Source organism: Mytilus galloprovincialis, chromosome 1, assembly GCF_965363235.1.
Source record: "Mytilus galloprovincialis chromosome 1, xbMytGall1.hap1.1, whole genome shotgun sequence".
Lineage (NCBI taxonomy): Eukaryota > Metazoa > Mollusca > Bivalvia > Mytilida > Mytilidae > Mytilus > Mytilus galloprovincialis.
In genome coordinates this window covers 42869217-42941305 of record NC_134838.1, presented here as the reverse complement: position 1 = coordinate 42941305, position 72089 = coordinate 42869217, and the positions used below count along the sequence as shown (strand labels likewise).

At 32.9% G+C, this 72089-nt stretch overlaps 2 protein-coding genes and 1 long non-coding RNA gene across 3 annotated transcripts; 1 reads left to right on the top strand and 2 right to left on the bottom strand.

The window, feature by feature from the left end:
- Positions 1-36159: 36159 nt before the first annotated feature.
- On the bottom strand, positions 36160-37839 carry LOC143075193 (uncharacterized). The gene is made up of 2 exons (XR_012978248.1): positions 36332-37839; positions 36160-36299 (listed from the first exon to the last, which is right to left on the bottom strand). It is a non-coding gene; the product is annotated as an uncharacterized LOC143075193 (long non-coding RNA).
- A 2871-nt stretch (positions 37840-40710) lies between these two features.
- LOC143075184 (transforming growth factor-beta-induced protein ig-h3-like) lies at positions 40711-57094 on the bottom strand. The gene is made up of 6 exons (XM_076250527.1): positions 56873-57094; positions 44326-44552; positions 43216-43405; positions 42672-42770; positions 41285-41395; positions 40711-40824 (listed from the first exon to the last, which is right to left on the bottom strand). The coding sequence occupies exons 1-6, from the start codon at positions 57024-57026 to the stop codon at positions 40736-40738; spliced, it is 870 nt and encodes a 289-aa protein (XP_076106642.1). The 5' UTR covers positions 57027-57094; the 3' UTR covers positions 40711-40735.
- A 4538-nt stretch (positions 57095-61632) lies between these two features.
- On the top strand, positions 61633-71789 carry LOC143060927 (protocadherin Fat 1-like). Its single transcript, XM_076233653.1, has 8 exons — positions 61633-61771; positions 62228-62456; positions 62754-62944; positions 64164-64394; positions 66845-67077; positions 69306-69492; positions 70493-71043; positions 71670-71789. The coding sequence occupies exons 1-8, from the start codon at positions 61720-61722 to the stop codon at positions 71787-71789; spliced, it is 1794 nt and encodes a 597-aa protein (XP_076089768.1). The 5' UTR covers positions 61633-61719.
- The last annotated feature ends 300 nt before the right edge of the window (positions 71790-72089 follow it).

Below are 72089 nucleotides of genomic sequence, written 5' to 3'. Positions count from 1 at the left end.
ATGTTTATTTAATTTTTCTTTTATAAACTCTGTTAAAGTCAGAATGTCACGGGTGCCACATGTGGAGCAGGATCTGCTTACCCTTCCGGAGCACCTGAGATCACTCCTAGTTTTTGGTGGGGCTCGTATTGTTTATTCTTTAGTATTCTATGTTGTGTCATGTGTACTATTGTTTGTCCTTTTCATTTTTAGCCATGGTGTTGTCAGTTTATTTTCGATTTATTAGTTTGACTGTCCCTCTGGTATCTTTCGTCCTCTCTCTTTTTTGCTCCCACATACACGAGACTCAATGTAAAGAAATGACATAAAAACAATTCCTACCTACCTACCCACATTTTTTCAAAAGACTGGAACCAAATACTATGTAATCAAAATTAATTATGTAATAAAAAGGTCTTCTAAAATTTGTCATACGTCAAGCAAGCTGAAACTAGGTAACTTGGTTTATAAGAATCATATATGATATTTACTATGTTTACTATGTCTTGTTCCTTTCCATTTAATAGTTGTTGATTTACAATTTCTAATTTATTTTATATTAGGCCTGTGTTATAGCATGGCGTTTCCAACAATAAAACTAAACGTTTTGTTTACATTTCATTTTTAGAAATAAATATTCAATTACTGTTACCTAGTAGAAGTGTCCATTTTGGATGATGTTGCTAGCTACTATCTGCTTTACAAATATAAAAATGACTTTAAATAATATTTGTATGACTTTGATATTAATGCCAGACTACAGTGCAGGTATAAACCATGGAAAATATATTTACATTAATTACAGGCAATGCACTCTCAAATAAACATTCTTTATTTCATATATAATATTGCATGTATAGAGATTCATTGGATTATGAATGTGGAACAATATAAAAAAGATGTGGTGTGATTGCCAATAAGACCACTCTACACAAGAGAGCAAATGACACAGAAATTAATCAACATTGAAATCTCATACCGCATAGTCAGCTATAAAAGGATAATGAAAAACAATTCAATCGAGACAACTAACGGCCTAATTTAAGTACAAAAAATGAATGAAAAACAAATATGTTACATTCAAACAAACAGCAACCACTGAATTAAAGGCCTCTGACTTGGGACAAGCACATACATACAGAATGTGGCGGGTTTAAACACGTTAGTAGGATTCCAACCCCTAACCCGAGACAGAGGTGTACAAGAGTGTATGATTAATGAAATACATTTTAAAACAGAATATACAAGGGGTTAAAGGAGTAGGTCCGGTAAGGGCCGATTATGGCCTCAAATTTCAGGTTCATCTGACAAAAGATTTTGAACATTTTTTAAACACTTAAGTGTCGATTTCAGTTGTTTCAATTAGTTGCAAAGATTTTAACTGATTTAGTCATTAAAAATGCTCCGATTAAATATGAAAAATCTATCAAATATGCCAAAAAATGTCACTTTTCAGATGGTTTTTGTCAAAAATGATAGTGTGCGCATCAGTGTTCATCCTCAACCTTTATATATGTTATTTATTATCAAATACAACTTACATTTCAAAATTTTAACACAAATGCGGCCCCTTTCATTTAAAAAGGAAACCGTTTAAAATTTAACTAAAATACTAAAATTGTGAAGGTTTCAGTAATTTAGCATGACTTAATGATACTAGTACCCGATATATGTGCATTGTATTGTCAAAAACAGCCCATATTTACGTAACAGAAGCATTCTACTTTCCAATAAATAACTTAAATAGATATAGGAACATGTGGTGCGAGTGCCAATGAGACAACTCTCCATCCAAATAACAATTTAAAAAAGTAAACCATTACAGGTTAATGTAGGGCCTTCAACAAGGAGCATTGGCTCACACCTAACAACAAGCTATAAAGGGCCCAAAAATTACTAGTTTAAAAATATTCAAGCGGGAAAACCAATGGTCTAATCTATATAAAATAAAAAAAACGAGAAACACGTATAAATTACATTAACAAACGACAACTACAGTACATCAGATTCCTGACTTAGGACAGGTGCAAACATTTGCAGCTGGGTTAAACGTTTTTATGGATCCAAACCTTCTCCCTTTTTCTGAAACAATAGCATAACATCACAACTAGAAAAACACACGATAAAATATCAATTGGCAGGCTTAACTCAATAAAAAAACCTACATTAATACACTATAAACGAATAAATTTGATCTGCGATATCTGAATGCAAATGCAGTTAATAAAATATATATTAATATTTTAACTATTTTGTAAAATTGCTATATTTTGGGGCCAAAAAGGGGTTTATACATATATTGGTCAATATAACTAAATGAAGGTCGAACCTTCCAGACGGTATTTTTAACAGGTAGTTGTTGACACAAGAATATTTTTTTACGTATAAACATGATAAAATTTGTGTGACAAGGATTTTTTCCTCTAAATAACTAGGATAGCCAAAAAGTGGCTGTGGAAAAGTAAACCACTCAGGCATTTCATACCATTTATTAATTCTTGACTCGCACTCTTTATAATTTTCATCAATACTTTTTACACATTTACATAACATCAAATTCTGATATACATTGAACATATCAATAAAAGATGAATGTAAATAAAATGTGCATTAATTTAAAGATTTTCAAGTTTGCACATTGCAATCCAATCAAATTACAAATATATGTATACTTCATTCTTTCAATATATAAACATCATATTTAATGTATCAATTATTTACTTGTTACCTATAAAAGAACAAAACTTTTATACATGTGTCTGTTATGTAAATCATTTTTATCCATCAATGCATGTTACAGGTTTTACAGTTTCTAACCAGAACGCAAGTTGATGGCATAGAAGGTGGGGTCGACACACTTGAATAGTGTGGTAAGTCAGGCAATATTCTTTTTTATAAAACTTATTGGATGATCTGAACTTATTTTTGATAGTTGCAGACATATTCCATTTAAAAAAAAATCTTAATTAGTTTTTCTGCCAATTTGCACTGCCCACACTGAGCTCAAACCATGTACTCTTAAGAATTTGAAGTACTATGTTTACTCTGGTACAATAATATATGAACTATCTAGAAAGTTTACTGAAGAAAAATATAATGGTGTTTATAAATAAGGGCAACAGTAGTATACCGCTGTTCAAAACTCGTAATCTATGGACAAAAAACTAAATCGGTTTATAAGTGATAAAAAAAATTATGATGTGTTTTTTTGCTGAATTTTTAAAGCATTAATATAACACTTATTTTACTACTTCTGATTTTCATCTAATAAAGTTATTTCTGTTATAGGACTAACTTCAAGTTCCTATGAAAGCACAACATATACAGCAGAAGTGCACATGAGCAATTCTCCTGAGGACGAAGCAGTTTGTAACATTGAAGAGGCTTCTGTTCCTCGGCTCAGGAGAATAGTTATTTAGAGAAGGAAATAGGTGTTTCATGATGTTTTTTAATTTACTATATTAATCAACCTTTTCTAGTTTCTATGACAATTAACTGTCTTTGAAAACATACATTGACAAAAACATTAAAAAAATTATTTGTTCGGTCGCGAAATGCTCTTTCTTGCGAAAGTGGCGTCTTATGAAATGGATTTGCAATGCCGCGGTCATTTTGTAAATACTTAAGATAATCGTAAGAGTGGTCGTAAGTATTTCGTTGGGACTTAAGTGTGGCTAGAGGCACTCTTTTCAGTTTACGATCAAAGTTGGTCGTAAGTTTTGACGTAAGTTATTTTGTGAAAGACTTGACTTAAATGTAATCTTAGACTTAAGATGTTGTGTGAAATTGGCCGCAGGAGTAAATAAACTTTCGTAATTGTATTTTGATGGTACTGTGATCAGCATCATCAGGAAAACAAAAATCAGATGTGTCAAATCTTAACGTTGAAGTTTAAACTGAAAAAGACGAAAGTAGTAGGTTCAGGTTCATTTGATGAACGATTAAAGATGTTTAAACATTTAAGTGTCTACTTTACGATGCCTCTGTTGGTGGACTGTTAGTCCCCGAGGGTATCACCAGCCCAGTAGCCAGTACTTCGGTACTGGCATGAAAATACGGATTTTTTGTGTTATTGCTGTTACAAAATGTTAGAAATTATTAAAAATTAAGGAATGTATCTCCCTCATGCATAGCTCTGATTCCTTTCGCGCATTTGGCTATACTTTTTGGACCTGTTGGATTAAAGCTCTTCATCTTTTATATAAGCTTTGGATTTCAAATATTTTGGCCACGAGCATTACTGAAGAGACATGTATTGTCGAAATGCGCATCTGGTGAAGGAAAATTGGTACCGTTAATGTTATTACCAGATTCAATGAGTTTGTGAGAAAGATTTGGCCTGATTTAGTCATTGAAGTCGCTTGATGTTTTTTTTGTCAAAAATGAAAGTGGACGCATCTGTGTTCATTCTCAACCATTATATATGCCATGTGTTATCATCAAATACAACTTACATTTAAATATTAAGAATGAACACAAATGCACTTATTTATATATCAGACGGAAACTTGTCTAAAAATTACCTCAAATGCCAAAATTGTGAAGATTTCAGTAATTTAGCATGACTAAATTATGCCAGTACCCAATACATATGCCTTGTATGGTCCAAAACAAGCCATACTCATGTAACATATATATTCTACTTTCCAATAACAATGAATAAATAGCTTAAAGTTTACATTTTAACTATTTTGTAAAACTGCTATATTTTGGGGCGGAAAGGGATCTTACTGAACTCTCTTCTCCTTTTACTTGTCTATAAGGTATTCCTTCATGTACTGTCCTCAATGGATGTTACTAATATAATCATTACTTTTCTGTAGATATCAGATGATGTTGAAATTCTGTTACATCTAGCTATATTCTCGGTTACGACTGATCGATTTGTACAATATTTTGGCTTTCATCTTTGTCAATAGTTATCAAATGTATCAGGATTATCATTCATTTCGGCAGATGATCCTTTCGTCAGTGACGCTCAATTTTTAAGAGTTATAAAGAATAGTTTCTTTTTTTTTTCCTTTTGGAAATAAAGCATTAAACTTATTCAGTTTAGTTTTGTTGTATGATCCTAACAGTTTATTAAAATCCATGTCTTTTAGTTTTTAACTACCCTTTTCACGGTTGGAGATAATCTCACCATAGATACCAGGACTAAATTTGTATAAACGCCAGACGCGCGTTTCGTCTACAAAAGACTCATCAGTGACGCTCGAATCCAAAATAGTTGAAAAGGCCAAGTAAAGTACGAAGTTGAAGAGCATTGAGGACCAAAATTCCAAAAAGTTTTGCCAAATCCAGCTAAGGTAATCTATGACTGAGGTAGAAAAGCCTTAGTATTTCAAAAATTCTAAATTTTGTAAGAGTTAATTTATAAATATAACCATATCAATGATAATTCATGTCAGCACAAAAAGTGCTGCCATCGACCCAGTGGTTGTAAATAAACTCATCATAGATACCAGGACTAAATTTTGTATAGACGCCAGACGTGCGTTTTGTCTACAAAAGACTCATCAGTGACGATTTCAAATGGCCTCTTATATCTAATTTGCTCAATAGTGCCCATTCCGTGGTAAGCAAAACTCCATTTGAAGTGTTTGGTTATTACATTTCTGCGCTTGTCATAATTCTCATTTTGCATCATCAGACGAAAACTTCCTTACTGGATAAACTCCTATATCATTTCAATCGGTATGTTTGGTGTTCGAACATACACGGCCTCAAACGGGTTTATTTGGAATATGTCGTTAACAGATGTCCTGTAATTCATTATTCCAAATCGGTCATAAATTCCGGACTTGATCGGAGATGGTCAAATAGCATAGGTTTGCCACTTTCTGTTATTCAAGGCATTTTCATAAAACGGTCATTTTAATTTGTTTACCAACATTATCGGTAACAATGTCCGTATGGGCATTATAGTGTATAATATAGGCAATCAATTTCACAAAGATTTGTTACCATCGATTAGACGTCCTTGGTTTGTCTTTATCAATAAAATTAATGATGCATAACAAAGAACATAAAGGTGATCAGGTAAACGAGGTCAAACCTATAGGCGTGTATGGAACAACATCGTATTTAATTAGGCTTTGCATCGTGTTAAATACTAAAGTACACTAAAGGGGGAAAATATTGAAATATATAGACAGCTTCGGTTGGGTATATCAAGCTGTACAATAAATAAGGGGCCGCTCTCTATTCTTGTGTTTAAGGAGAAATCATAAAAAAAAAAAAAAAAAGAATATCTAATAATGACAATCTACGACTGTTATTAAGACTTTGTCTCAAATTGAATTTTACAAATCTGCCATCATGGGCAAACGTAAACGTGACAATTTCCATCAAAACTCGAAATCTGCTACAAATGCTAGAAACTTAAGTCAAAAATGATTACAACTGTTTTTCTGGTTAAGATTTGACAGTATGATAAATGTCATGTTTTGTGAAATTTGTCAAAAAGTCAGCCGGTGTACAGCATTCTAATAGCAATGACCACGTTCAAAGCTCTTTCAATAGAAACAGCTTCCAAAACATGCAAAAGTAATCAAATGGTATCTCTATTTGTTAAGGTTCATGAAAAGACTGACAACGCAATGTTCACCTTGTTCTATTGCTAAAGAAAACTTACCAATGGACAAATTTAATAAATTTATAATCCTTTGGTAACCAATTAAGCGAATAAATGATATGACTAGGTTAAACGGTGCCGTAATCACTTCTAAATTATATCAAGAAAACAATGCCTGCTCCGATTATATTCGGATAATTTCCTATGTTATAGAGCAGGAGGTGATGTCCGACGTAAAGTTAAGTCCCTCCGTGGTAATTATGATCGACGAATCAACAACTGGTCTGACTACGCAAAAACAATTATTTGTACTTATCATACCTCAAAACCAGTAAACTGAAAAATAGTTTTTACTAGTTTTCAGGTACCTATGTGTCAATTACTCCACATATAATTTGCCTACGTGAAGTCATTTGTGTACACTTGTATACCTTTTCGGCATGAGGCCAGTTATGATAGAAAAGAATTGAGGTGTATCTCAGGTGTTAAAAGACACTTCTCCTCACTAACTAGAGGTTCACTACGTAGCTCATCGTCTAGCACAAACATGTGTCGACACGGCAAAGTAAATTCCCGACATTAAATTTTTGGGAAGCATCGTTATCACTGAATATTCGTATTACAAACGATCACCCAAAAACCTTTGCGAACTACGATCATGGCAACATATACCAGATGATCCGTTGTTAAATCTGCATGACGTCTACTGGGTTTATATGGACAACGCTGTAGACGTTCTATCGTTTCAATTGTAAACATGTTAGGTGACCGGAGTGACCGCGACATTGTGGCTAATTCCCTTAACAATAGTATGACAAGAAGTTCTTTTTCATACTCTACTTTTTATTCGTCCTATTTGATAAAATTAATCAGCTCAGTTAATCACTTCAAAGACGCGACTTGTCCTTGCCACCGTAAAACAATTAGTTGATTCTTTTCTAATGGCAATAGAGGCGTAGTATTTAACAGCCTCCAATATGTGCCAACTTTCTAAAATCAAAAGGCAAATGTTCTAGCTACAACATTATCATCGTTAAGCGTAACCACCTCGATATTCATCTCAAGACAAGAGCCGTGCAAAGTGCCCAACTGATACATATTCATGAACGATTTCCAGACGGCAAAAATTTTAGAAGCATTCTCTGTAATCGAACCGTCAAACTTTCGTAGTAGTGTTGCCGACCTTCCTCCCTACGGTGAACAAACAACAGTTAGTGTTTCGGAGACCATTATATTGTAGTTAACAAAGAAGAACTACAAATAGGATGAGGTATACTAAAGTATTTATTCTTTGAACAACCAGAAAAAACTTTCGTTTGCCGATCTGTTGACTTCAATTATTTCTAGAAAAGACCAGTTCCCAATTACAATTTCTCTAATGAAAGTTTCACGTGTATTGCCGATTTCAGGTGTCGAATGTGAAAGGGATTTTTCAAAGACTGAACATATAAAGACAAACCTACATTGTAATATAGGTATTGGCGCTTTAGATCAACTTATGAGGATCAGAGAAGATTCCCTATTTCTGTAATTTCTATCTATTCAAAGCAACCAATTTGAAAGTGTTTGAAAGAACTTTTTCCATTCATAGACAACACATACTTTTAGAAAAAGAAAATTCACTGACCAAAGAACATTCACAAATATCAGGAGAAAGTATGTTTATCCCGAAAGAGAATTTTTCAAGTTTAATTGGAAATCAACGAAGATTATACTGTTTATAATGAAACTATTACAGAATCTACAGCATTCCAGAGAAAGGAGAACACTGGAAAATTAAACGTAAGGCATGAGAGAGATGAACAATTTAGAAGAATATATCGTTAGACTAGAGAATATATGATCTGCTAGGCACCAGGAAATGTTAATGGAATATGGAAAGACCAGGTTAGAGACCAAAAGGAACATCGAGATAGGAGGACAGAGGGGAGGGAAGGAGGGAAAAGTAACTAAAGAAAATATGGAGACTTCTAGTTCACCACCATCTAAAAGATGAAGAGTTTGGTCAAGAAATATTACAATGATATTGTAATATGACATTACTGTTGGGTTTATTTGTTGTTTTTTTATATTTTGATAACTTTTCAGGGGTTATAAGTTGTAAATTAAGTTCATATAACTGTTGTTTTGAGGAATGAAAAACATTTGTTGTGATGTTTCGTTTTTGGAGTCTTAGTTGCAGTTTGACCCAGAGTGATGGCGTATCATCATACATACATTTTTTTTGTCATTTTATATTCAAATATTTATCAGGATGCAAATGTGCAAGTTATTTTCAGAATGAGAAAACATCCGCCATTTTTTTCTTTCAAAACCACGAAGTCACTTACCATTTTCAAAAGCTCGTTTCTTGTAAAAGAAAATCTTCGCAGAAGAAAAAATGGTATAGTAACCTGTTAAACTTACCTAATAGTTATCAAAGGTACCAGGATTATAATTTAGTACGCCAGACGCGCGTTTCGTCTACATAAGACTCATCAGTGACGCTCATATCAAAATCAAAATATTTATAAAGCCAAACAAGTACAAAGTTGAAGAGCATTGAGGATCCAAAATTCCAAAAGGTTGTGCCAAATACGGCTAAGGTAAAATATGCCTGGGATAAGAAAATCCTTAGTTTTGTAGACAGGAAATTTATAAAAATGACCATATTATTGATATTCATGTCAACACCGAAGTGTTGACTACTGGGCTGGTGATACCCTCGGGGACGAAACGTCCACCAGCAGTGGCATCGACCCAGTGGTGTAAATAGTTATCAAAGGTACCAGGATTATAACTAAATGACGATGAAATGATGCAAGTTAATATGTCTTTTATGAAAACTTACACGAACACGACGTAAACAAATTACAGACGCGATACTGTCAACGTCTTTTTAAAACTCGTGATTGTCGTCCTCGCATTCATGTCCATTACGTCACATGAGAAGAGGCACATAACTGACCCTTTTCCTTCCCACTGTTTAAGATTATTTTTCCAAATGGAGGGAAGCCATAGCGATTCCCGACTCGTCAGCAGTTACAGTCGCTATGAAATTTGTAGAAAGAATAGTTACGATTTTGGGGGTTCCTCTTTCTATTTACAACTTTGAGTCTCATGTGTTCAAAGAAATGATTTTTTTTGGGGGTTTTTTTTTTTGTATTCTTTAAATAGCCTCATTATAGATACCAGGACTAAATTTTGAATTTACGACAGACCCGTGTTTTGTTTACAAAAGACTCACCAGTGACGCTCGAATCCAAAAAAGTTTACAAAAGGACAAATAAAGTACGAAGTTGAAGAGCATTGAGGACCAATATTCCTAAAAGTTTTGCCAAATACGGCTAAGGTAATATATTCATGAGGTTGAAAAACCTTAGTATTTTAATAATTCAAAAGTTAACCCGTACAACACCATTCTAGCCAAAATCGGATGGTATGGTTGAAACGTCAAATTTAATTATTGAAACTATGTTATCTGCTTTTGTATTAAATTTATTTACTTTATTGAAAAGCATTTTACGCCCATAGGGGCCAATGCCTTAAAACATTATAAGCAAACACGGAAAGAGATTAGGACGACTATATATATATGTATATATATATCCATTAATGTTAGCCTATCATTCATCAGATTATAAGAGTTTGGGTTACTTTTCACGTTCCACGATATTTGGAAAGAGAAATTAATTTACCAGGGCCAGGTTGTTCAACTTGTCGTTAACTTAACGTAAGCGTTAAATTTAACGTGTTGTAAGGGGTTTTGTGTCGCTTCGGAAGCCAATACATAGTTGGGACTTTCATTGTATTTGGCTCTGCTTGTAAAGTGGTGGCTAATAGTTATCAAAAGTACCAGGATTATAATTTTATACGCCAGACGCGCGTTTCGTCTACATAAGACTCATCAGTGACGCTCAGATCAAAATAGTTAAAAAGCCAAATAAATACAAAGTTGAAGAGCATTGAGGACCCTAAAAGTTTATGTTTGGCATGCATATATGAGTTAAAGTAAAAGTCGAATTCAAGTGTTATCATGTAAAACCTGAATAGAATATTTTTGTTTGCAAATAAAAAAATATTTTTATTAGTAACTGTTTTAAACTATGTGAAATATAGTCCACTATTTAAATAGTAGTTTTAGTTTATTTCATGACAAAACATGAATTAAACAAATACTGCAAATTTGGAATTCATAATGCTTTGCTTGCTTGGTTTCAGAAAGAGTGACAGTACCATAGACCATCTATCAACTTTAACAACTATCATTGAAACAACTTTGTAAACTTTCAACATTCTGTGCATTTATAGATTTAAAAAAACATGTCACTGGGTTAATCGTAATTTGTTGTTTAGTAAATTAGAATCCTTAGGTTGAAGTACCAAAATGTTAAATGCTTTACATACTTTATATTATAATGTTCAATCTTGTGTCAAGATAAGTAGCGATTTGACTGATTGGTTTGGAGTAAATTCTGGCCTAAAACAAGGCTGCATATTATCGCTGTTATTATTTAATATTTTCATAAATAACTTAGTTGATAACATAAAGAGATTAGATATTGGTATACATGTTAATGGTGAAAAGATGTGTATATTATTATATGCAGATGATGTAGTCGAAAATGAAAATGACCTTCAAAGAATATTAGATGTTTTAAGTATATGGTGTAATGTACATGACTCAATTGTAAATATGGACAAGTAAAAAAAAATCATTTTAGAACACAATCTGTGACACAAACAAATTTTGAATTTATGTTGAACGGAAACAAGTTAGATATTGTATCAAAATATATGTATCTTGGTTTATCATTAAATGAGTTTTTGGATTATAACGAGATGGCGAAAATTGAAGCAAAATCATCCAGCAGATCATTAGGTTCACTAATTGCTAAATGCAAAGCTAATGGTGGTTTTTAATATTCTACTTTTACTAAGCTTTTTGACACTCTTGTTATGTCTGTAATTGAATATGGTGCTGCAAAATGGGGAAGTAAAGAATTCTCTTGTATAAATGCTGTAAAAAAAATAGGGCAATGCGTTTTTTTATGGGTGTTTGAAAGTACACACCTAATTTAGCCCTATATGGTGATATGGGTTGGAAGCCATGTATTGTAAAACAATGGACATGTATTTTTAGAACTTATAGTAATTTACGAAAATGTGTAATAATAGAATAAACAAAAAAGCTTTTATATGGGCAAATAATGTATGCAATAATAGACTGAAAATTGGAATTTCAGAGTACACACAAAGTATAAAGAAGTTGATATGGAACATTTTTGTAATACTAATTTGATAAACATGTTATAAAAACTATTGAGAATATCTGTTTCAATAGATTTAAAGAGCAATGGTATATTGATTTAATGTCAAACGAGCGTAGTAAACTACGTACTTACTTGTAAGACTGTTCAAAAATGAATTTGGTGAAGAGAATTATTTATTAAAAATTATTCCTGGTAAATATAGGAGTGCCTATGCCAAATTTAGAAGTGGTACTGCTCCTTTGGAAATTGAGACTGGAAGGTATGAAGGTCTTTTAGTTGAAAATAGAATTTGTTATAACAGTATTTGTAATGAAAATCTTTTAATTGAAAATGAAAAACATGTATAAATGAATTTTCCTCTGTATGAAGATTGCGTTGTTATCTGTTTTATCAAGCATCCCTATTTAATTTTATGTAATTGTCTGATGACGATAAATTTATATGTTTATTCACAGATTAAAATATGAACTTGACTTTTATACTGCCAAAATCTGCAATGATTAATTCGGCTTAACAGTACTGTTTAAGTGAATACTTAATTTTGTCAATTTATATTATTAACAACTACTTCAGATCAATATAATGTCGAGACTATTTTATACAGGTATTCAATTCAATACTAACATTTTAGAATACAACTAATCTGCAATGGTGACATGAATCATAACATGTATAAGTATATCTCAACTGAACTCAGATGAATGAATGGAAAGTACTTTTTTGTTTTAAAATTGAGAATGGCATTGTTGAATATGTCAAAGAGACAGAAACCCGACCAAAGGGCAGATAACAGCCGACAGCACTGAATTGACTTAAGCAAAATAATTAGTGGACATTACCATGATCAATCATCATTAACTTAATTTAATGATTTTGAAATTTATGTTTTAATGGAATTACGATTGATATTTCATCACTTTAAAATTTTATACAATAGTCTATTTTAAAGGACCTGTAGTATTTAAAGATACACCAGAAAGAGATCATGACACATTCACCACCATTACCTCTTACAGTTTTAATAACAATAACGGTACCATTTTTTCTGCACCAGATGCGCATTTCGACAATACATGTCTCTTCAGTGATGCTCGTGGCGTGGCATCACTGTTCTTGAGAAAGAACTGCCATTGAATGAACTACCTGCACCAGTAATTGAAATTATCTCTCATTTAAAAGAGGTCATGCGCGCTAATGCAACATACACTTAAAAATATTTTTTTGAAGATATTTCCATTAATAATGACAATTTAAATTTAATGAATATGGTGACAGATGAACTTAACAATGTATACTATTTTGATTTTAATGAAAATGGATTTGACTATTTCTTACATTCCATTAATATCAGTTCTAATGTAATCCTCAATGAAGATACCCTAAAAAGTACTCTCCAACATTTAGGATTAAGTGCTAATTTATTACGCAATCCATCCGTAGGAATTGTTCTTTTTGTAAAGTCATAAATGAAGGAATACTGATTGATATCCACCCAAATGGAAACATTGAAGAAAATTTGAAAACTTTCGAAAATGTTAAAAAAAAATGTCTGATGTGCAGTACATTTAGAGAAATGATACATACAAGCTATGGAGATGCAAATCGTGTATCCTTTTCTATCTTTTCAACTGGAAGAACTGGCACTTTTTTTTTTTGCAACCTAGAATTTACCAATTCAACTGAAGAAAGAAATCAACTACAAAAAAGATATAAACTTTATTTGGTGATTACCTACAACAGAACATATTACTGACTTTGTGAACATTAATCTAAACTGCACATATTATAATATTTGTATCTTTTAACTTTTTCCATTTTGTTTGGCAAGTGCCCTTGGAATTTTCCACTGAATAGAAACACAAAGGATATGGAGTATATACATCCATAACACAAAATCAGTAAATGTATAACAAACAAAAAAAAAAGCAATAGAACAGGATTTGTACTGCTGTTCTTCATCTCAAAGTCAAAAAAATCTAAAAGAATAGTTTATAGAAACTATATTGTTAACCAATTTACCGCTGTAATTTAATATAAGTACTACCGTCGTCTGCTAGTACTACGCACTGGCGTCTATCATTCTATCTATAAAATTTAATAAAGGAAAAGTTAAGACTATGTCCCATCATTATGATCTGAACGTCACTGATGAGTCTTGTGTAGACTGGCGTATTAAATTATAATCCTGGTACCTTTTATAACTGTTATGATAATCAATGGACAGGCATTGTTATGTCCATTTTATATTTAAATTCCTAATGCGCCGGTTTCCCTGTCAGGCTCTTATTTTTTCCGACATTTTCCTGTCCGTCATGACAGGGTTCTTATTGGCCATCAGGGATTCCAGGTTTTTTTTTCTAAAGTGAATATTTTCGGAGGGTTAAATATTACGCAGTGGTGACTTGCCATGGCTTTGTTTGGACTTGTTTGTTTTGTTTTTTGGCCTTAAATGTTTGTCTCTGATATTTTATTAACTGTGCATTTGCATTCAGATATCGCAGATCAAATTTATTCGTTTATAGTGTATTAATGTACGTTTTTTGATTGAGTTAAGCCTGCCAATTGATATTTTATTGTGTGTTTTTCTATGTTATGATGTTATGCTATCGTTTCAGAAAAAAGGGAGACGGTTTGGATCCATTAAAACGTTTAATCCCGCTGCAAATGTTTGCACCTGTCCTAAGTCAGAAATCTGATGTACAGTACTTGTCGTTTGTTTATGTAACTTATACGTGTTTCTCGTTTCTCGTTTTTTTAAATTTTATATAGATTAGACCGTTGGTTTTCCTGTTCGAATGGTTGTACACTAGTACTTGTGGGGCCCTTTATAACTTGTTGAAGGCCTTTCATTGACCTATAATGGTATACTTTTTAAAAATTGTTATTTGGTAGGAGAGTTGTCTCATTGGCACTCACACCACATCTTCCTATATCTATGGATCCCTCATTTTCAATTTGCTTTCAGGGATCTCCAAATAGTATAAATAGGGCTCTGCTCAGTGAAATGGTAGATAACTTGTTAGCCCAAGTCTTACTGCTAACTTTTAAGCCTTAACAAATTTTCTTCATTTTATTCATGTTATCATTACCATATGAATTCCAGAACAGAATAGCCAAGCAGGTTAATATAAACATATTGAATTTATGATACGATGAAGTCAATGTAGCGGCAGTTATCTCCAACCACACTGAGTGACCTAAATGTCATTTTATCATGCATTGCCCTGTACATAGTACATAAATGCCCCACTCGAACTATTATTTTCAATGTTAAGAGGACCGTGAAATTCGGGTCTTTAAAACTATTTCGAAAGATCATATCATAGGTAAAGTTTCAAGTTGATTGGTCTTTAAATTCATCATCAACTACCTAGACCGAAAAATTCAACCTGAAGCGGGACAGACGGACTAAGGACGCACAAACCGAAAAATAAATTGCCCCTCAGTGGGAAATTAAAATAAAATCACGTTCAAAAAAGAGGGACGAAAGATACCAGAGGGACAGTCAAACACATAAATCGAAAATAAACTGACAACGCAATGGCTAAAAATGAATAAGACAAACAATAGTACACATGACACAACATAGAAAACTTAAGAACACAAACCCCACCAAAAACTAGGCGTGATCAAATGTTTAATATTTCGGAGTACTTGCATCCTGTATCAATAAAAGATGAAACTAAAGGCAACAGTAGTAAATCGGTGTTCTAAAGTCATAAATCGACTGACAAAAAAAAACAATCCGGGTTACAAACAAAACAAGGGGAAACATATCAATTAGGAGAGGAAGACAACAGTAACACCAAAGTGCAACAACATTTTAACGCCAACACACATCGAAACGAACAACAGCCCTATTCTTGACTTGGTAGGTTAAATTTGGTTTCATGTTATGCCAATCCTCCTGTTCTACGGCATTGTTAAAAAAATATTACTGAAACACTACGTGACAGAAAAGAGTAAAATCACTGAACTGCGGAAAGTCACTACCGAAATTGCAAGATCAAAACCTTAAATACATCAAACATACATTGTACCGCTGAACAATAACGAACATAATTTCTTATCGACAACATATTTGTTGAGTTTGGAGGTAGACTTTTCCAACAAATTGTCGGCATTCCTATGGGAACAAACTGTGCGCCTCTAATTATTTTCATATGAATGGGAGTTCCTTCAGATCCTTGTCAAAAACAAGAGGATCAAAGAAGTCAGATTATTTAATTTCACTTTCAGATATATTGATGATGTTCTTTCCATAAACAATCCGAACTTTTCTGATTGGGTTCAATTAACATATCTCCCAGAACTATAAATTGAAGAAACAACAGACACGGCTTCCTCCGCCTCATTTTTAGACTTATATCTCGAATGTGACTTACACAGTCATCTCAGTACCAGAATCTATGACAAACGAGACGATTTTAATTTAATTTGAAATTGTAAATTCCCCCACCTTACTAGCAATATACCAACCTCATCTGCATAAAGGATATATATTTCCCAACTTAATCGATATTCAAGAGCTTGCAGCTCCTACTTAGACTTTGTAAAACGTCAACAGTATCTGAGCAGAAAGTGAATGAACCAGGGGCATGTCAAAGAACGTCTCTTCTTTTTCTAAAAAAAGTTCATCGGAAGGTGATAAATATTCCGTGTCAACTTCACAAATAATACATGATGGTCTTGATCTATAGAGTATGCGTACTGATGTTGTTTATCATCTTAACAACGTGTTATATGGTTCTTTCATTTGTCTTTTTTCTAATATTAATATTACTTTTACTGTTGGATTGTTTTGTGGGATATCCATTTAACGTGGCTCGGCACTTAAACATCCCGTCAATTTGTTTGTATTATCTTTCATTTTTAGATGGTGTGTTTTGAATATGCGACTTTTTGTGTTTCTTTGGTTCTTATAAATAGACTTTGTACTTGAAAAGATCCCGTCAGTATGATATAGTTCTATTATATGTCATGATATATTTATATTATGAATTAGAAAACACGCTGAACCACAAACGTCAAAATTTTTCAATCGCGTAGTGGAATGAACTATTTGTTGATTCTTATAAATTCTATATCACTTTTAGACTATTTCTAATCTTGGTCTATTTCTGAAATTAATTCTTACATACTTTTGATTTTTTAACCCTGTAGGCTAACATTACCCATGTGAAATTTAAAATGTGTTTGTATAAACATTGAACGACAACAATATGTGACGTATATAATTTTCTGACGTCAGACACGTGAATCGATGAATGTGAGATGAATGTTTTTGTGTTCTGTTAATTTGTTCCTTTTAAAATTGTTACACGATGATGACTGTTGTACCTATATTTTATCTGTATTATTTATTGTTTCTGTTTAGTTCACGCATCATTGTAAATATAACGGAATTTGATAAGACTGTCAACAAAGTGCAAGGTTTAACGCTATAAAACCAGGTTTAATTCACCATTTTCTACATTTGAAAATGCCTGTACCAAGTCAAGAATATGACAGTTCTTGTCCATTCGTTTTTGATGTGTTTTGTCATCTGTTTATGGGCTTTCCGATTGGATTTTCCTCTGAGTTCAGTATTTTTCAGATTTGTCTTTTTTTAAACTATATCGATTCTTTTTTTAAATTAGAGACAAAGGAGGGACGAAAGATACCAGAGGGAGATTCAACCTTGTAGATCGAACATAAAAAGACAACGCCTTGGCTAAAAAATAAATACAATAATAATACAGAAGTCACAAAATAGAAAGCTAAAGACTAATCAACACGAACCCAACCAAAAACTAGATTTTAGCAACTAATAAAGTGTTAAGTGGCTGCTGTAAATTGCGAGATAATTACAATATGTGTACATTATTGGAAATATAAACGTATGCATACCCGCTGCGAAAGAGCGATGAACATCGCTTTTCGTCCTGTTTCTGAAGCTCTTACTAATAAATTTTATGTATTCCGATAATGTGACAGGGACTTCGGATATATGCTAAAGAGCGCATGTCTAATAAACTCACCATAAATACCAGAATTAAAATAGTATATTTACGCCAGACACTCTAATAAAGAAATTTTTAAAAGGCTAAATAAAGTACGAAAATGAAGAGCATTGAGGACCAAACATTTCTTCAAAGTTTTGTCAAAGTTCTAGTTCACAAACTGCTATAGTTGTTAAATATGGCCGATTATTTACGGTCTGCCGTATTTATGTTTGAAATAATCCTAGATGAAGATGATGAAATGAATTTTGAGTTTAAAAGATTCACCCACTTAACTTCAAAACACATTACAGTATAGGTTTAGACATGTCTTACAAACTACTCCGTGAGCTCCATGTTAATTTGGTGAGACAGACTCACGGCGGATCAGTTCCAGTAGAACCAGAGAAACAACTTCTGGTCTTCTTGAAGGTTATGGGCAAGCAGCACTCGATTAAGGAATCTTTGAAATGTCAATGTCAGCAGTGCATAACATTATTTATCGGGTGACAGATGCCTTAAGGGAACTGCATAAACAGGTAGTTTTGACGCAAATTTAATCTTATGGTGTGTGTGCATATCTCAACTAATACATTGTGCTTGAGCATGTTCACACTATACTGATTTCATATACAGGAGTGTGCTCCTTACACAAACAAACAAATATTTGATTTGCCAATCACGGCGCCCAAAATGAGCAGAATAATTACAATATGATTTTCAAACATAATGTAAAGTAAATTAAAAATAGGTTAAACAAAATACATAATATGATTGATTTTGATTTAATTGATTAATATAAAATTTTAAAGCAAATGAAGTAAGCAATTTGTAATAATAAAAATATATAATATAATATGACCCATTGTCTGTTACTCTTGTCCCTTTATTGGACAGCACACCTCATAGTATGATAATAATTTATTAAATGTAAAAGAAATAACTCTTGTAAATACATACTTGATCATACATATCATTCTATACCTTTATATAGAGAAATCTAATTTAATATTGTATTCCTGTTTATATTTAGAATCTCTTATTGAAATAATCCTCCTCTTATATTTAATGCGTTTCGCTCGGTTTTGGTTTGTTACCCCGATTTTGTTTTTTGTCCATGGATTTATGAGTTTTGAACAGCGGTATACTACTGTTGCCTTTATTTATAATAATTATTGACAAATTGTTATCAAAATGTTTTTATCTTCCTTCCCATTAGCCAAATAAAAAGAGATTTGTTATCAAGTTTTGAAATATTTTTATTTTTACTATATATTTTGCTTGGAAAGGGATTTCTAACATTATCCAAAGTTTAACATGTTAAAAGAAAATGCATCTCATCTTCTATTTCCTCATTACAGAGTTTGCATATTCTATTTTCTAGTTTAATATTAAAGTAACGACCTTTATCTATTTCAAGTTTGTGAGCTCCAATTCTAAATCTTGTTAAAACACATCTTTGAATATATGGTCATTTCAATAAGTAAGGCTCAAAATTAAAATTTGGTTTAAATAATCGATAAGTTCTAAGTTACAATAATAATAATTTTGCAATAAAGATTATTAATTAAATAATTCTTTTTTCTATTTGTTGCAATACTTTACATATAATTTCTTTTTCACCATATTTTTAATGTTTATTTTAGATGAGAGCACTTGTTACTCTTTTAAATCAAGTAATTTTAACGAGTTCTGTGCCACAGGGCCGATGATCGGCCCAAAGTCATACTCCTTTGAATGAATTGTGAAAATCAGCACGAAATAGACAATGGTTTTCTATTTGTTGCAATACTTTACATATAATTTCTTTTTCACCATATTTTTAATGTTTATTTTAGATGAGAGCACTTGTTACTCTTTTAAATCAATTAAAAACGCATCCGTACAAAATTTTATTTTCATCAATTTCATAAAAAAGCTCCCCTTTCATAGCATTAATCTTGGTAAAAAACCGCGCGAATGTTTCAAGACGGAGAATGTTTCCTTATCCGTGGTTAATCCTCGAGTTTATCCTCCTGAGTGAGAGAGAAATTTCAAAACCATTGTCTATTTCGAGCTGATTTTCACAATTCATTCAACGGAGTATGACTTTGGAAATTTCAAAGGCAAATTCAGTGCCAAAGGGCAGATTGAAATGATGTTATGAACTACGTAATGTACTATGACGTCGCCGTTTTTGTGATAAATTTAATTCCTCCGTCTTGAAACATTCGCGCGGTTTTTTACCAAGAATAATGCTATGAAAGGGGAGCTTTTTTATGAAATTGATGAAAATAAAATTTTGTACGGATGCGTTTATAAATATATATATATAATATTTAGAACTATGGAGTCTCAAATCCACTCTTTTTTCCCGACGCTTTTGCAGTTGGCCATTTAGTATATTTATGTATTCTACGTTCTAGGCTTACTTTCCTAAACTGCCTAAAGTTTTTAAGCGTTTACTTTGCAAAGAATATTATAAAAATAAAATTTTACATACATAAAATATAGAAGTTATTCAGATACCTTTACAAAGAACGAATTATAAAAAGCGCAAAAAAACTCAAAAACTTAAAAGTACGCAAAAAGTGCACTACACGTTAATGACGTGATTTGTTAACGCATCCATCGGATTATGGCTAATCCTTATCCGTGGTTAATCCTCGAGTTTATCCTCCTGAGTGAGAGAGAAATTTCAAAACCATTGTCTATTTCGTGCTGATTTTCACAATTCATTCAACGAAGAAGTTTGTTTTGATAACATACAGTTATGCCCATGTTCCATTAAAACGCCACCAGAGAATTTTAATGCATGGAATAAATTTCGATATTTTTTTTATTTATTTTGCTGCTTTAAATTTTTCTAGGCTTTATACGGCATACGTTTATAGAAATTTCAAAGGCAAAACAGTTAAACATGAATAAAACAATAGATACAAGGAAAAATATTTAATATTGTATTTATCGTGTGAAAATGCAATGTCCTGTATAGCATCGTAAATCACGATTCATCCTGGATTGTGCCGGCCAAATTAACATTCCAGGTCAATATGACACTTTTAATTGATACATGTAACATGTTTCCCAGTAAAATACATGTTCTTTGATCAGTGCATGTCTGTACTCATTCATCATTTTTCCCTTCTTCCAAAATAAAATAAAAAGCAAAACCGCAAACAACCTGAAAACTTTGTGAACAATTATAGATTTTAAATTACAATCACAGTGACTTATCATTGTACGGTTGTCAAGAATTAATGAACACATTATTTTTCATATTAAGATACGATAGAAAATTCCTATTAAAAGAACTCTGACAATGTTCGATCAGGTCTTCATTTTATACAATTAATTATTTGATGGCATTTCCGAAGATCATATAATAAGAAGAAAACGACATTTGAGAAAATAACTGGGTCGAAAAGAAGAGAGTGTTCTGTGTGTTCTGGACGAAATGTCCCTGGTGGCAGGAAAAGGCCGAAAAATGTATATGCATGTGTGCTCTCTGTCGTAAAATTGTCCATTAACCATGCAGTATATATAAGAAACACGGCAGACGATGTAACACCGACGAATTAAATATTTTTCTTGCGTAATGTTTATATGAATCTTGAATTTTGTATCCCAAGCTCATATAATGAAGTTGTTCACCAAAAATAATGACAAACTTTCTTTAATTTATAAGTAGTGACAAATTAATTTGCATCATATCTTTTCGTATTACCGAATTTTGACTCGGGAGTACAGTATATGATTTTTAGACAGGTTACCTTCTCTATAGTAGGTAATTTCTGGTATTAGTTCAAGTGGGGGCAACTAAAAGAAGTAAAGTCAAACTTAAAATAGGTGCAATTATTTTGTAATGTTTCATGAAACACATGAAATAGTTACCCCTCCCTCAAAAAAATATTTTACCTTATCTTGTTGCTATTACTAGAACCGGGACCAGAATATCTTATTACACGTAACTTGTCTAAATATTATAACTTCGGAGTCAAAAATCGGTATTATATGTAAGAAAATGGACTATGCAGCTAACATCTTTTGGCGCTTTCATACCTACACTATGACGTCGACATTTTTAGCGTTATCGTAAAGACAATCAAAAAAGACATTGGCACTGAAGGGGTTTTGTTTAAATTTGTTGGGCAGCGAAAGGGTTAAGATAGCATCAATAATACTAGCACAGAAACTGTTCATACAGAGTTATGAGGAGGATAAACTCATATTGGCACTCTGTAAATTTTAAGGACACCACTACCAATTGGTTGATTCCAATTGGTTGATTTAGACTTTACACGATGTGTCTTTGTCGAAAACGTCTTGGATTGTGGTCCTCTTTGTTAGATACCGAACTTGACCTAGCTAGTCTTTCCTTCTCATAACTCTTTTGGTGTTTCTGTTATAGTTTTCGTTCTTGTCGTTTGCAGTCCAAATAATAATTAAATTACCTTTCTACACAATCAGTAAATACCTTATGTTGTACAAAAAAATGTATAAACGTCAAGATTGCGTGTTTGTTACGTAGGCGAGGCGTCACTATTTTTGATAAACTTGTGTAAATCGTTGCTCCAGCATACTGATTACTTGTTCGTCTATGTAGTATGTTTTACCTTTTTGTTCGTCACTATTAACGAAACATGCCTTATGATATTCCAAAGTAATAAATTTATAACGTATAATTAGACAATATACGTATAGTGTCTTGAAATATGAAATTTATTTGTATGAGGCTTAGAAACGGGAAAATGCGAGGTTCTACCGAGCATTTTCCCGTTTCGTGCCGAATACAAATAAATTTCATATTTCAAGACACTATACGTATATTGTTTTTATACTGAAATCGATAAAAAATAAAAAAAATAATAAAAATATGAAACAAATATTATTAAAAAAAAGTGTTTGGAATTTCCCCCTTGGGGTACCATTTTGGGGTATTTCCCTATGAGCGTAGTCTAGGCGGTAAGCATTGACAATTTAAGGAATTAGAAAGGGAAAATGAATTTAATTAATAACATTTGATAAACATGGTATATAAATTACCAATTTGAAGACATAACAGGTTTAAATTCATAAAAGTTTGACCATTGTTACTACACGTTGTCATGGTTGTGACGTGACGTTGTAAGTAGGCGGGGCTTATAGGTGAGTTGAGGTCATTGACGTATAAAGCTAACGTTTATACGTATAGCTTTATCTGTATAGTAAAATAGCTGATTGCAGTATAATACCAATTTCATGTTGAAAGGCATTGTGGATTATTTATTTCAGGGGATTTTTTAATTTCACATGGGGAACGGCGTTATACAGGGTTGAAAAAAAGTTTTGATACAATTAATTTCAGAAGAAGACCGAGATTTAAAATTGTCTAGAAGTTCTTTATAATTTTCAAGAATCCACATATGATTAATACCACCAACGTGAGGGTACCCAAATTGCACTGAGTACCCAAATTGCACCTATTTATCAAAAGTAGCAAGGAAATCTGGAGCAGGATCTGCTTACCCCTCCGCAGCACTTGAGATCACCCCTAGTTTTTTGGTTGGGTTCGTGTTGTTTATTCTTTAGTTTTTTATGTTGTGTCGTGTGTGCTGTTGTTTGTTTGTTTGTCTTTTTCATTTTTAGCCATGGCGTTGTCAGTTTTAGATTTATGAGTTTGACTGTTGTTTTGGCATCTTTCGTCCCTCTTTTACAAGTTATCCTACAGACTAAACAATTTGTATTTTTATGATTGGATACAATACACGTCTTTCAACATAGGTAAAAATATTTAGATATACACTAAACGTTCACAGTATTTATCAACAGATGGACTGTTTACGGAAACGTTATCTTTTTAAAATTAGCAAATACAATATGTTACAAGTATCGATTTCTTAAACAAGAGTGCACACGCTGAAATGTCTCGCCTTCTATACTAATCATTGATATTATGTTGATAGTCCTAAGTATAAAGCTACGCTTTCTTACAACTGTCACATAAACTTAACATTAACCAAGATAACTAAACAAAGACCAATGAACCTTGAAAAAGAGGTCCAGGTCAGATGAACCATGCCAGGCAGACAGGTACAGCTAACAATGCTTCTATACACATATATAGTTGACACATTACTTATAGTTTAAGAAAAATAGACCAAAACACAAAAACTTAACACTGTGCCATGAACCGTGAAAATGAGGTCACGGTTAAATAAAACCTGCTCGACTGACATAAAGATCATAAAATATTTCCATACACCAAATATAGTTGACCTATGGCATATAGCATTAGATAAAAAGACAAAAACTCGAAAACTTAACTTTGACTACTGAACCATGAAAATGAGGTCAAGGTCACAAGACATCTGCCCGCTAGACATGTACACTTAACAATCATTCCATACAACAAATATAGTAGACCTATTGCATATGGTATGAGAAAAACAGACCAAAACACAAAAATTTAACTATAACCACTGAACCATGAAAATGAGGTCAAGGTCAGATGACACCTGCCAGTTGGACATGTACACCTTACAGTCCTTCCATACACCGAATATACTAGCCCTATTGCTTATGGTATCTCAGATATGGACTTGACCACCAAAACTTAACCTTGTTCACTGATCCATGAAATGAGGTCGAGGTCAAGTGAAAACTGTCTGACAGACACGAGGACCTTGCAAGGTACGCACATATCAAATATAGTTATCCTATTACTTATAATAAGAGAGAATTCTACATTACAATAAATTTGAACTTTTTTTCAAGTGGTCACTGAACCATGAAAATGAGGTCAAGGACATTGGACATGTGACTGACGGAAACTTCGTATTATGAAGCGTCTATATACAAAGTATGAAGCATCCAGGTCTTCCACCTTCTAAAATATAAAGCTTTTAAGAAGTGAGCTAACGCCGCCGCCGCCGCCGCCGGATCACTATCCCTATGTCGAGCTTTCTGCAACAAAAGTTGCAGGCTCGACAAAAATGAAGAGTTAGCATGGACTAATATCCAATTATTCAAAATATTTGAAGAAATTCAACAAAAGTTTTGTTATTAGACTTTTGACGAATGATGCGAATTTTAAGTATGGATGCAATTTGGGTACTCCTTATTACAGAATCATTGATGGTTTGCAGGTTAGTTCAGACCAATTTTTCTATGATTCCATATGGATTCAAAATCAAATTGGTGAAACCATATAATAAATAATGATTCATCTTCAAAATAAACACATAAGGTAAGGAAAACTTTTGTCTGAAGCATATATAAACCTAGGTTAAAAAACTGTCAAAATAGGTGCAATTTGGGTACCCTCACGTTACGCGAGTAAACAGTTTCACAGTATTTCTGAAGACCCTTTTTCACTGCGGACAGAATTTTAGTCAATCTAATGGACAATTATTTAGTGGAACATGAAGATGAGCCAGCAATAAACCGTCGTTTGTATGGAATTTTATAAAGCTTTGGTATCCAATACAAACAAGGTAAGTCCTCCGATTGGATGTTCAGTGTAATGTTTATTGAAGACATGAAGGACTTATGATTTGCTAAAATCTCATCCTTGTCAAATTATGTCTTTGTATGTGGGATTATCTGAGTGCTCATTTATACCTATTTTTTTTTTACAAGACATTCGTAGTAATACGATTTACATACAAAGACTATTATTTGAAGCTTTGTCCGCAGGAACAACAACATACTTATCATGAAGAGATGATAGACATTTCATGACCTCTTTCTCTCTGAAATCGGACTTTGGTCGATCGTTCACAGTTTTTCAACTTGCGAATGCGATGTTTAATCAGAGATCTGATAGTTTTAACCAATTCTGACAAAGTGTCCAGTTCAACTTCTTCTCGCTTAGCCCATACTCTGGCGTAGTCCTCAATGGAATTCACAATTTTTTTTGAAGTTATGGTTGATGTGTTGGGGTTCTCTAAACTTAGGACCATGAGAAATCACCTTTCGGAGATTTTCATGTTGAATTATGTTTAGATTCCCAATTATAACATGACCAGGGGCTGTAATTATAAGGCAAGTGGGAACAGTCCCATGTCGGAGGGTTTTTATGTATTGTTCTAAGTCGAGGTCTTGGTTTTGGAGATTAAACGCGTCCCGCATGGAGGACACCCAAAATTAACTTTTGCGCATAAAGAAATTTCCAAAGTGTCCCTTGCTTAACATAGAAATGTTAACAGGAGATTTAAATTTTAACAAGTCTCATCATGGAAGTGGTAAAAGGAGAAAACAGCATAATGTTTGTGTACCTGCATGTTATTGTGCAATAATTGGCCGATTGTAGGGTATTAAGTTTTAAATTTGCATGTTATATATTTTTTGTTTTTGGCTTTTGTGTTGAGATATCATTGCAATGTCACGTTATTACAGAGATTAACCATTGTTATTAAAATAAGCATGTATCTTACATACTATTAAATGAGAAGACCTCATTTTGTGTGTCGCTTCTCTTCCTTCCACATTAAATTAATCATTATGCATTTGTGTCCCATATGTACCATGCATTGTCGCATGTGTCATCCTCGCTGATGATTATTCCGTTCTGGTATTTTGGAAGAAAAACGAAAAATAAAGGGGTCCGGATGTTGTTTCCGTCATTGAACAAATTTTTATGTCATAGACAAGACTTCCAGTTAGGACTGTCTTCAATAAAGGCAACAGTAGTATACCGCTGTTCAAAACTCGCAAATCTATGGACAAAAAACAAAATCGGGGTAACAATCTAAAACTGAGGGAAACGCCAATAACACATAATTTTCATATATATATATAAAGGTTCTTAGGGTGGGACAGGACAGAAACAGGATTTTTTTCTGTATACTATGAACATACATATTCGATCAAATAAAGAGTATATTGTATTTGATATTTTCTTTGAATTCTTACTAAATATTATATAGAGAGTAAAATATATGACTACAGCACGTATACAAAAAAAAATGTGAAATTCATAGAAAATTTAAAAAAAAAAGATTTAGAAAAAGTGGAGGGATGATATAAATTATCCTGCCCCAAGTACTCAGTTATCATTGCTAAATACGACTAAGGTAATCTATTTCTGACTTTTGAAACTTTCCAGTCATAATTTTTTTTTATTATTCATCCTACAACAGTTTTGGTTTACATATTCTAAACCACAATCTTAATGCCCGCGTTCTAGTATTTATTAAAGCAAACATATTTTTACAATATTTCACCGATCCAAGTGGCTTTTTCTATCGTTTCTAATTTTATTAAAGACCCTTCATCAGGGAATAATTTGTTGTTCCATGTTCGAATAATATTCGTATACAGAAAAAAAAGATACATGATATTAAAATATAAACATTTATTAAAAAGTAATTGACAGTTTATCATTAAACATTTTTTTCTGTCCTGTCATACAAGATTTAGATTTCAAGACATCACAAATCCTTGATCCAAATATAGTCTTATTCTCGTCTTCATCTACGTCCACTTTATCATTGTCCAACTTTTTTTCTATCCTTTTATGCAAGATAAAGATCTAAAAAAAAATCACAAATCCTTGATTCAAATGTTATCTTGTTCGTTTACGTCCACTTTATCATTGTCATTTTTATCCTTTTAGTTAAAAAAATATTTATTTATAGTGGATTGGGAAACAAGTTTTGCAACTTATATTAATCCCTTTCCACTTTTGCGGGTGCGAGTGCTGCCTTGTAGCCGCATTAGCCTACTCTTTTTCGAAATCTACAAGGGTGTCTTTAACGTGCAAGAGATATGGCTCTCTCTTAACACGGGTCAGCCATTTATCGTCCCCTTCCGACGGACTATCATCGTTTCCTCAAGACCATACTAGCAGATGGTGTCAAGGGAGAGCCGAAAATTGAGTTGGTGAAATTTTCATCCCAAACTTGTCATTCTTTCTTTTTAATATAAACAACTTTTCTGTATTTCATCATGGTCTTTTCATATTTAATTTTGTTCAAAGATACATGATATTCAAATATTAACATTTATTAATAAGTAATTGACAGTTTATCATTATACATCTTTTTTCTGTCCTGTTATACAAGATTTAGAATCTGAAGAAATCGCAAATCCTTATCCAAATGTAGTCTTATCCTCTTCTTGGTTTATGTCCACTTTATCATTGTCCATCTTATTTCTGTCCTGTTATACAAGATAGAATCTGAAGAAATCACGAATCCTTTATCCAAATGTAGGCTTATTTTCTTCTTTGTTAACGTCAACTTTATCATTGTCCATCTTATTTCTGCCCTTTTATACAAGATACAGATCTGAAGAAATCACAAATCCTTGATCCAAATGTAGTCTTATTCTCTTCTTCGTTTACATCAACTTTATCATTGTCATGTTTATCCTCTTGTCATTCGTTCTTGTTAACATAAACAACTTTCCTGTATTTCATCATGGTCATTTCATATTTATTCTTGTTTGATTCTTTTCTCTTCATCGTGTTAATTTGATTGATTAACATATAACACTTGTGTTTTAACTGATAATCGTAACTGAAATTACGACGATCCCAGTAAGGCGCCGGCAGATATAGGTAACATCTTTTATTTTTCACTTTTCTTAAATGTAGCCCGTTGTTGTGATAATTATGATAATAAATTCTTTATTTAAAGAGGATAACTCAAATAGAACTAGTATATTTTAATTTTTTCAATTAATCTAAATATTTTCTAAAAAATTTGATTGATGTGTTATGGTTTCGTGGTCTACCAGGATTGTTTATATTACATGGTCTAAATAATCATGTTCTAATAATTATATTTCGATATGTCAAATGTGTAAACTTCCCAAGGGTGACGTGGGAATAGAAGTATGGTCACTTGGTCTTCTTCCAATCGGCAGTAAAACGATTACCAAAGTTGGGCGTCCGTTTGGCTGTGCTGAATGATTCAAGTTTACATTGTTATTTTATAGTTTTATTCTGTGTTTGTGCATTTTGACTTTGTGTTTCTGTTGTGCCGTTTGTCTCATCTTATATTTCAGTGTGAATTCGCATTGTTATAAGACGTGTCACGGTACTTTTCTATCCCAAATTCATGTATTTAATTTTGATGTTATATTTGTTATTTTCATTGGATTTTTGTCTAATGCTTATTTCGTTTCTGTGTGTGTTACATTTTAATGTTGTGTCGTGGTTCTCCTCTTATATTTGATGCGTTTTCCTCAGTTTTAGTTTGTAACCCTGATTTGGATATTACTGTTGCCTTTATTTTGCAGCCACGTTATCCGATGGCTCGTGTTGCAAGACAAAATTTGTGTACCTATCCACACCCTCATTTTCCAGTGGCAGTCAAAATTTCCCCGACCATCATCTTGGACGGTCTCTATTACAAGACCTACCTATTGTATTTATTGCTTACTTATTCTCGTCCTGAACATGCATGAGATATTTGCCACTGGACGTTGAGCAAACAACAATCAATGAATCTAATGTGTAAGCATTACTTTTAATCATTACATGAGTTGGTGGTGTAATGGTTAGGCTGTTGCGCTGCAACTGACAACTTTTATGTACCGGCAAAGTTTGAACCTTTGGACGTTGACGTATTTTTTGCAACTTCAATCCATGCTATGCGTCTTCCAATTAATGTTAATTAGGTAAAATTAATATATTTGAAGCCACAAACTATTTCTTTTAAACATTCACTATTTCTTGTTGTACTAAGCTCAATAAATTCAATATTCTATCAAATAATTTAAATACTAACGTCATGTTTAGATGGTAATGTTCCTTTGGCACAATCGTGGGGTATTTATATTTCACAGCTCGTTCGCTATGCCCGTGTCTGTTTTAGATTTTTTGACGAACGTGATCGATGTATTACTGGTACTGATTTCGTAACCATAAATGAGTTGAAACATTTACTATTTTTTTTCCATAGATGTGAAGTTTGGTTGTACCTGTAGATATTTCAAACGGGATAGCACATCCTCATATTTACGGAAATGTTGTTAACCGTGGCCGGAAATTTAGAAATGATCCTGGTTAATTTATCGCGCCTGTAAAAAGGTCTCGTCAGCTATTTTTTTCTAGACGCATAATGAATTTCCGATCATGACAGCGGCTCAATCAGTCCCCATATCGACTTTTCCTCCATCTATTTCTCAAACTGTTCAGTTGAAATGCTTAAAATTTATCAGCCGTTGGTATGTTTTTTAAGCTAATAAAATATGTGTTAGTCTTAAATTAAAATTTAATAGTGATAAAAAATATCAAACAAAATCTAACTTGCCTTAGTTACCACAAAATTTTAAACATGACAAATATAGCTTCGAATTCTGTGATGCACACTTCATTTAATTATTCAAAGACTGTTTTTGATTTTAGAACAGGCTATCATTACATGACCAACAACACAGTATAACCTGGATTTCTCAACCAATAAAAATGCGTTTTGCAGCTCAAAATAAGTTATTATTATATATGCACACTAATACATAATGCGAAACATAGTCTGTATAAGGTTGGCCTTACTTTGCAATATAGTGTGCATTTTTAAAATAAAACTTTCAACTGATATTGCTGCTCTGTTCAAAAGCAGTACAGCCTTAGCACCCTCTAATACTTCCCTTGGTCCACTATTAGCCATGTGTTTTGAAAGAGACTTATATGGCCATCTGATTTGTCATGTGATAAAAGGGTGTCTGTCTTAACGTAAATTTGTACACCCCTTCACTATTTGGGACACTCTTCTGAATATCAAATTCGGAACGAATGTTGCAGAACATCTTAGTTTGACTCTCATCATATTCCAGCCAAGAAAACTTTGCTGACAAACTGTTTCTGTTTGTGGTTTCCGAAACTGTTTTAGATTTTTTTTTTTTTTGTTATAAAGGGGGGAGACCGATTAAATTGTGCATATTTACTTTTGGTTGTCGACCCATCTTCGCTTTCCAAGGGTTACGATCCACTTCATTCCTCTTAAAGGATCGTAACCCTTGGCTAGCGAAGATGTTGTCAACCTGACTTTTAACCTTGGTCAATGTCATTCTACTAACCGCTATTTTTGGATACTTTCAAGCGCACAAAAGACGGAATAATATTACCAGAAATGTTGGAAAACTCAGGCCCATTTTGTCATACTTGGCGCATTATATTTGCGGAAAGATGATGATTAGATTAAAATAAAATGAAACCAACTTAAAATGCCATTCTATTGCAGTTTTATTAATATTTATTACTAAACAGGTTATCTGGTTAATTCGTGCATTCTAATTATACGGGACGAGTAATCGTATAATACGGTCCCAGTAATGTAAGGCCGAGTTGACTGTATATAGCGACTGGTTTTCGGTAGAAATTTTACCCTCCAATGTCAAATAAACGGATCGAGGAACCAGTGTAGACATTATTTAACGAAGTAACGGAAGTTGTCAAATATGACCGGCGTTTAGGACTGTACTTTGCCGAAAGTACAAGTTTTGATGTTCAATGACAAATAAATTTACTAGCCCCTTGGGCTACCGCGCCACAGACTTTTACTTGCCCCGACTTACTAGTCTCGGGCTAGCGTTAGTGTCGAACCCTTACGTAAGCTTCGTAGAATGTAATGATAAATCTAAATGATTGTCAGATCGCAATAGAGTACATATGAAAAACAAGAATGTGTCCCCAGTACACGGATGCCCCATCTGCACTATCAGTTTCTATGTTCAGTGGACCGTGAAAATGGGGAAAATCTCTAATTTGGCATTACCATTAGAAAGATCACATCATAGAAAACATGTGTACTAAGTTTCAAGTTGATTGGAATTCAACTTCATCAAAAACTACCTTGACCCAAAACTTTAACCTGAAGCGGGACGAACGGACAGAGGCACAGACCAGAAAACATAATGCCCCTCTACTATCGTAGGTGGGGCATTTAAAATATAGTTCAATTCCAAATTAAAGTTTTGACCCCAATTTCACGGTCCACTGAACATGGAAAATGATAGTGCGAGTGAGGCATCCGTGTATTATGGATACATTCTTGTTTCCATATGTTTTTCATTAAATTCAAATGACTGCATCACACATGGTAAACCTTTTACAAATTGTACAATATTTTAGTAAAATATCAAGATCTGTCCTACCAAATGTTAAATAATCCTCTTGTAATTTGTGGATAGTAGGAAACAAGTATACAATATTTATTTATAACAGCTAACACAGCAACTTCAAGAGAAGTCTAGAAGCCACATTTTTAATTTTTAGAATGCTTCAAAATGGTTAACTTCATAATCTATAAATACCCTGAGAAGTTTGATAAGGAATACTATGGTAGCTTATTTTTTGCTTCATTTCATTTAAGTATTATAATGATTTTTTGGAGTTAGATCTCCCTCAGAATTTTGTCATCTTAGCGAATAAAATTTATCCATGTCGATCGCCTCTCGGTACCCCCTACAAACGCAATCAACTAAGAGCTAAACAACGAGCAGAGCGAAGAAAATTTTAAAAAATGCATATATCAGTATCGGGAATATGTTGAACACGCTGTAAGGCGCTTAAAAATTTCAGAGTAATTGGAAGCTTATGGAGGCACCCGAGAGAAAATTCAACCAGACTGTAGAGCTTTGAGCGGGATTAGTGGAGCGGCAGATTATTTTATTTTCAGGAACTGTAATACAACCATAAAACAAATATCTTACTGGCTTACTAAGGATTTTCTTATCCCAGGAATAGATTGCCTTAGCCGTATTTGGCACAACTTTGGGGAGTTTTGGGTCCTCAATGCTCTTCAACTTCGTACTTTATTTGGCCTTTTAAACATTTTTGGATTCGAGCGTCACTGATGAGTCTTTTGTAGACGAAACGCGCGTCTGGCGTATATACTAAATTTAGTCCTGGTATCTATGATGAGTTTATTTAGCGGAGAATCAGTAAATACTCGTTTTAAATTATTTTGTTTGATCCTTCCGGGGATACTACAAATAAACATCAGTATATATGTACAAAATGTTGGGATGAATCTCAGCCTTTGTATATCTCAAATGACCGTATTCTAGAAAATTACACTCACACTATCGATACCACCATTGTGGTTAATAGACAACAACGAACACCTCATTCATAAATTGTTGTACAAAAAGAAAGAAATATCTTTGACTATGTACACCTGAAAGTTTCAGTCATTAAAATTAGTAACAAATATAACTGTATTTGCTGCTAATAACAATGAGGGGCTGATGGGTTATTTTCGTTCATCGTCATCGAGTTTTTTGCTTGTCGTTTTTCGTGAACAAATTTGTAATCATCCTAATTTATCTTAAGAGTTGTCGTTTTTAAACTCTATTTACATAGGACTGGTACAATTTGAAGCAATGAACAGAAGCCAGTTACTAAAATTAAGTAGCATAGAGCTGGTTCCTGGCAGTTTGGTCAGGATTCAGAGTATGATTCTGGCTCCTATGTTGAAAAAACTGAATATGGATTTATGAGAACTTTTTAGCTCACCTAGCCCGAAGGGCAAAGTGAGCTTTTCTCGTCACTTTGTGTCCGTCGTCGTTAACTTTTACAAAAATCTTCTCCTGAAACTACTGAGCCAAATTAAACCAAACTTGGCCACAATCATCATTGGGGTATCTAGTTTAACAAATGTGTCCGGTGATCCGGCCACCCAACCAGGATGGCTGCCATGGCTTAAAATTGAACATAGGGGTAAAAGGTAGGTTTTGGTTTATATATCTCTGAAACCAAAGCATTCAGAGCATATCTGCCCTGTAATTTTCAGATGAATCCTAGAACCCGTTGTTTGGTTGCTGCCCTTTATTGGTAATTAAAGGAAATTTTGCCGTTTTCGGTTATTATATTGAATATTATTATAGATAGAGATAAACTGTAAACAGCAATAATGTTCAGCAAAGTAAGATCTACAAATAAGTCAACAAAATAGTCAATTCACCCCTTAAGGAGTAATTGCCCTTCATAGTCAATTTTATTGTAATTTTTGTAATCTTTTACAAAAATCTTCACCTCTAAAGCTACTAAGACAAATTTGACCAAACTTGTACACAATCATTATTAGGGTATCTAGTTTAAAAAATGTGTCCGATGAGACTGACCCCGCACCTGAATCAAGATGGTCGCCATGGCTTAAAATAGTGCATAGGGTAAAATGCAGTTTTTGCTCATATCTCTGAAACCAAAGTATCAGAGAAAATCTGCTGTGGAAATAATTGTTCATTGGGTCAAGACATCTCTGCCCTGAAATTTTCAGACAGATCTGGCAACTTGATGTTGGGCTGCTGCCCCTGAATTGGTAATTATAAGAAAATTGTGCAGCTTTTGGTTTTTATCTTGAATATTATTATATATTATATATTTACAATATTTATATAGCGCATTATCTAATTAAAAATTACTCTAAGCGCTTAACATAAAACAATCAATGCAGTTAAAAAAAAACCCAAAAAGGTGTTAAACATTAAAACAATCAATGCACAGAAAAGTTAAAAAAAATTAATTATCATAGTTAAAAGACATATTATACTACAATGAAAAGAACAAAGTTAAAAAGTCAAGTCAGTATAAAAAAGTTACATGTAATCACTAAAAGCGAGTCTAAAATAATGGGTTTTCAAATTTTTCTTAAAAAGTTCGATTGAGTGTTCATGTCTTAGATGGTTAGGAAGATTGTTCCAGAGGCTCGCAGTAGCTTTGTCGAAGCGTCTTTCTCCATAGATTTTGGTGCGTACACGAGGTTGTACCAGCTGCATGGCATTTTCCGATCTAAGAGATCTTGATGGTTGGTAGGCGCTAATGAGTTCCTCAAGATAGACGGGCGCTAGGCCATGCAGGATTTTGAAAGTATACAAAATAAGTTTATATTGTATTCGGTACTGCACCGGGATCCAATGAAGGATCACAAGAACTGGTGTTATATGGTTATGTTTCTTTGTACGTTTAACGAGCCTGGCTGCCGTATTCTGTACTCGCTGTAACTTATTGACTAAGCTGGCATTTACTCCATAAAGCAGAGCGTTTCCGTAGTCTAGACGTGACGTGACGAGCGAGCAGACTAAAGTTTTACAGGCATCCTCAGTGATATATTGCCGAATTCGACCAATATTCCTTATTTGGAAGAAGCAAGACTTCGTGATGCCATTGACCTGCTTTTCCATGCTTAATGTTCTATCGAAATAAACACCAAGATTTTTTACCACAGATGCATTACTTACTATTGATCCATCAAATAACAGATGACAATTATAGAAAGAGATAAACTGTAAATAGCAATAACGTACAGCAAAGAAAGAGAAATAAGTCCACTTGACCAAAGTGGTCAATGATTATAGACCCCTAAAGGAGTTATTGTCCTGTATAGTAAATTTACAATGTTCATAAATTTTGTAAATTTTTAACAAGTTTTACAATTTTTTTTTCCATTGTCACTTCTGGGCTAATTTCATTATAGACAGAGATAATTGTAAGCAGCAAGATTGTTTAATAAAATAAGATCTACAAACACATCACCAACACCAAAACTCAATTTTGTCATGAAACCATCTGTGTCCTTTGTTTAATATGCACATAGACCAAGGTGAGCGACACAGGCTCTTTACAGCCTCTAGCTTTATTACTCGCAGCTTGTTTCTATTAAATCAATGAAAGGAGCTTTAAGTAGAATTGAGACTAAGCATTGGCGTAGAAAAGGGGCAAAAGATACCGGAGAGACATTCAAACTCAAACAAAAAACGGACAACGCAATGGCAAAAAAAGAATAAGACAAACAGACACATAATAATACACAAGACCCAAAACTAAAAACTAAGCAATTCTAAAATTTCTAGTAGCCTATATGAGGTACCTTGTGATGTTTACAAAACACACAAAAATTATCAGAAATTAATTTAAACTTTGAAGAAAAGAGTTTTAAGACTGTGCTTAAATGTTAAAGAAAGTAAAATCAAATTATAAATTTTAATACTTATTAATAATCAATATTTGAAGAATATTCAATACTCATTTATAACCGGTAACGTCTAAAATTGAAACATTGGTGTGTGCTGACATTCACAGAGGGTTAGCGCTATAAAACCATGTTTAATCCACCATTTTCTACATTTGAAAATGCCTGTTCCAAGTCAGGAATATGACAGTTCTTGTCCATTCGTTTTTTATACACAACACAATTCAAGATTTATGTTTATTAATAAAATATCAAACATACTAAAACTACAACTAAATAAACTGTATCATAACAGTACATATCTTTCTACATTGTATGACAAACTATATAATACATTATTGGCTTTCTCATTCACTTAAGAGAATTGAAATAAACATTTCAAACTATTCAAAATATGAGAAAATAAATTCAAAACTTATCAAAATATGAGAAAAATAAAAATAAGCGATTAGTAAAAAATGTTCCTGTGGCGATCCCCAGGAATAAACCTATTTGTTCCTCGGCAGGAATGAACCTATTTCCTGGGGTGATCCCTAGGAATGAACCTAGTTCCTGGGGCGATCCCCAGGAATGAACCTATTTTCCTCGACAGGAATGGACCTAATTCCTGAGGCGACCCCCAGGAATGAACCTAGTTCCTGGGGGCGATCCCCAGGAATGAACCTCTTTGTTCCTCGACAGGAATGAACCTAATTCCTGGGGCGATCCCCAGGAATGAACCTAATTGCTCCTGGGCGATCCCAGCGTAGTAAAAATACTACTTAAAATACAATTTGTTCCTCGACAGGAATTACCTATCTGATGTATTATTGAATTGGGGGAGTATGATTCCCCTGGAATTAAAAGCAAAGGCACATATCATTTCCATAAGAGTAGCCCCTAAACAAGAGATGAACAAATATATATATATATATATTTAAACTAACAAACAAGATATATAAAAGAAAATATAACATGTCATATAGCAATTTCAAATCACTCTTTCTATAACTTCAATTGTATAGATGACATATTTTAGACTTGCAGGAATGCATTGCATGAAAACACTTTAGCTTGAATGAAAATATAACAAACTAAACAACTATATGAATATTCTAAACAGAAATAACAGAAATACCAAGAACTTGCAGTCAGAATTACACAATATTGGTCTGACTGTAACTAAGAGTAACACCTTTAAATTTTAACATATTTTAATACATCCATATCATACCTATCACGTAAGCTAAATACCCAGTTAATGCACAGGTGTAGTTGGGGCTGGTGGGTGGGATAACTGATTGTAATTGCATCAAATACAACGATGCTTCCTCTCAATTCATCAACAATACTCTAACCCCCCTCTAGGGCACTATTCCTACTAAGCTAAAAATAGATGTTATGTAATTTCCTAAGAATAAACTAGATACCTGCCTGCTGAAATCATTGATAACAGATACATTGTATTGTGTATAAACTATAATTTAATAAATCAAATTTCCTTTTATACACAACACAATTTAAGATTTATGTTTATTAATAAAATATCAAACATACTAAAACTACAACTAAATAAACTGTATCATAACAGTACATATCTTTCTACATTGTATGACAAACTATATAATACATTATTGGCTTTCTGGGGGCTACTCATTCACTTAAGAGAATTGAAATAAACATTTCAAACTATTCAAAATATGAGAAAATAAATTCAAAACTTATCAAAATATGAGAAAAATAAAAATAAGCGATTAGTAAAAAATGTTCCTGTGGCGATCCCCAGGAATGAACCTATTTGTTCCTCGGCAGGAATGAACCTATTTTCTGGGGTGATCCCTAGGAATGAACCTAGTTCCTGGGGCGATCCCCAGGAATGAACCTATTTTCCTCGACAGGAATGGACCTAATTCCTGAGGCGACCCCCAGGAATGAACCTAGTTCCTGGGGCGATCCCCAGGAATGAACCTATTTGTTCCTCGACAGGAATGAACCTAATTCCTGGGGCGATCCCCAGGAATGAACCTAATTGCTCCTGGGCGATCCCAGCGTAGTAAAAATACTACTTAAAATACAATTTGTTCCTCGACAGGAATTACCTATCTGATGTATTATTGAATTGGGGGAGTATGATTCCCCTGGAATTAAAAGCCAAATGAAATGAGTTCATAAAATGAAAGAATGAAAGCCCCCAAGAATTTCCTTTGATGCGTTTTGTTATTTGAAAATTGCCATGTGATTATGGACTTTCCAAATTGATTTTCCTCTCAGTTCAGTATTTTTGTGATTTTACTTTTCACTAAGTGTATACAGATGTTTGTTACTATTTGCTGGGTTTACTATCGAGGGGAACCTTTAAAAATTTGGTAACCGGAATATTTTGTGATTTTATAAGTCAACTGATATGGTTTCTTAGTGGGTTTACAGCTGTATTATTGACTTGCTGTGTCATCAAAGTTTACCCCATATGTATATCCTTTAATTCATAAAATATTTAAAACCTAGGAAATTTCCTGTCATTATTCAATTTGAAAAAGTGGTAAATATTTTGAGAACATTAATGTATTCACTTGAACATATATAGTATTACGTAGATATGATAAGAATAATTCTAGTTCGATACGTACGCTACTTAGGCCCTGAAATAACGAATAAACTGTACTAACCAGATTATCTATATGAATTTATAAATGGAAAGCTGTTGATGATAGAAAAAATCCCGATGATTTTGTGAAGTTGCAATACACAGACGCTAAAGAATTTGGAAAGGACATCGATTTAGTAACCAATTTAATTCGGACCATATTTTTAGATGTTGAAATCAGTGGAAGCTGAATTGAAAATTGGAGACTGATTTGAGTCGAGACGCTGATCCGAGTTCCAAGTTTCAACATAAATTCTGGATGACAATTTATTGATAAGTAATACTTATGGTAACATCCAGAGCATCTAATTGAAACCAAATTTTACGGTAGGGGACTGTGCTAGTCAATTTCTAGTTATATTTTTCATGCTTTTGTTTTACGGTATATGGATGTTCGTATATTACACCTCAATAGTAAATACTAAAATAAAGAAATAAACTAAATTAATGAGACTTGAGCATAGTCAAATTGATATGATTTATAGTAAGAAAAAAAGTATCTACAATTCGCGAATCTGTGTTGGTACATAAGTTCAAAGATGCCAAATATACTCTGGAGTACACACCACTTTAATTTGCAGATTTAAAGACTGACCACAAATTTGCCGATTGGCATGTTTCCGAAATATTTTAACACTTCCATAGGAATGTTCTTTCTCCACTGGCTGCTTCTCAGACTTTCCATCAAAGACTTGTGTTATAGTTTTAATTTACTTAAGTGTGGTGATATATGAACTGATTTGAAATATATTTATAGTAAATGTGCTAAAACTTTCCAGTGAACAACGTGTTTAATGATAATTAAATTTGTTGTGAACCTTGATCACGAAAATTTAGTTCCCGTGAACTGTGTTCAGCAAAGTTAACATCTTGTGAACCATGATGAGAACCCAACCCAACCCAACCCCCCAAATTGACCCCTCAACAATATGCAAATGCATTGTCTGATGTTTTAGCATAAAGCTATAATTGATTCTGAAATTGGAATGCATTTGTGGTTTCTAATGCGTTCGTTGAGATAACAGAAAATATGGTCACATAAATATTACAAATAAACATCAGTATATTTGTACATTTAGAGATTGGTTTACAGTATGTAATATGTTGTAGGATGATTTTTTGTAAAAGATTTTATGTGTGGAAAATTTCAGAAAAGGTATCAGAAGCCTTCTTCCTTTTTCCTCTGTCCATTAATTATTTCCTTTCTGTTAAATTCCATTATTTTTTGCGGTTCTTACCTCAGACCACAATTATTCTTCCCCTTTGCTACAATGCATTTTTTGCTAAAAATCAAATCAAATCAAAGAATTTGCACTCATTATGCAACTGCTATGACCCTTAAATAGTAAACATTCCAAAGAGTATAGTAGACAGAATACAGAAGCATTACCCCATATAAAAATTGGGAACTATATTCTAAGACCACGAACAAAGTGAAATAATTGTGGTCTGAAGCCTTCTGTATACTATGAACATACGTATATTATATATAAAGTGTATTTGCTTTTAACTATCAATTCCAAGATTCTTCTCCACGGCGATCACTGCTATAATTTTATAGAGTATCTCTTTATATTATAGTAGTATAATCATGGTATACATGTAGATAAACGCGAAAATAATTGTTCTCTCTCCGAGTACTTATAAAAATCATGTGTAAATTTAAAACCGGAAGTCTTAACTATGACTTTAAAGTCGGTCTGATGACGGAAACAATATCCGAACGCCTTTTTTTGTTTTTCTCCCCAAATAACTCCATCTGAATAATCATAAGAATGGATGACAAATGCGACCATGCATGGTACCTATAGGAAACAGAGGCATGTTGATTTTTATTGTGGAAGGAAGAGAAGCGACACACAAAATTAGATCTTCTCGTTTAATAGTATACATTGCAGATGTTGATAATGTAAAAAGAAGATGCAGATGATTTTCAATGAGACAGGTATTCACAAGAGACCAAATGACACAGAAAATAACAACTATATTTCACCGTACGGTCTTCAGACTGAGCAAAATAATACCGCATAGTTACACATGTAGCATTAAAAGGGCGATAAGATAATTCAAACGAGAAAACTAACGACCTAATTTTTGTACAAAATATTGAACGAAAAACAAATATATAGCTCAGCACCAAACGACAACTTCTGAATTACAGGCTTCTGAATTGTGACAGACACAGACAGAATGTGGTGGGAGTAAACATGCAAATGGATATCAAACCTCCACCTAATTTACGGACAGTGGTGCAACAGAACAATAAAAAAAACTGTTCGAAACAATAAACAAACACCGCATATGATCAACAGCAACGCATAACAACCACTCCATTACAGGCCTGACTTGGGACAGGCAGCTCGTTGTGGCAATTAAAAAGGGAAAACTACTTTAAGTTAATATATTGTAATGATTTAAAGGATTTTCAGAAGATTTATTTCATTCTACAATAGCTTGTTTATGACATGCACTACTCCATTCTTTGTGATACGATCTGGCTGTGAAATACCACTGTCGTTAACTGTTATGTTTCCTGTAAATTAAAAATAATAATAATAAAACATTTTTAAAAGCACAGATTTCGCAGCCAAACCTTGAAATATGAAAATTTTATCTTGCATTATTTAACGAAACATATCATAATCAAAACAACGAGTGCCTCGAGAGTATTCGAACTTTTGAAGATTGATCGATTGTTCGTGTTTTACCTCCTTTTCAGCACTATGGAAGACTGGGAGAACATGCAACGATCAGTCACAACGACTTTTTTTTAAAGTTTATTGACTACCGATTAATCTTTGCAAACAGTTCCAACGACTGGTTATTATATAAACTGTTTTTTGTTATTTGTGTTTCTTAGTAATTTATTGGTACTCGGATTTCGTAATTCTTTATTTCTGACTCATATTCAACGTGATGCCAATATAAGTACAAACACACGAACATTTGTTTACATAAAGTTAATAAAATATACGCATCTTTTAAGTACTTACCGGAACTAACATTTATTCTAATTCTGCTACCTTGAGATGTGAAAAGGTCTTGTCCATTTACTAGGTCAGCAGTGAAGTAGACAGAGTTGACAATCAAGCTCGAAACAAAATCTTGAATTAAGAAAAGCAAAAAATTATTACTTCAGTAGCACGAAATTAATGTTATCCCCGAGACAAGTGGAATTTAAATAGAGTACAAGTAGGAGCACGAGAAAAAAAAATAAAGTTTAAGTATTCAATATGTAAATCAAAACACCAGGTTTAGTCCTCTGGTTGTTATTCTTATTACTAGTATTTGATTTAGGCGTTTAGGACCTTTGTCGACCACACAGTTTAAATGTCTTTAACATTTACGATATGACAAGTGGGTGTTACAGACGAACGTTCACCTAATCTGACCCAGTCAATTGATGAAATAAGCTCGCAAAAAAATGATAGTGTCCACACTGTTATGAAAATGATTCTATTTCTTCTTGAACATTCTCGGTTGTGTTCTCATCTTTGTCAAGTTTAATCAAGATCATCTTGGTCGGTTAAGAACAGTTGCGCTTTCAAAGTCAATGTAAAGACGGACAGGGTTCCCTCTCTCCCTCCCCAAAATTCAAAAGAGTATAATAATGCGTCCTTTTAAAACAATACTTTCGTCTTTAAAATAATATGCATGTACTAGCGAATATCTAGTCTTAGACATTAATCTTTTTTTTTATATTTGACCAGTCAGAATTTGTAATCATGATTCAATTCGATCATTTAGTTATTCAAATATTTTCAACTTAATAGGGAAATATGGAATTATCAATAAACTGAATTTTCAGTTTACTTCTTATCAGATCATTTTGACTGTTAGGGTATAACCGTTTCACGTATAATATCGGTTATGTTTCTTACGTCGTAACTACAATCCCCTTCCCTTTTGATGAATGTGACCTACCGGACTATATACCGGGTTTGCAATAACATGAGCAACACGACGGGTGCCACATATGGAGCAGGATCTGCTTATACTTCCGCAGCACCTGAGATCACCCCCACTTTTTGGTGGGGTTCGTGTTGCTCAGTCTTTAGTTTTCTATGTTGTTTCTTGCGAACTATTATTTTTCTGTTTGTCTTTTTAATTTTTATCCATGGCGTTGTCAGTTTTTTTTTTTTCGATTTATGAGTTTGACTGTTCCTCTGGTATCTTTCGCCCCTCTTTAAATAATGTAGAAATGCAACTTGGCTATATTGTTTTTATTGGGATTTTGTGTTTAATGTAAAAATTAAAAGACGTGGTATGATTGTCAATGAGACAACTCTCCACAAGATCTCAAATGACACAGATATAATCAATAATATGTCACTGTACGGACTTCAACATTGACCAAAGCCCATACATAATAAGACTTACTAGCAATGGCTGTGTCGTTCATTAATAAATTAGTCATATTAAAATTAGGAGCTGAATCAAACGCCTCGTCGTTTGGAACAAACATGGTTATGTTCTGTGCTATAAGAAAAGAAAAGACCAAATATAAGTAAATTTGCAAACCATGCATAAATATAACAACATCAATTGAACAGACATAAAACACTATAATTTCTTAGCATTTCATTTTATACAAAAATACAAAAATCAAAATATAATTGAAATCGTTGTTGTCTACTTATGTACAACAGTTATTGAGTCTTCGTCGTCACCCTTACCAGCATCATAATCGCCATTTTGTCATCATGAAGAAGTATAATAGTAATTGGTTTTTTTTTCACATTTTAATTAATTAAATATTTTTAAATTACTTGTATTTCACTGACCACGGAAAGTATATTGAACTTTTCAGATTATATTAGATTACAAAAATCATTGAAATTATATAAAAGTCACATACTAGTTGATATTTTTATTATTAAAACTTGAAAAAAACACGCTTTAAATATTTTATACAGATAGATACCTTTCAGTTGATCATGCATACCACCTTTATCAATTAATAGTGATATCTTGGAGAGATTTTGGTGTTCATGTACGTATTGAGTCGTGTAGACTTCTGGGAATCTGTAAAGCATACGGTCAATAACATGGACAACACCATTGGTGGCCGTATTATCTGGATTCGTTATATTTGCACCAGAGATAGTGTGAACCTGTAAAGACATTTATATTTTTCAAAAACTTGACAAGCATTTTGGTTTCCGAAATCATAATGCACGTACATTTTTATCTGGACTAGTTATATTTGCCCCAGAGATGGTGTGAACCTGTAAATGAATTGTCATGTCTCAAAAGTCTCGATAAGCATTTGGGTCTTGAAATCATAATGCACGTACAATTAATACGCCTAGTTATGTGATCAATCATGCTTCAGCTTTAGAACAAAGTTAATAAATGAATGGCAATTTACTTCTAAGATGTGCCACGTTTTTATGCTCTAAAATGTTTTACAATAAGTCTAAGAATTAAAGATGAGAATGATCAAGTTATCGTGATAACAAACTGAAACAACATATGGACTCAACACATATCACCATAATATTTTGTCTTCTGTCTGTCTTTTTTGTTGTCCTATTTCTATTCTTTTTTTTTTTTTTTTTTTTTGCTACAATAGACTTATCATAGACGCTCGAATAGAAAAAGCATAAAGGTCAAATCGAGTGCAAAGTTGAAGATATCTAGGACCCGAGTATGTTGATGGATAATATCGTGTAAATTAATATTTGGTGTAAGTTGTAGGTTTATTAACTTTGTTGTTCCGACTTTTTTTTTATAGACCACGGTGTTGCCTGTTTCTTTTTCGATTAGTCATTTTTCATTATTTTTTTCATTTTGATACCTCCTTACTTTTTGCTTTTCCTCGTTATTTGACCGGGCCCATAAGACATTAAGTGTGCTTTTCATAGCTGACTATGCGGATTGGACTTTGCTCATTGTTGAAGTCCGTACGGTGACATACAGTTATATTTTTTTGTCATTTGGTCTCTTGTGGAGAGATGTCTCATTGACATTTATACCGCATCTTCTTTTTTTATTATTATTATAGCACAAAACAATAGTTCGTTACATTTACCTTTGAGTTCCCCTTTGGATAAACATTAAATCGCAGTTGGCTGTTGTCTAACATCGTATCATAAAGGCCATTATTTTGTAGTGAGGCCAAAAGAAATATGTCTTTTGTGATGTGATATGATACAATGTCAAATGCCAATTCCCAGTTTCCAAAATTAAAAATCTTTACAATTTCTGGTGGTAAATTATTAATCGCTGCATCACTTGGTGCAAAGACTGTATATGGACCTAAAAATATGATTGAAAAATAAAAAAAAATTAATAAAGTATTATAGTACGCTCTAAATTTGAAGAATACTTGCATCTGATCTATCTTATTAAGTTTTATTATAATACACATTATGATAATTTTGAGAAAACTGTTCTTTTTTATATGTGTGTATATATACATGTTGTGCTACTTGTTTGATACTATTATGTTCGGATCGAACGATTGTGTATTTAGGGAGCTACCATTTGATTTTTAGGGGGGGGGGGGCTAGGATGAAAAATGTGTCCTGCATTTTTTTTTATTAGAAATCTCTGTCCTGCCTTTTTATTTTTCACTCTTTTCGGTCCTGCCTTTATTTCCTTAGTTTATCCTGACTTTTTTTTACATAAATTGTCATCCTGCCTTGTTTTTGCCAAGTTGCTCATCCTGCCTATTTTTCAACTCAAAACTCCTGTCATGCCTTTTTTTCAAATTTCATCCAAGCCGCCCCTCCCCCCTTAAAAATCAAATGGTACCTCCCTTATAATGTAAACCTGTTCTATTTATTCTTAATCTATGCAAAAATCGTCATTGCATGATTTTTTTTTTTCAAACTAATCCATACGTGTTGAATGCTTTTGCTAAAACTTCTTTAAAATGTATTATATATTCATCGGCTATATCGGCTATGACTTCTCAACGGAATTTACTAAGAATAAAGCGACGAGTGTCACCAGGGGAGAAGTTACTGTTCATCGTTGAATCATGTTAGTGTTTGTGTTGCTCATTTAGAGTTATGTGTCGTATTTTGTGGGCTTTTGTTTGTAAGGACGTTTTTTTTTCTCTTGCCCAAAAATGTATCTTCTTAACAAACCTCTTGTGAAACTTTTCATGGCAGATATACTTAAATGTTATCCAGTGCTGCATTTGAATTATTCCCCTTTGTATGTGTTAATTTTGTTTGAACGACAAAAAGTCCCATTATATATATACAGATCTAACATTGTTGGGTTGATGTTTAGACGAGTTATATATATATGCATAAAGTTCCATTTTATGTATATAAAAAGTAAGCTGTTTAAGGCACCCTAGCGGATCCCTTTTCATTATAGCGTCTCAGTCGAGTGTAAATATACAAATCAATTTTGAAAAGAAAAATAATTTTACATTCCTTGGTAAGATTAACTTGATGCGAGACAAAATGTCGTATATAGTAAATAATATAATTATTACAAAAATGTATTCATAATTTTCTACAATTCTTGAACCTTATTTTTACAAAGAATCTGCACTGTCTGTTTTAGTCTGTTTTAAAACGTATTTCATTAAGTGAAAATATCACTATTTACTATACTATATATAAAAATATTAATTTTCGCGAACCATTTAGGTCACGGAAATTCCAAAATATGGCATCAGTAAGGAGAGTTGTGCAAATAATGTGAATACACAAAACCCCCATCCAAATTATCTCTAGCTAAAAGTATTCATCTTTTTCTATTTTATATGTACTAACAATATTCAATTTTTCTATAATTTCGATTAAAATATTCAAAAATCTGAGTAAAAATAGATCGAATGCCCCAAATAAACATTGTCTGATTGGTTGAAGTACTGTGGCGTCGATGCTTAGCATAATAAGCCTCGATGTAAAGCACACGCTTCACAGGAATAAGGAGAGTTTTACAAATAATGTGAATACACAGATCCTCCATCCTATTTATATTTTGCTGGAAATGTTGCAGTGTTCATCATTTCTGTTTTGATTCTGCTCACAACATTCCATTTTTTCTATAATTCCGATTTAAATATGTGGAACCCGCAATAAAAATAGATGGCCTCAATCACGTGGCCTCAATGATTTAATAGCAACGCAAAAAATTCCATTAATCATGTTGTACTTTGTTACCAGTCGGAACTACTCGGCCTTTCTGGTTGCACGAAGTGAATAGCCGAGTAGTTCCGATTGACGATGTTACATAAGCCGAATCACACATACAGTTCTTTGCGCTCAAATGTAATTCTTGGTGAAGTATACAGGTAACTTCGTTTACGAAAATTTATACACACTTTATCATTAACATATTACCAGGCTTTTGCATATTCACGTTTTTTTATGCTGAACTGTTGTCGAATTCAATTCTATACATTTTTTTTTACGTAAATCAATAGGAGTAAGAATATTTTCTCGCGCCAATTTAACCATCATCACCATCAAAAAAATTATTTACCGTTATTATTGTGCAATTTCAGTTATATAGTTTATCAATTGGATAATTTTTGGTAAGTATTACTTATTCATGTTAAGGTTCTACTGATGTGCTTCTCTAGACCTTTTTGACGGTCCGTTTTATCCCATTTATCTCAATACTATCTCCGATGACAGAAATGTCAACCCGACCTATTCGTGTCGAAAGTGAAAATCGCATCTATTTGATGAAATAATTTCTTCTTCAACTGTTCATGCATTATTTCTGTATTATTTGATAACAAATTCACGTTGCATGTTTGCATGAAAATGGTTATGTATTAGTGAATTGTAAGGGCGATGCAACATGGTCAGTGCGCGATCACGTGACATTATTATTTGTAAACAAACATGCTCCCCGTGTAACACGTGTCTGAATTATCTTTTCAAAGTGTTATTAATCTTTCAATCGCTATTTTATGATATATTTCTTTTTGTTTTTAGGTCTGCATATCAGTATAGTCCAAGTGAATTAGTAATAGTTCTGAGTTGTGTGTGTGTTTTTGGGATACGATTGCTGTCAAGCAATCTGTAGACTTTTACCATTGACCCTATGACACACTCCCTCACGTCATTCGTTTTATTCTAAACATTCGGCAACATCTCAGATTCTTATGATTGTCTTGCTTTAAAAGGTAAAAACAAGCAAAACAATTGAACATAAACAACTTTCCTGTAATGTTTTACTCATAATCTTCATGTATGATATTTTCCTTGACTTATATGCGTGTTTTTAACAATACGGAAAATCAGAATTAAACAGTATTTATATTTAGTGTTTTTATAAATTTAGAAACACGTCAGAGGGAATTCCCAAATTTTGATAACTTGCGAGAGTTCTCTGAAAGCCGATCGATAATACACCTTATCGCTATTTGTCCGCCATTGCTGGAAATCACACAGGTTCCCGTAAAATTTTGACGTCATAAAACAAAATGTCTGACGCCACAATGGAAAAGTGATTGTTGTTGACGTCAAAAGTTCAAGCGGACGGGTCAGCCGGGAATAGCGATAAGGTGTATTCTATTTCTGTCACAAGAACTGAAGTGGAGTATTTCTATATTTTACCGTTATGAAACTGATATTTGATACTGTACTCTCATAAAGAAATGGAGAACCATTCATCATATCATTTAATAAACGTTCTTGTTCCAAATCGCAAGTCGCGGTTTGTTTATGTATTAATGTCCATGCGTGGTCTCACTAATTAGAGACAAAAAGAATTGTAGAGACAAAAAGCGCCAAGAAGCGACAAGAAGAATAATATTAGCAACAAGAAACTATTTAGCGACAAGAAAACATTTTTTTATTTATATTACTTATTCGAAATAAATATTAAAAAAATATGCAAAAGAAAACAATTTCAACGACAGGAAAGTTAATTTTGATAGGGGGGGGGGAGGGGGAATGAAACTTGTAAATCTAATTCAGTTGCTACATTTATTTACATGATATTTTATAAGGTATCACAGAAAGTATATTTTGTCTTTTTATTTGTTTTTAAAACCATTTTTGTACAATATATAATTAACTTGCAAAATGCATTATTTGTGCATAATTGTCCAGAAAATTCATACACAAATTGTGAAATACAAATTAAGAACTGAAATCAAACAAGAGGAAAACATAATTAAAATGTGAATATTTTTCATCATTTTTATTTAGTGTATTGTCTCATTTAACGATATTTATCATGTTTATGCATATAGATTGAAGATTAAAGGAAACTGATGACAATCTTGAGTTTTCAACAGGTGTTCACTATTCGGTACAATAATTTTATATTCTGGTGCGTGTAATTGATGAAGGTGTTAATGGATGTTATTGTTGCAATAAAACAAAGGACACGCACCTAGTTAATCTCATTTGTTGCTCTTAATTGTGTATTACCTTAGAGTGAAGCCACAGCTAATGTTGGTCCTATCAGGAAAAATTAATTGTACAGTTAGGAAGGAAATAATATTTCATGTTTTTGTTTTATTAAATCCTTCAAAAGGAAGGTGACAAATCTTTGTTTTTATTTTCATTTTATAGCGTTTACATTTCCTTTGCTCTTACACATGTTTAATTTCCACATCTATCAATATGATAATAAAAAGTACACAATCTCTTCATCGATTTTTTTTTTATTTCTTCATCTTTCAATATAATCCTAAAAAATATTTTAATGTATGCGATAACAAAATGTATTCTTGTCGCTAAATAGCTTCTTGTTGCTTTTTGTCACTTATTATTTTTCTTCTTGTCGCTTCTTGACGCTTTTTGTCGCTAATTAGTGAGACCCCACATGCGTGTAGTTTTCCTGATTTCAAGGGGTATCAGATTGAGTGATTCCCCGCTTCATTGATTAATTTGAAACTCATGGGATTCTTTCTATGTCTGTCTGCATATGGAGGGCTATTGTTGTTGCATAATTTTAAATCACATGCATAATTTAAATTAAAATAAATGTTTCATCGTAAAAATTACTTATAACACCCCTTCAGCAGAAATGGAATCTTCCATGTTATCGTTTCGAGTTGTCTCCCTTTTCGAAGTATTCGTCAAGAAGAATTAACTCGTTAATGCCGGTAAACGTCGTATTATATTAAGAACGATCTCAATGTAAACAGAGGAGTGTGTACTGAAAGGAGTCATGCCCTCTGACCCAAAGGAACTTCAATAATTAAAGAGTAAGAAATGGGGTTCCTCCTAAACTGGTCCGCCGTTCTATATATAGCTTCGCACCGAAGGTCAGTGTAGCGATAAGTGAACACAATATGATAGGGGTCCAGTTTAGGGTTCCTCCTAGAATTACGGTGATAAGATACGGAAGCAAGTTAACTCGTACCACGGCATTGGAACCAAAAAAGTTAACTTGTACTACTGGGAAGTCGTAACATTCAGAAAAAATATATAAAAAATATGATGTTTTATGGGTTTCTGTTTGTAAACTTAATAGAAATAAAGTTGAATTACTTGAATTTTACACAGGAGTTAAATGAAAACTTAGACAAAAATAAAGAATGTTTTAAAGCATTAATGTTTTAACTGATCTTTCAAACTAGAACATAGGCGGATCCAGCCCCCCCCCCCTTTTTTTGTGGAAAAAATTTGGTTGATAATAAAGGGAATCATTGAAGCATGACTGGAGCGGGCCCCCTCTTAGGTCAGTCAGCGGGCTCCCCCTTAGGAAAAGTTCTGGATCCGCCACTGTAGAACTTAATCCAGAGGAAAGTTAAAACATTGCATTAACTGTACCTTATTAAAATTGAACATGTTGAATATGTATATATCCAATTTAAGTTAATTAAAGCTGTAATCCATGATCACAAATTGAATGCTATGTTTACAATTGTTGAAAGCCATGTGCTTTTTTTGCGGGGAAAATGCGGACCCCCTTAACAGGAATCAGTTAAATTTCATTGTTACATTTATTTATAGACAGTAAAAATAATTTTGGCAATCATTTTGACTAACTGCTAAGATTTTATTATTCATGAAAAATTTTCTTCGGGTGAAACTGTATATACCTTAATTATCTACATCTGCCACAGTATTTTCTATCCAATATACAAGGAACATAAGCTACAAATTGGTCATTGTACTTTCAAATTATATACATTTTACAGACTTAAGAGGTATTGGGTGAAAGTAACGTATATCATGTATATTCATCATTTAACACCATTTGGATGCATTTAAATAAGTTGGTACGAGTTAGCAATGGTTCGAGTTTTTTTTTTTTTAATGGTACGAGTTTACAATGGTACAGGATAACTATAATTCGATAAAACACAATAAGTACATGGCTCATACACTTGTAACGGGGATTGGCTATTCTTTAAGTTGAGTGACTATTCAGATTGTTACATTTTGCATGTGCAGTTGAATTAGTTTAGAGAATAATACTATCCAGCTGTACCAGGGTTACCGGCCAAAAATGCTTGAGACTCGCGCATGTTCATGCTTTTTTTGCAACAGTATTCTTGGATCTATTTCTTTCCTCTTTGATCTTTTGAATTTTGGCCAAATCTCATGCATTTGTTTAATGAAAATTTGGCAGAACTGCTATACATGTGTCAATGAAAACTATGGCAATCGTATCCCTCAGAGCATTCTGCTCTTTGATTTTTTTTTTTTATAGAATTAGAAGGTAAGTCTACATAAGTTATATTTAACTTAAGTCTAAAAAGATAACTTCACTTTCCCTCTATATTTAAAACCACATACTAATTTAAACAGCATTTGCTCCCCTTGAACACTTATTTGCCCCTTCCCCGTCATTTCTCTTTAAATTTGCGCAAAAGTCATACTTTTAGTCCATTTACATGTACATTAATGGCCGATTTGTGATTTTATCATCTTAACTGCAATTTTCATATTGAACACATTTGACCATTCAGTATGAGTTCCCACGTTTTTTGTCTTATATGAAGGAGGTTAACTTTTTAGGTCATGTTTTCCTAAACACCTTATTGCTATTTGGTTAGAGAACACAATTAATTTGTAGTGCATTTCTTTTAGAACATATATGAAAATTAAAAAAATCCCACCTGTGCTTTCTCAATGAACTTTTACAGTGTGTTGTACTACTTTTGGGACAAATTATATCAAAATTAAAGAAAACTTCATGGTCTCTAACTCAAAATATGGACAATTTTATCTTTAGGGCGTCTTGAAATCTTTTGACAGCTTCCGAAGTTCTATATTTCAACCTTTTTCACCTGGACCAAATCACTACTTTCCTTTAAAATTCGGAACCCAAATTTTTTTACAGTGTAATTTCACCCCCTACTTACAATTTGAGGCATTAAACATGGAGAAATTAATATGGAAGGGGTATTAAAATTAATGGCAAGTAACCCACTATTAACACTTTAGACTATATTCGTCAACAATGAAAATCATGGGACGACAATTGTGGTCTCGGACCTAATAGGATAGAAAGAGTTGACAAATCTTAAAAAAACTTGGTATGACCAAAGCCTTATAAATTATAACACTGCTTGCAAAGTTTCACAACAATAGGATATACATTATAGACAATATGTTAAATTCTATACTCATCTTTGCGTGTTAAATTTTGATGTTAAAATTGGAAAATTTCAACTATCAACATGTTGGGCTTTAAAAATTAAAATATTGCAAAAAACTTCCATTTAAATGCCTTAATACATCATTTATTATGTACGTAAAGCAATAGAGTACTCATTTGATTTATCAGACTTAGCATAATTATTCAAAAGTCAAATTTATATCAGCCTGGGCCTAAAAATTGAGGTTTTTCAATGAAAGAGGGCCTTTCATGAAGATGTAATATTTTCCAGCAATTTTAAATTTGTGAAGCTTTTTGGTTATAAATAATCCTTACATATGTATTGCATGTACTTGAAATGGAAAGAAAAGTTACAAATATCATATCATATTAGTTTAAAAGGGTCTTAAGCCAAGTAAGACTGGAAAAAAATAAGGGTCAATTTAGGCCTTGCTACATATTTCCATTAAAAAATGCATATTGAGGCTATAAGAAATAAAAAATTGTGTCTTTTTTTATCATTTCTATACTCATGTGACATGATACAACAAATCTGAGCACAAAAAGGCTCTTGCAATTAACTATTCTTGCAGAGAGTATGGTCTGATGCAAAGATTTTTGGCTTTTTAGTGAAAAACTTGAATGCAATTTTAGTGTCGATAGGCTTATATTTAAACCACTTGCTATCCTACAGAAGAAAAGAAAGATATGTGAAATGGAACAGGTACAATAGACATTGTAAAGTGCTTTTGGTTCAAATTTAGTGAGGTCTTTATTGTGGACTTCAAATTTTATGTACCAAGAACCCCACTTTTGACTTCATCCAAACAGGGCGTTAGACAAGGGTCATTTATACAACACATTTTGCACATATTGTCTGAGATAATCTTCTTTTCTGTAGATCCTGAGTTCATAAACAAGTAAAGGAACTAGATAAAGGCATAGAAACACAAGTATTGTAAAAAAAATCCCACTTACAATTTGAGGCATTAAACATGGATAAATTAATTTGGAAGGGGTATTAAAATTAATGGCAAGTAACCCACTATTTACACTAGGGACTTTATTCGTGAACAACGAAAATCAAGGGACGACAATTGTGGTCTCGAACCATTTTGATTGTTAAAACCACAAAATCAGATGGTGATGAATATGCAAGTTTTCAACAATCCCGGAAAATACGAAAAATACACCTTATCGCTATTTAATCCAATCTCGGAAAGACAGTCAAATGTACAACTCCCTGTTTGGGTCATGTGGCTGAAAATAGAGTTTTTTTAGTAGAGAGCTGAGGGAGTAAAAACTTTAGAAAGGGATCATCAAGAAACTTTAAGGGGGTGGTGGGTCTAAATCATTTATATAGAATTTCTCTATATTATTCTATAAATGAACTTTATATTATAGTTAATAGAAAAATAAAATAAAAAAAGTGGGGTTACCTTTCAATTGCGCTCATATTCAGTCTTCCAAAGAAGCATATATTTATGTAAAAGTGTTTTTTTTCTGTTGAAGTAATAGGAGAAATAAAGTTAATATCGAAATAAAAAAAGAAATTTATTACAGAAATCGCTCAAATTTTACAATAATTTAGTTTAAGTACAGCTTACATGAAAAATGATATTAAAAAATATAGGTCACAGATGAGTTGAAAAAGATATTTCAATTTTAAACCAAAAAAATGGCATTTACCCACCAAAGGGAGATAATTTGGAACTTTTTCAATGATGAATACATTCTAAAACAGGGACAAAACTTAAAGGGGGCCCAGTCGCCCATGGCTCCTATATTTTGAGCTGGGCCCCTAAACTTTCAGTTAAATTTTAGTTGAACATATACAAACTAACTATGAAATATCTGGTCTGGGCTCCTAGCTTGAAATTCCCAAGTTTAGTCCCTGTAAAAGTCATCTGGGGCCAACACAAATTTATTGTTTTGAATGATTTTTGTACCATATGATAAAGTAACAACTACAAAAGGTAACAAATAAAATTTGAAATGAAAAACAACATGTTTAACCCCGCCACATTATTTATGTATGTGCCTGTCCCAAGTCAGGAGCCTGTAATTCAGTGGTTGTTGTTTGTTTATGTGTTACATATTTGTTTTTCGTTCATTTTTTTTTACATATATAAGGCCGTTTTCTAGCTTGAATTGTTTTACATTGTCTTATAGCTGACTATATATGCAGTATGGGTTTTGCTCATTGTTGAAGGCCGTAGGGTGACCTATAATTGTTAATGTTTGTGTCATTTTGGTCTTTTGTGGATAGTTGTCTCATTGGCAATCATACCACATCTTCTTTTTTATATTTGGGAATGAAGATGTAGTAAAGGCTGAATGCCAGTTTTAGTCTTATATATGTACTTTATAATTTTAGTCTTGCATGTATATAATTACATATATGAATGTGTACATATATCACTGATTTAGTGGCAATGATAAATAGACACTGACAAGTCTTCAATGGTGGATCCAGAAGTTTTCATGGGGGGGGGGGGGTGGGGGCAGTCATGCTTCAGTGAGTGATTCCCTATATAATCAACCAAATTTTTCCCATAAAAAGGGGGGGCGGCCCCCCTGGATCCACCTATGGTCTTAGATAACATTTTATAGTTATGAATATTTTGTCAGTTGACTAAAACTAGATGGAGGTGTGTGTGTTCTTATTTCCAACAGAAGGACACTAAACCTATATCAATATGTGCATGAATCAAATTGATAGTTGCTAGATACTGAATGATTATACCACAAGAAAGTTTTAACCTGTGCATATATATACTTAAAATACGATAAAAAAATCATGTCTTTTTCAGGACTTCTGAATCCAACCATGTAGTATGGAATGTTCTTGAGATATGGTTTTGGTCGATGGATGTTCACGATGTTCACGAAGGACCTGTAGTACAAAGTATATCACTGGATTTAGCTCTTTGTCTAAGTGTATTATTAAATTACTTTGCTTTGAGCTAAGTTCATTGTTATGCAATTCTTTCTTTGTAAAATAAAGATTTGACAGACAACTCTCATGTACAAGGATTTGTCAAAGTAGTATCACCTCTTATGTACAATGTAAGTATTAGGGAGATAAAAGCATTCTATTTTAATTTGAACCAAACATATTATGTTTGTTCAATTATGTTAAAAAAACGATAAGTTCTATCTAGGCTTATCGATTTCTTAAACTATATTTCATTGTTCATGCTTGAAATTTTTATAACACCACAGAAATTTTTGCGGTCCTAAATAGGTATCCTTTCGTCATCGTCCAAGACAGATGGTTTCCATATAATAACTGAACTATAAGCGAAATAAATAAAATTATAACACAATGTTTATAACCACAAAAGGAAGCTTGGGATTGATTTTGGGGGTTATAGTCCATAAGGTTTAGGTTCCAAAGGTGCCCAAAACAAGCATTAATTTAGTGTCAGTACAAAAAGTTGTGTATAAGTATTTCAATTGCTCTGAAATTGTACCATAATGTTTAATACCATAAGTAGAAGGTTGGGGTATATTTTAAGGGTTATTGGAGCAAACAGTCGAGGAATTGAGGGCCAAAAACAAGAGTCGAGACCATAAATTGTCCAGAATGGTTGTTGAATTACCTAAAACCAATGCTTTATGAAATCTTCTTTGAAAATTAGAGTTGTCTTTCTCTGTCCAGAATAGTAGTTTAATCAACTTAAATTAATGCTTTATACAATATACAATGCAAAATTCACTACCAACTGATAAATTAAAGCAGTCTTCAATAACCATTCAGTGATTACAAGCACTTTGATTATCATTCTAGGGTTATGTCCTTTTACAAATGGAAACATTGAAGAATTATTTAGTCTTAACTTAAGTTTTTTTTAACTAAATCTAGTGAACAATACCAATAGTAAGCAAATACATATGAAAAAGATGTGGTATGCTTTCCAATGAGACAGTTCTCCACAAGAGACCAAATGACACAGAAGTTAACAACTATAGGTCACTGTACGGACATAAACAATAAGCAAAGCCAATACCGCATAATCAGCTATAAAAGGCACCGAAATGACAATATAAAACAATTCAAACGAGAAAACTAATGGCCTTATTTATGTTAAAAAAAAAATAAACAAAAAACTTATATGTAACACATTAATAAACGACAATCACAGAGTTACAGGCTCTTATATCATGTTCTCAAATCTAGATATCATCTCCCATATAGAAAAAAAACGCGTGAAAAAATTAATCTATTATGTTTTGCTCTCCTAGATACAAAATGTATCCAAAATCAAAGATGTAGAACATATTCTATCATAATCATTCGGTAACTAGTGTTATTACTGTCTCCTCCATGCCTGTCTTAAACATTAAAAAAAAAATATTAAATAAATAACAGTTCTAATGCTCAGGTTGGTTGTCACCGTGCAACACAGTTAATAATATAAAAAAGAAGATGTGGTATGATTGCCAATGAGACAACTATCCACAAAAGACCAAAATGACACAAACATTAACAATTATAGGTCACCGTACGGCCTTCAACAATGAGCAAAGCCCATACCGCATATATAGTCAGCTATAAAAAGCCCCGATAAGACAATGTAAAACAATTCAAGCGAGAAAACTAATGGCTTCATTTATGTAAAAAAATGAACGAAAAACAAATATGTAACACATAAACAAACGACAACCACTGAATTACAGGCTCCTGACTTGGGACAGGCACATACAAAAATAATGTGGCGGGGTTAAACATGTTAGTGGGATCCCAAGCCCTAACCTGGGACAGTGGTATAACAGTACAACATAAGAACGAACTATAAAAATCAGTTAAAAAAGGCTTAACTCATCAGATAGACAAAAAAATAACACCATAAAGGAAAAACATACAACTCCTTTTGTCATAAGACAATGTCCAACATCCAAACATACTATCCACACTCATCTGTGTCCACACTTGTTTCAAAATAAAATATTATTTTAGTTTTATATGTACATTATATGTATACAGAAGACCTATTGGTGACCTTCTGCTGTTGTCTGTTTTATGGTCGGGTTGTTGTCTCTTTGACACATTCCCCATTTCCATTCTCAATTTTATTGCATGATATTACCTGAATGGTCATCACCTAAGCGGTACATATATCCAGTGCCTTGTAGTAAATTGCCGAATGACGAACATCCTATGCTTGATAGCAAGTCATATATATCCTCTTTCGATTGAACATTACATATTAAAAAACTTGTCAGTAAAAGTCGGAGAAACATTTTACTGTGAATTATTGACTCTTAAAAATAAAACTTATAAACACATTCTACTTATTATCACTGTGTAATAGGTGATAATAGAAAGATATTGAACTTTGAAATGGTGATAAAATAGACAACTGATGTCATTATGTGTGTATGTTGTTAATATGATGTTGATCTAATATCTTACAGATGTATATATTAAATACAAAATAATGTGTATTTCAAAATGGTGGCAATGTGTTAATGTCCGCAAATGCGATTTATTTATCCTACACAACATGCACAATACTACATGTATGACACCCAAACATACAATTGTATACAACTGGCCCGAGAACACAGTTATTTCGTAGTGCATTTCTTTTAGACAATAAATTCAAATTAAAAAAATCGCACCTGCTCTTTCTCAAAAAGATTTTTACAGTGTAGTGTACTACCAGTGAGACAAATAATATCAAAATTATAGAAACTTCTACCAGCTCTAACTCAAAATATTGACAATTCTATGCTTCAGACGTGATAAAATTTGACCTTTTTTACCTGGACCAAATCACTACTTAACTTAAAGATTCAGCACCCAATTTTTTTTAACATGTAATTACATCCCCCTACTTAATATTGCATGCATTTAAAATCAAGAAATAAATTGGGAAAGTGTATCAAATAAAACATGCAAGTTATACACTGTTTACACTAGGGACTATATGTCCTTGGACTAACTGTACAAGTATAGGGTGTGATCCTCGCACAAAACCGTTGAAATCGACATTACACGAAAGTTGTACAATCACCATCGCAAATTGCTACATTTGTATGCCGATAGATTTTACGACATGTTTTCGCAGGCTTAGAACTTGTTTTATTAAATACCAGATTAATTGTCTTAAAAGTAATTTTACCGATTGTGCAATTTTTACTGAGTGTGGTTTCGCATGGCAGAGCAGAATACTCTCTGCGTCTCGGTCTTTTCGGAGTTGATGATATAGTTACTGTATATTGTAGTTCACATGTTACCACCACTGCTAACCATAGGAAAACTCTTGCGATTCTTTATATTTCAGATTAATTTGGACACCTATATACATTTGTTCATAGATCTATCATGATAAATTATTTGTCATATTTCCGTGTATACTGTTTTTGAAAAGTTAAGAATTTAGGTCAAAAGATTTTATCGTTTCATTTTCTTTTAATATTAAGATTTCCGATTGCTGGCACTGCCTATGGCAGGAATTAAACTAAATGATAATTTCAAATGGTAAAGTGTGAACTGTGTAAGGGGCTTGACAAAAATTAAGGAAATCAAGTCAATTCTAAAAGCGCATAAAACCCAATAGGTCTAATAGCTAAAATCACTTTTTTATTTTACAGTATAAAACTGTATAAACCACCATGCGGTAAATCGAGTTTTTTTTTTAACTTCTTTGCTTAAAATAATAAAAATAACAATGACGAACCCGTTTACTGTCTGTATTAGTTGTGATTAAAGTGGGATGAAAGATACCAGAGGGAAAGTCAAACTCATAGATCGAAAATAAACCAACAACGCCATGGCTAACAAAGAAAAAGACAAACAGACAAATAAAAGTACACATGAAACAACATAGAAAACTAAAGAATAAGCAACACGAACCCCACCAAAATCTCAGGTGCTCCAGAAGGGTAAGCAGATTTTGATCCACATGTGACACCCGACGTGTTCTCATGTTATTATATACCCGGTAAATAGTATAATTCGGTAGGTCACATTCGTGAAAGTTTGTACCGTTTGATTTTTACTTCTTTTTTGCTAAAAACCTAAATTGCGCAAAGAGTTATTATTTTTAGGATTAAATGGTAATTCTTAAATCGGCCATTGCAATTAAATGTCTAAGATAGCGATTTTATGTATGCGTATATTTTAAAAGAAAATTGTTCGGCCATTGATGATAATGTAATAGTAAAGGGTCTTTCTAAAACCGGGGTAGTTCGGTTCTTTATTTGTTTTTGTTTTTTATCTTAAGCAAGAACGTAGTTAAACGAGTGTGACAAGATAAACAAGCTAAAATGTTAATGTATAAACTATGGTGGTGCTTAAATTTGGAAATCCAGAAAGTATTGATTGATTCGTGTTTGCTTATCGTCCAGTCGCAACTATGTCATGTATATTTAAAAAGTTATAATATTTTTAACGTTTAATTATTTTTGATTGTGCATTCTTCCGAAAAAAATCAACGAAGTTCATCGTTAACCACACGAAGGAAACCCAGAAAATGCGTTTCGGACAAAGAGGTGGGGTAAATTATCCTTGAATTCATTTCACACAAGGGTCATTTTGGAAAAGTATTTCAGTCTTTATTTAAATTCATAGTATCACTATTGAAAATGTGTCTTTAAGATTATTAAAAAATTAAAGCTTAATTCTATAAAGATCATAAAGTTATAAACATCTAATTAAATAAACCCATCATAGATACCAGGATTAAAATTTTATATTTACGCCAGACGCGCGTTTCGTCTTCAAAAGACTCATCAGTGACGCTCGAATCAAAAAAGGTTTATAGGGCCAAATAAAGTACGAAGTTGAAGAGCATCGAGGACCAAAAATTTCTAAAAGTTTTGCCAGCTAAGGTAATCTATTCCTGAGGTAGAAAAACCTTAGTTTTTCAAATTGTTTTGTTAACCGTTAATTTATAATTATGAACATATCAATGATAACTCAAGTCAACACAGAAGTGCTGACGACTACTGGGCTGGTGATACCCTCAGGGAAATAACTCTCCACCAGCAGTGGCATCGACTCAGTGGTTGCAAATAAACTCATCATAGATACCAGGATTGAAATTTTATATTTACGCCAGACGCGCGTTTCGTCTCCAAAAGATAGCCCAAATCTTTTACACTTCACGTTGTCTTTATCTATGACCCCGTTTACACTGACAAAAAAGATCGATCTTTACTTAGATCGATCTTTGGTCCAGTGTAAACGGGTAAGATCGATCTTCAATCGGACTTAAAAAGTCTCCCTCTAGAGGTGGTTTTAAAAAGATCGATCTTATTTGAATCGATCTTTTTTTTTTGGTGTAAACGCTTAGATCGATCGCGATCGATCTTTTTTCAGGGGAATGTTATATTTAGATAGGAAAATAAAGGTCAGACCGGTTCTTTTTATGTTGTAGTGTAAACGCACTGGATTAAATAAGACCGATCTCGATCGATCTTGCTTGTGCAATGTAAACGCGAACTGGTCTTTTTAAGGTCGATTCAAATAAAGATCGATTCAATTTCGTTGCCAGTGTAAACGTTAGACCCCGTTTACACTGACAAAAAAAATCGATCTTTACTAAGATCGATCTTTGGTCCAGTGTAAACAGGTAAGATCGATCTTCAATCGGACTTAAAAAGTCTACCTCTAGAGGTGGTTTTAAAAAGATCGATCTTATTTGAATCGATCTTTTTTTTTTTATGTAAACGCTTAAATCGATCGCGATCGATCTTTTTTCAGGTGTTTGTTATATTTAGATAGGAAAATAAAGGTCAGACCGGTTCTTCTATGTTGTAGTGTAAACACACTGGATTAAATAACATCGATCTCGATCGATCTTGCTTGTGCAATGTAAACGCGAACTGGTCTTTTTAAGATCGATTCAAATAAAGATCGATTCAATTTCGTTGCCAGTGTAAACGGGGTCTTATGTATCTAAAAGAGGGGCGAAAGATACCAGAGGGACAGTCAAACCGACAACGCTATGGCTAAGCAATAATAATAATTTAAAAAAAAAAAACAGACAAATAATAGTACAAAAGACACAACATAGAAAACTAAAGACTGAGCATCACGAACCCCACCAAAAACTGGGGTGATCTCAAGTGCTCCGGAAGGTTAAGCAGATCCTGCTCCACATGTGGCACATGTTATTACAAACCCGGTAAATAGTCTAATTCGGTAGGTCACATTCGTGGTGAAATGGGAAGTGGATTGTAGTTACGACATATCCGATACCATCTGTGAAAAGGTTATATAAATGTACCTATTCGTCACAAATCGGTGTTCGAAAAGGAATGGAAAATGTGTTTTGTTTTTATTTAACATTAACATTACTATTATAGTTGTAATACTTTATTCCAAAAGCAAGTACAGCTTATAGGATATATATATATACAATTTTTGACAAATTAATTATGCATTCACCATATCACATACACAGACATATAATAATAAAATGGTAACTACATTTACATATATTAAATCACTCTTTTACAATACAAATTGAATGTAAAGTTTAATGCAGAGTATAACATTGAAGCAATTTGCAACTGCAGTATAAAAAACAATATATTATAGTTAAAGTCAGAGGTAAACACTGTTTTTGTATTTGGCACGAAATATTTAAATGACGCGGTAAATATTGCCATTCCTAAGTTTGATAGCCTCATACAAAAAAAGGTTGATATTTTTTCTGACACTGACCTAATAATTAAATATTGTGAATAGATGTCGATTCTATCATGTACATTGAAGCATTGTATAAAATTATTCGCCTGAATTACAATAAAACAAAGAAATGTATCACATTTATTAAATACCCTGCCAAGTGGGATAATAATCTCATCTTTTAACGTGTGTTGTTAGAACGAACCCAGTGAAGATTTTATTCACAAATGAAGTGTCATTTTGAAGAAAAAAAACTTGAGTAAAGAAAAAATGCTTCTTACAAGGAATTTATGAATGGCGCTCATTGGGTTTCTTATCGCATCAGTACTCATTGTTTCATCGCAAGGTTGGTTATGATTTATTTTCCTTCTTTTCCTATTAAATATTTAACTTTTTATAATATGGTTTTTATTTTCTATTTATGAAGATATATTACATAAAAGCTATTAGCTCATTTCGTCAGATCTTTCTCAGGAACTACATCATAAGGATTTCTGAAATTTGGTTTCAGGGTATATATAAGTCATTTATACCGTGTGATGCGTTTTCAGATTCATCACTCGACAACTCCCTGTTACCGAACACTTACATATTTACACTATTAAAATTATCCACTTGCGGCGGGGTATCATCAGTGAGCAGTAGCTCGCAGTTTTACTTGTATTCACTTGTTTAAATAAACATCAGTGCTATAATAGCTTGTCGGATTGTCAATATATGTTTTCGTTACTATAACATATACAATGAGTTTTGCAGTTAAAATCTATATTTTTCATTCATTTATTTGTATATTAACTTTCAGCGGCAGACCCAATTTGGACAAACTTACCTCATAGTATTAGCATCAATGAAAATATTGCTGCATCAACATCAATTTATCAAGTAGAAGCTACTGACGCAGACGTTGGCGATAGTTTAACCTACAAACAAAATCCTAAAAATACAAACTTTGACCTTACCGGTCAAATATTGACAATCAAGAATGTTCGAGATTTTGAAACAGACCCAAATGTGTATACGCTTACATTTAAGTACGTTTTATGTTTAATTTTCCTTGTTCATATGGCATAATTCTCTTTAATGTACACAGTGTATCTTTGAAAGCTTTTTAATCTATATGCAAAATATTTTACACAAACTGTCAGAGGGTACTTACCATAAGTTGAAACGTGCGACATGTTCTTTTTTACTTAAGCATAAAGTTTTATTATGTGCATTTCATTTAATTTTTTGGGGTATAAATAATAGTAATATATATCACTGAATCAAACGATTTTTTTTTGTTTGCAAACTCCACTTAAATATTTGATATGTGTCTGTTTCACAAGGGTAAACGATGGATCAGCAACTGCAACAGCAACGCTCACTATCCATATTCTGGATGTAAACGAGGCAGCACCAGTAGTTTCCGGTGCTTCCGGAAGTGTTGACGAAGGAAGGGCAGTAGGATCAACAGTTTCTATCAGTATCAGTGCCAGCGATACCGATTCTTCTGACATACTATCGTATAGTCTATCTGGTAAGATGGAAATATAGCAATCAATAATTCTACTTCACAAATTACTCGTGTTTCTTTTACTTGTCCATAAATTTGAATGACAAACTAAGAGTAGGTGCAGAATACAATGTACCTATTTAAGGTTTTCAAGAAGGAGTGTTATTTTAAGTAAAAACTATATAAGCGTCAACAGTTGAATTTATTTTTAATTCATGTTTTTGGTTGCATCGTATGCTTTGAAAACGTACTACGTCCCTGTCTTCATTTTTTTTTTTTAAATATGATTTTGAAGTTATCCATTTGGAAGAAATGTATTATATTTAAAAAAATTAAATGTCCCAGATAACGGCGTTTTCTCCTGTGACTCCCTAGTATTCAAGTCCTTAAGTCAAACAGCATTTACTCATTCTCAAAGAAGTAAAAATGTATGAAGCTGGAGATCCAAACGTGCAGATTTGTAAGTTGTTGGTTGCTCATATGAAATAAAGCGTCTGCAAATTAAAGCGAAGTGTAGACATGGATGATTGACGATCACTCGAGACTGCACGTGAGTTAATCAATGAATTTAGCCTTTCCGGTTATTATAATTACAAAGCACCTAATGATCAATAATTAAAAATTCTTAAATGAGTGTCATCAAGCAACAAACACAAACTTTTAGCTACTTCTTTACAAGCAGAACTAAATACAATGAAAGTCCCAACTATGTACTGGCTTCAGAAGGTACACAAAAATGGCTAGAGGTATAGGGGGAGGGTTGAGATCTCATAAACATGTTTAACCCCGCCGCAATTTTGAGCCTGTCCCAAGTCAGGTGCCTCTGGCCTTTGTTAGTCTTGTATGATTTTTATTTTAGTTTATTGTGTATAATTCGGAGTTTAGTATGACGTCCATTATCACTGTACTAGTATACATATTTTTTAAGGGGCCAGCTGAAGGACGCCTACGGGTGCGGGAGTTTCTCGCTACATTGAAGACCCATTGATGGCCTTCGGCTGTTGTCTGCTCTATGGTTGGGTTGTTCTCGCTTTGACACATTCCCCATTTCCTTTCTCAATTTTATAATACATGACAAACAAGTATATCATTTTCAGCTGAACAAGAATGTTCTAATAACCCAGCATTTATTTACAAATTGAAAATTTTACACATAAAAACGGTTTTTGTTTGTTGAAAAGGCCATATTTTAAAATTGTCCAGAACTAACATTGACAATATATACAAGCACATCTACTTATAGGGACAGATGCGGATTATTTCAATATAGATTCGTCAACAGGGGCGATAACGACAAGATCTGTATTTGACCGAGAAGTCACGGCAACATACACGGACTTGTTACTTTCAGTATCTGATGGTTTGCATACAGCAACAGCAAGTCTCACTATAACTATTAATGACATTAATGATAACACTCCTGTATTTGGTTCGTCATATTATTTTGGAACTGTTACAGAAAATGCTATAAGTGGTACGTACTATAGATAATCAAGTTGTCATACTGCAAGTTGTACGTATAATTTAGTGGGGTTTCTATTCGTTGATGTCGTAAACTATCAGCTGCAATCCACAATTTAAAGTGTTATCATTGTCTGTCTGAACGTCCGTACGTCTCGTAATTGGTTTCCGTTCTTTAACATAATGTAAGTTTCCTCGACCAAATGTTATGAAACTTATACACACTGCTTACTGAGACAAACACATTTCAAGTTTAAAGGATGGCGCCACTGTTACCTTTCTAGTCAGAGCTATTCCCCTTTTCAAATGGAAACATAACATATTTTTTTGTTTCCGTTCTCTAACTTTTGTTTGACTCAACGAAATGTTATGAAACGTATTCACAATGCTTATTACGTCAAAACTCACACCAAGTTACAATTTTGATAGCGTCACTTTTACAGTTCTTGTGTAATGTCCTTTTTATAATGCTATGTGCAAGCGGGGGTATAATCGGTGTCCCATGGAAATATTCTTCTTTTTTTTTTAAATATATACACATGGAAAAAAGTATTGCAACACCTTGATTTTTTAAAACTTGAAAAATCAGCCTCTTATTTTGGATGGAATATGATAAAATATTTGTAAAATAATATTGAAACGTAGTTAATGATAACATTGGCATTAAAACGAACAAAAAATGTATGACAAAAAATGTTTTATCTAACCAAAATTTTTATAACAAAATGAAGTGGTTTTTTTGTACAAAAAAAATGCATTTTACAACTTTTACTGTAGTCGAACTTTACAATGTCATATATTTCAAAATTAATCTTTAGATGATTGTTCACATCATGGTTGGTCGTTATACGCCAAAGAATCAGTACTTTATGCGCAGCCTCCATTCAAACGGATAATCGCATCTTAACGTCTTCTGATTCCTGCCATAAGTCGACTAATTTGTTGCTTAGGTAACAGCAACCATTGTTTATTTCATGACGTGTTTGAACTGGGGTGTCCTTTCGTGCACTGTACGCCCAATAGTGTCCCATATATGCTCGATATGGTTCACATTCGGGCTACGATCGGGCCAAGGAAGATAAACCGAATTCCATTGGAACAATGAATCTTCCTCCACGATGCTAATTTCCAACTTTGGTGAGCTCTGCACTATATTGGATACGGGCAACTGTGTGTTCGTAGGCAAAGGTCCCCGAAATGGTCTTATCGCACGATAACCAGTAGCGATGAGCTGATCTCGAACAGTTCTTGTTTAAAAGGCTCCTGTATGGTCATCACTCTCTTTTTAGGATTGTATTGTTTGCAATGGGTTTCCTTCTGACCAACCTTTATTATGCTTGATTTTCCCTAGCAGATGTTATAAGGGGTCTTCTTGATCTCGGAAGGTCTTTAACGTCGTTTGTTGACTGATTTTTATTCTCAAAACGACTTATAGTGGAATGGTGATGACCAACAATACGTGCAATTGTCACAGCGACATACCTGCTTCTCTCATACTGATTATCTGCGATCTTGCTGCAGTTATGAGTTTTGGATGATCAATTACAAGGTGCCAATCACATAACTTTATAAACTTGGTTATTTAAAGTGTTGAAAACAATGAGGATAAAACATCTGTTTTATTGTTTACGAGTACAGTAGCTGCATGTGCAGATAAGAACTTTTCGAGTCGATATTTATTGATTAAACTCGGGTGATATTTAAATAATGTTTAACTAGTTCTGTTTCAACAAATTATATCACAAAACAATAAAGAGTATTTTTTTAATTTGAATTTCAATTTGGTGTTGCAATACTTTTTTCCATGTGTATAGATGAACAGAAGGAAAACGAATTACCGATCTTAGCCAGAATTTAATGCTGTTTTTTCAGAAATTTACATGTAATGAAATCACGTGGCGATCACATTTTGCTTGAACCAAGGATTGAATTAATTAGATTGTCTCTTTCATTTTGTAAGAATTCGTTTGATAACCAAAACGTCATGTCTACAGAATAATTATAAATGTTATTAACTTTTTTTTCGAATCTGAAAGTTTCAATTTAAAAAAAAACAAAATTTCGACAGAAGTTGTGTAGTGATATGAGAGCATTATCATCCCAAATTAATTGTATGGTTATAGATGTCGGTTTAAGGAGGCAGACATAAATTAAGGGAAATAACTCTTAAAATCATCAGTACGTTTGTGCCAACCATTTTCATTAATATATACTAAGCTTCTATATTAAATAGATTATTTTCAATCTGCTTCTGGTAAATGCTTAAAATACATTAATGAAACTTGACTTAAACAATTGCATCACTGACTTATTTAAAGAGTTATCTCCATGAACCAACTGAAGGTCTACCCTCTTAATATATTTCATCAGAATGCTTACCTTATTTATATAAAAATGTGAACGTATTCTTTTATTGCATAGTTTTTTGCGGTATACATGTAAAAGAGGTTATATATCTAACAGGAACAAGTGTAGCAGCTATTTCGGCATCTGATAGCGACATTGGCATAAACGCAGATATCACTTTCAACATCGCAAGTGGTGACACGGCTTCGAAATTCAGCATATCTGGAAATGACATAGTTACTACAGCTACTGCTGTAGACTATGAGGCGGAAAAATCGTTTACTTTGATTATCAAGGCAACGGATCAAGGATCACCTGCAAATACAGCCACTACAACTGTTAAAATTTCTGTAAGTTAAATACATTTTTAAGTGACCTTATAGGTTATTAACGAAGGAAATTAGTTGTTTTTCTTGACTTCAATTATACCAAAAACTATTCATTATTTTTCCTTTTATGATACTGCATATACATATTAAAAGAATCATTAAAAGGTTAATCAAATCGTTCACATGTTTTGATGGCGTCTTTGTTAGAATAATTTGTATGTTCAAGGAATTTTTAGTAAGTTGTGTTGTATGTCTGTAATGCATGGTTACATATTTTTGCATGCTGTGGCCCTTTTCACACAAAATCTTAAAGTCTGAAATATTCCTTAACAATTCAACTAAATATTTTTATAGTAAGATTAATTTTACAATTAAGATTTTTGTGAAAAGGGCAAGTGGATCCCAATTTTTGTCATATTAACATATAATGCCTGTTTAATTGTGTCTTTAAAACGGAACTATAAATAACGTTGATACGAACTGGAGTTTGAGCTAGCTATAAAACCAGGGTTTTACCTACCAATTTCTTTGGGAAAATGCTTGTATAAACGGTCGAATTTTTTTTTTACTTGTTTCGTCGATTGGTAATGTTTGATTTTGTTAGTTTTAATTGATATTACTTTTTTAAATTTGTCTTTGAGATCGGTGTTTTTGATTAACTTTTTTACTGCAGCTAGCAGTTGTTTTTGGAAATACGTTTAAAAAAAGTATCATTAAATTTAGAAATAGTAAATGTGGCGGTACTATCCAAGAGACAGCAACTCAACAACAAAAATAACAACCAAGTGTCTGGAAAAGTAGTTAATAATTTTTTACCGGGACTATGAAAGATTTAACTTAAATGATAATTATTATAGCACGTTTGATATCGCAGTCGTGCTGGTTCTGACAAATGACAAAAATCAAAACCTAACAATATGTTAACAAAAGTTTTGTTTGTATTTCCATACTAATACCGTTTAACATTTAACCGACCAAAGGTCAATTCACATATACATGTACAGCTATAGTATCATTAAGTTAGACGTCTAGACGCTCTAGCTGTTGATCATTTGGATGCTGAAACTAGAACAATACTTATTACAGATTTTTAGGACAGAATTAAAGCTGTATTTTGAAAATTAGTGTTACTTGTATAGTTTTTGTACTTCTCATTTTTGATGAAACTTAATTAAGAATGTACAGTTTTTGTACTTCTCATTTTTAATGAAACTTAATTAAGAATGTACAGTTTTTGTACTTCTCATTTTTAATGAAACTTAATTAAGAATGTACAGTTTTTGTACTTCTCATTTTTAATGAAACTTAATTAAGAATGTACAGTTTTTGTACTTCTCATTTTTAATGAAACTTAATTATGAATGATTAAAGCAAAAAAACTGGAACAATCAAAAAGCCATAAAGAAAATAAAAGCCATACAACAATTAACGTCAATTATATAACATATGCATTAATTAATCTTAGGAAGTTGCAAACATTAATAAGTAGTAGGGAGAAAAAAAAAATTTTAAATTATATTTGGTTTTTGCTCATAGTTGAAGACTGTACACTGACCTATAGTTTTTAACTTTTACGTCGTTTTGTCTCTGGTGGACAGTTGTTTAATTGGCAATCCTACCATATCTTTATGGTTCTCTGTCATGCGAGTACATGAGTAAATGTCTGGCCTGTTCATTTTTAAAATTGTGAATCAAAATTATAAGATTATCTTCTAATTTTTGTATAACACGTTAATTAGTTAATGAACTTAGTATGTCCATGTGTGTACTGTGCATATTTGCACTATTTTGTAAAGTGTTTCTAAAAGAAGTAGACGCATAGTAAGTTAATAATTACTTTGACTTGACTGTAAGCGTTGCTCTCCACCAATTGCAGTTTATTCAAAATTCTGTCCAAATTGCGATTTTTTTTTATCAAACCAAACTGTTCAACTAGTCAAAAAGTTGAACATAAAATTGAGAATGGAAATGGGGAATGTGCCAAAGAGACAACAACCCGACCATAGAAAAAAAACAACAGCAGAAGGTCACCAACAGGTCTTCAATGTAGCGAGAAATTCCCGCACCCGGAGGCGTCCTTCAGCTGGCCCCTAAACAAATATATACTAGTTCATTAATAATGAACGCCATACTAATTTCGTCGTGAAGTGCAAGGTGATAAAGTAAAGCATAAAATAACTTAAGGAACATGTGGGATTTGTTTAAAAAAAAAAAAAACTGAAAGAAAAGAGTTTATCTTTTGATTCCAGGTTACTAATGTTAACGAATTTCCGCCTGTATGGAGCACATTTACCCCTCCTTGGATAGACGCCACAACACCCTTCAGTTTATCTGAAAATGCAGCAGTAGGTACAACAGTTGTTACCATAGTAGCAACTGATAACGATGATGATATAGACGGGGAGGTGACTTATGAACTTGGCACTATTTCAACAAGTAAATAATTTGACCAACTTAAATATATTTATAATATATAGATATAGGAAGATGTGGTATGTGTGCCAATGAGACAACTCTCTATCCAAGTAACAATTTATAAAAGTAAACCATTATAGGTCAAGATACGGTCTTCAACACAGAGCCTTGGCTCACACCGAACAGCAAGCTATAAAGGGCTCCAAAAATTACTAGTGTAAAACCATTCTAACGGTAAAACCAACGGTCTAATCTATATAAAAAAACGAGAAACGAGAAACACTTGTGAATTATCTTATCATTTTTATACTGGCTGTAGCAGCGTTAAAGTTTTACCTTTTTTATCCCGAATGAAATGTTGACGTTAAATGTCTAATACTGTTTTTTTTACTGTTACTTACTCTATCATAAAATTGAGAATGGAAATGGGGAATGTGCCAAAGAGACAACAACCCGACCATAGAACAGACAACAGCAGAAGGTTTTCTTGTGTCGATTTGGAATTTTCAGTGGTGAAGAATCTTCGTTGAATATCGTACTATGCGTTGACATTTTTTTTTTTAATTACTGTCATTAATTTAATCAGATCGTTAGAGTAACATTTTAGTGAGGCTTTTAAGGTTTATAAAGTATACCTACTGGGATGATATGCATAATACCACTTAATTAAGATATCAAATCGTAGGCCGTGTAAAGAACCCATATAGGCCTTGAACATAATTGTATAGACACTTATTGTCGAAATGCGCATCTTGTGCAGCAAAATTTGTATCGTTATGTATGGTCTTCAGGGCATAGTGTTCCTAGTGACACATATGCAATATCCCAAAATTTTTATCTGCATGTCCTTTTGATCACGGATGATGTGTTCTTACAAATGTTTTCCATTTACCCCTTCCCCTTGATTTCTTTTATATATTTTCAATTTGTAATGGGTTTAATTTTTTAACAATAGCAAAGCGCAATGTCTATGCTTTGTATTTTATTTGCCTTTTAATGTTTGTGTGAGTATTACTTTAAGGTTCGGGAGGTGGATCTACAAGTGGTCTGTTTCGACTTGATTCTGTGACTGGTGCACTTTCAACTATAGACGCATTTGATTATGAAAATTCGGATGGCATTAGCTATTATGATATTGTTGTGAAGGCTAAAGATGGCGGTTCAACAATACAATCAATAGATAGAACTGTACGCGTTGAATTGGTTGATTTTAATGACAATGCCCCAGCTTTTTCAGCAACTAGTTTTACAGCAAGTATATCGGAAGATGCAGCGATTGGAACACTTATCAAAGAATTTACCATAACAGATGAAGACTCGTCGACATCTAATACGTTTAACATTGTGAGTGGAGATACGAGTGGGTTCTTTGAGTTTGATGCCAACAAACTACAGTTGAAATCAGTAATTGACCTTGATACTCCAACATCAGCGTCAAATACGTACACTTTACAAGTTACAGTAACAGATGGTGGAACGCCAGAACTAACAGGGACAGCCTACCTTACCTTATCTGTATCTTCTTCTAATGAGCATACACCAACGTTTCTTACAACTACCATCAGTCAGACGGTTTGTATACTTTCAAAGTTACTTCATTGGTATAGAAAACATATAAGTTTTTTTTTATAAACGCTATTACATACATATTATCAATTTCCTTATACTAGAATTTTAGTTCATTGAATGACCTTTTGTCTGATTTAAAAAATATGCTCTAAATTGTAAAAAATATTTAAATTAGCTTTCGCTGCAATATAGCCTTTTTGCGCTCAAGCGGCGTAAAGCAAACGACAATCAATCATGATTAATACATATATGAAAAACGTATACTTTTACTTCGAATCGATAATATTGCTTGTTTTATTTAATCATATTACGTTTGGTGTGAAATTAAACGATCATAGGGGACCTATATATAGTGGCATCATATTCCTCGATTTCTTCAAAAACATGTTGAATATATTTATATTACTGAAAATTGCAGAATCCACCACTGGCACTTACATTAAGTATAATGTATAATTATGAAACTGTGGGTTACACGGGAACCTTTAAGATTCATATTACTGTTACTGTAATAAAATGCTTATTTGAACATATGCTGTTCAAATATCAGTAACGATTTAACTACTGCAGACAAGAGCTGTATAAAGCGGTCCTTTAAACTGAATATAAATTGTGACTTTATTCCACAGGTTCCCGAGTCAGCTTTAGTTGGATATACAGTAACGAGTTTATCAGCAACAGATAATGATTACAGTGAAGATGGGGATATACAGTACTCAATCGTCTGTAAGTTCTCTTTCATTATTTAGTGAATGGCAGTTTTATTATATGAAAGTTTTCAAATGCAAAAAATAGGTAGGCATGAGAAATCCTTAAAATGGTCAGGATTAAGGGAGCTAAAGTTTGATTTTTATGGGCCACATGTATGCTTATGCCACGACTTGGCGTCCGTCGTCGGCGTAAACTTTTTAAACGATCTTCTACTCTGAAACTACTTAGCCAAATATCTTCAAACTTTAACTGAATGTTCCTTAGGGTATCTTGGTCACATATTGTATCCTAAGTTTTGATCCATCAACAAACATGGGCGCAATCGTTGCTTAAAAGAA

Excerpts from the sequence above, each read along its gene's own strand:
- LOC143075184 (XM_076250527.1), bottom strand. The coding sequence starts at position 57,026 with ATGTTTCTCCGACTTTTACTGACAAGTTTTTTAATATGTAATGTTCAA. Across the intron at positions 42,771-43,215 it reads TATGCATGATCAACTGAAAG|CACAGAACATAACCATGTTT; the intron begins GTATCTATCTGT and ends CTTTTCTTATAG. Across the intron at positions 41,396-42,671 it reads GAACGACACAGCCATTGCTA|ATTTTGTTTCGAGCTTGATT; the intron begins GTAAGTCTTATT and ends TCTTAATTCAAG.
- LOC143060927 (XM_076233653.1), top strand. The coding sequence starts at position 61,720 with ATGGCGCTCATTGGGTTTCTTATCGCATCAGTACTCATTGTTTCATCG. Across the intron at positions 61,772-62,227 it reads ACTCATTGTTTCATCGCAAG|CGGCAGACCCAATTTGGACA; the intron begins GTTGGTTATGAT and ends ATTAACTTTCAG. Across the intron at positions 67,078-69,305 it reads CTACAACTGTTAAAATTTCT|GTTACTAATGTTAACGAATT; the intron begins GTAAGTTAAATA and ends TTTTGATTCCAG.